Genomic DNA, 72,089 nt, shown 5'->3' on the forward strand with positions numbered 1-72,089 from the left:
TTACCCAGATGCACACAAGTAAATGCAGCCTCCACCACCATCCATATCCTGCACCCAGTGGGGCATTTGTTACAATCCATGAACTTATGTTGACATGTCATTATCACCCAGAGCCCATAGTTTACATTAGGGTTCAATCTTGGTGTTTGCACATTCTATGGGTTTGAAAAATGGATAATGGCATCTATTGACCATTATAGTGTCATTCCAATAACCTCGCCGCCCTAACATTTCTCTGTGCTCTGCGTATTTATACTTTCCTCACCACCAACCCTGGCAATCACTGATTATTTGACCGTCTCCATAGTTTTGCCCTTTCCAGAATCATACCTTTGGGACCATACAGTATATAACCTCTTCAGACCGGCTTCTTTCACATAGCAATATGCATGTAAGTTCCCTGCATGTCTTTTCATGGCTGGATAGCTCATGTCTTTGAGCACTGAGTAATATTCCATTATCTGGACATATCACAATTTATCCACTCACCAAAGAATGGACTTCTTTTTAAAATTTTGTTTTTATTGTTGACACTATTACAGAGGGTGTCTTGATTGCTTTCAACATTTGGCAATCAAGAATAAAGCTTTGATAAGCATCCCCATGCAGGTATTTGTGTGGACATACATTTTCAGTTCCTTGTCATGAATACTGAAGAGTGGAATTGCTAGAACAAATGGTAAGCACAGTGCATTTTCTTACATTTGCTTTTACCGAGGTAACATTGGTTTGCAACATTATCTAAGTTCCAGGTGTACATTATAATTCAACATCTGAATGTACTACCTCATGCTCATCACCACAAGTCTAGGTCCCAACCCTTTATCCGTTCCACATTCCCTGCACCCCTCCCTCTGTTAACAACCGATCTGTTGTCTGACTTTGTCAGTTATTTTATTTTGTTTTGTTTATTCATTTATTTTAATTTTATATTTCACATATGGGAAAATTATTTATTTGTCTTTTTCTGTATGACTTATTTAACTTAGTATAAAACACTCAAGGTCCATCCATATATTGCAAATGGCAGGATTTCAGCATTTTTTATAGCTGAGTAGTACTTGATTTATATACATACATATATATGTATATATATTTATACAGTATACATAAAATATATATAGTATGTATAAGAGTACTATTATACATAATATATAATAGAATGATATATACTAGTCCTATCTAATAATAGACAAACATGGTAATTGACCATACCTTTGCTACGCCTCTCATTGGCTAATCACCGAGATATGCAAATTAACTGGCAACAAAGATAGCAGCTAATTTGCATAGTGCAGGCAGGGTGGGCCAGCACGAGCCGCCATCCGGGCCCCTGTGTGCCACCTAAGCCCCGCCCCCAGCCGGGACCCCTGTGTGCAGCTCTGGGTGGGGGGGACCCCCGTGTGCAGCCCTGGGTGGTCGGGACCCCTGTGTGTGACCCTGGGCAGTCAGGACCCTCGTTTGTGACCCTGGGCGGGCGGGACCTCCGTGTGCGGCCCTGGGCGGCGGGGCTTGGTGGTGCGATCGGCCCGAGGAAGCCCTATTCTTGCAGGAATCCTCCTGCAACAGGCTTCTAGTATAATATATAATAGAGCACTATTATTATAACATATATATCACATCATTTTTATCCATTTATATCCTATATAATAAAGAGCTAATATGCTAATTAGACTAAACAGCAGAACGACTGTCTGGAGAACCTTCCGGATGACCTTACTGATGAAGCTGGGGTTGCAAGGGCTGGAAGAGGCTACGAGGGGCTGTGAGGGCCGAGCCCCTTGCACAAATTTCATGCATCGGGCTTCTAGTATTATATATATTAATGTAATATATATAATATCTATAATAATAAATATTTGTCCTTCCAGACAAAGCTTCAGTGGCAGGGGTCGAGGCAGAGGTGGTTAAGGGCCATCAGGCAGGCAGGCAGGCAGAGGAGTTAGGGGCAATCAGGCAGGCAGATGAATGGTTAGGGATGATCAGGCAGGCAGGCAGAGGGATTAGGAGTCAGCAGTCCTGGATTGCAAGAGAGATATTCAACTGCCAATCCCTGTGGGATGGGTCTAAACTGGCAGTCAGACATCCCCCGAGGGGTCTTGGATTGTGAGAGTGTGCATGCCGGGTTGAGAGAACCCCTTCTGCACGAATTTCATGCACACGGCCTCTAGTGTGTGTGTGTGTGTGTGTGTGTGTGTGTGTGTGTGTGTATCATTGTCTTTATTCACTTCTCTGTCAATGGACACTGTGGTTGCTTCTATTTCTTGGCTATCTACACTAATAAAAGAGAAACATGCAAATTGGTGTCACTCCACTACGCCCACCAGCCAATCAGAGCAACTATGCAAATTAACCCAACAAAGATGGTGGTTAATTTGCATACACAACCACAAAGTGAAGACTGAAGTCTCCAGCCAGAGTGAGGAGTGAAGACTGAAGACTGAAAACTAAAGAGGTTGCAGTGGAGAAGCCAAGCTTCGCTGCAGATGGACCAAAGGCCTGGTTCCCTGGTGCTGGAGGAAAACTGGTGCCAGCAGCCAGGGGAAGGAAGGCCTATTGCACGAATCTTCATGAAACAGGCTTCTAGTTATGATTAATGCCACAATGAAAACAGACAATAAGCTCCTTGACATCAGTCTTAGTGATGTTTTGTGGATTTGACTCCAACGCCAAGGGGAAAAAAATAAACAAATAAACAAATGGGACTACATCAAACCAACAAAATTGCTTCACAGCAAAGAAACTATTAACAAAATGAAAAGGCAACCTACCAAATGGGAACAAACATTTGCAAATCACACATTCAATAAGGAGTTAATATCTAAAATATAGAAAGAACTCCTATATCTCAACAACAACAATAGCAACAACCAAAAAAATCCTTGAGTAAAGAAAATGGGGAGTGGGGCCCTAGCCAGTGTGTCAGTGGTTAGAGAATTCATCCAAGCACCAAAGGATTGTGGGTTCAATTCCCAGTCAAAGGCAAGTACCTGGGTTGCAGGTTAGATCCCTGGCCCCGTTGGGGCATGTGTGGAAGGCAACCAATGTATGTGTCTCTCACATCAATTTTCTCTCTCTCTATCCCCCTCCCTCCTTCCCTTCCACTTTCTCTAAAAAAAATTAATATCAATGGAAACAGTATCTTCAGCTGAGGATTAAACATCAACAATAAAGTCAGTTGATCTGCATAGCCATTTTTCCAAAGAAGACAAACGTAGTCATAATACACATAAAAGAAGTGCAACTTCACAAATTATTAGGGAAATGCAAATCAAAACCACAAGATTTCAAGATACATCTGTTAAATGACTCTCATCAAAAAGACAAGAAGTGGCAAGTCTTACTTACAATATAGCAGCTATGTCTCAGGCTCTGATACCTGCTGGCACCCAGTAGTCAACAAGGTGAGCCCACACATGGCCGCTAGAGCTTTCTCCTCAGATAGAGTGGTAAGCTCTGACTGACTTTGCCTCATTGTTCTTCAGTGTCTCCATATATCTAATGGAGACAACAGCTTTTTCTCTACCCATTACACAGAAATGATATTGGAGCAATAGAGGTAACAAATATAAAAATACTTGAAACATTATAAAAAATAAAATAAACCACTACCATATAGAAAAAGAGATATTTTAATCAGCAATTTTGCCATGGGACAAAGTACTGATATGGACATTTGGAATTTAGAATTCTTCCTTTGCCAGGGAACATAGTCCAGAGGGACAATGAATATAAGTTTTGATATTCTCTCTGTTCACTTTTTGTTTTGCATTTTATTTTGAAAAGGTCATAATCATCTTCTTCTTTTTCCAAAAATAAAACTCAAAGCAGTAAAGGAATCAAAATAAATCATGAGACAAACCAGAACACCAAAATAAACAACAAAAAATCAATTAAGCAACTGGGTTTAAAGAAGGAACCAATTAATATCTAGTTAAATTATGTGCCTACATTTTTCACCTTTGAATTATAGTTTCAAAAATTCATAACATTATTGAGAGGAAATTTGAAAGTAGAATCTTCAGAAAGGCTTTTATTTGTTAATAAGAGAACTACAATGAATTATTAAGGAAATATTTGGAATACATCAACCAATGAGTTTATTAACAACAATAATCATACAGTTTCTTAACTTCAAGCTCAGAGTCTCCTCAAGAAAAGTCAATATTTGCCCTAACCGGTTTGGCTCAGTGGATAGAGCGTCGGCCTGTGGACTGAAGGGTCCCAGGTTCAATTCTGGTCAAGTGCATGTACCTTGGTTGCAGGCACATACCCATTGGAGAGTGTGCAGGAGGCCGCTGATTGATGTTTCTCTCTCGTTGTTTCTAACTCTCTATCCCTCTCCCTTCCTCTCTGTAAAACAATCCATAAAATATATTTTAAAAAAAGAAGTCAATATTCTTAAGGATACCATTTATAACAGTCTGATAGCATTGTGTTGGGGAACTATTATCCGACTAGAGGCCCAGTGTACAAAAATTTGTGCACTCGGGGGGGGGGGAGGGGAGGTCCCTCAGCCCGGCCTGTGCCCTCTCGCAGTCTGGGACCCCTCGGGAGATAATGACCTGCTGGCTTAGGCCTGCTCCTGGGTGGCAGAGGGCAGGCCCAATCCCTAGGTGCAGCCCCTGGTCGGGCTCAGAGCAGGGCTGATTGGGGAGTTGGGGCGCCGCCCCCTGTCATGCACAGAGCAGGGCGGATTGGGAGGTTGTGATGCCACCCTCAGTCACGCTCAGGGTAGGGCTGATTGGGGGGTTGGAGCACCGCCCCCTGTCACACTCAAGGCAGGGTCGATGGGGAGGTTGCGGCGCCACCCCCTGTCATGCACAGAGCAGGGCCAATCAGGGGGTTTGGGCGCTGCCCCCTGTCACGCTGATCCGGTGCCAGGAGGCCATGCGGCTCCGCTGATCCCGGTGCTGGGAGGCATATTACCCTTTTACTATATTGGATAGAGGCCTGGGGGCCGGCTGGTTTGCCCTGAAGGGTGTCCTGGATCAGGGTGGGGGTCCCCACTGGGGTGCCTGGCCAGCCTGGATGAGGGGATGATGGCTGTTTGCAGCTGGTCACACACCCTTCAGGGTGGGGGTCCCCACTGGGGTGCCTGGCCAGTCTGGGTGAGGGGCTGAGGGCTGCTTTCAGGCTGGCGGTTGTTGACTGAAGCTCCCAACCGCTCCTTTTTTTCTTCTTTTTTCTTTTTTATTCTGGGCCAGCTTTAGCTCTGGCTCTAGCTCTGAGGCTTCCGCTGCTGATTGCGTTCTATAATCGAAACAATGTATAACTCCAGCTCTGAGATCCCGGCTGGCTGAAAGCTGGTTTCTGGGGTTTTGTTTAGCTTCTATATTTGTTACAAAGTTTCTTAGAGTTGCAGCTCAGAGGCCAGCAAGTCAGGCGGGGAACGTTGGAGTCTGCAGTCACTGGAGCAAGCAAGCCTCCCTTTTCGCTTCAGTGCATGGCTGCCGGCCGCCATCTTGGCTGACAGTTAATTTGCATAAGGATATGCTGATTAGCCAATGGGAAGGGTAGCGGTCGTACGCTAATTACCATGTTTCTCTTTTATTAGTGTAGATTTGCACTCCATAAGCATTTTTTAACTCTCTAACATCAAATATGGCATTACATATGACCCATCCTTCTTATGTCACAGGCAAAATTTGAGGCCCTGAAGCAAGCTGAGTATTTGACCTATTTCTCATTCTACCCTTTAGACTACCTCTCTGCCGATACTAAGTCCTGCTGGAAAGGCTTAAATTCTAAACAGCTACATGTTCATGCAATGCATGCATGTAAATAGCTATCATAGCAACAGTGATAAACCCATATTAGCCTCCAATTAGATTTACATTTCATTTTCAGGACAGAATGGCAGGCAATTGGGAATGTTAATTCCCAAATATAGAAATGTGAAGGATGCCACATTAAACCATAATTATATGACCTACAAAACCTCTTTCCCTGCAATTAGGAAATTATGAGAAGCTTCCAGTGACTGGAGTTTATGATCTAAATGTACAGCCGGTCCTGGTGTCTCTCATTCTCCATGTTCTATGGAATACAGTACAGGGAAAAACTAAGGTGCAAAACAGCAAAGTATATATGTCAGCGGTTCTCAACCTGTGGGTCGCGACCCCTTTGGGGATCGAATGACCCTTTCACAGGGGTCACCTAAGACCATCAGAAAACACATATATAATTACATATTGTTTTTTTTAAATATATATTTTATTGATTTTTTACAGAGAGGAAGGGAGAGGGATAGAGAGTTAGAAACATCAATGAGAGAGAAACATCCATCAGCTGCCTCCTGCACCACCCCCACTCGGGATGTGCCCATAAGCAAGGTACATGACCTTGACCGGAATCGAACCTGGGACTCTTCAGTCCACAGGCCGATGCTCTAGCCACTGAGCCAAACTGGTCAGGGCTACATATTGTTTATGTGATTAATCACTATGCTTTAATTATGTTCAATTTGTAACAATGAAAATACATCCTGCATATCAGATATTTACATTACGATTCGTAACAGTAGCAAAATTACAGTTATGAAGTAGCAACGAAAATAATTTTATGGTTGGGGGTCACAACATGAGGAACTGTATTTAAAGGGTCGTGGCATTAAGAAGGTTGAGAACCACTGATATATGTGAAGACTAAAACATTTTTAAAAGTATTAAACATTCATTTGATTGTTGCCTCTAACTTTTCCTTTTGCATAATGAATGCAATACAATGTAATTAAAGGTATTTGAAATATATAAGCAATGTGCATTGTATTAGATTATTTTTTCCTTTTTTATTGTTTAAAGCATTACATATGTCTTCTTTTTCCCCATGACCCCTCCCCAGCCACTTCCACCCCCCAGGACAAGCCCCCATCACCCCAGAGATCCTGTCCATTGGTTATGCTTATGTGCATGCATACAAGACCTTTGGTTGATCTCTTACCCACCACACACACACTCCCCTACCTTCCCTCAGAAGTTGGACAGTCTGTTAAGTGTCTCTTTGTGTCTATGGATCTATTGTGTTCATCAGTTTATGTTGTTCATTATACTCTACAAATGAGTGAGATCATGTGATATTTATCTTTCTCTGACTGGCTTATTTTGCTTAGCATAATGCTCTCCAGGCCCAACCATGCTGTTGCAAATGGTAAAAGTTCCTTTTTTATAGCAGTGTAGTATTCCATTGTGTAGATGTACCATTGTTTTTTAATCCACTCATCTGCTGATGGGCACTTAAGCTGTTTCCAAATCTTAGCTATTGTAAATGATGCTGCTATGAACATAGGGGAGCATACATCCTTTCTGATTAGTGTTTTGGTTTTCTTGGGATATATTTCTAGAAGTGGGATCACTGGGTCAAATGGGAGTTCCATTTTTAGTTTTTTGAGGAAACTCCATACTGTTCTCCACAGTGGCTGCACCAGTCTGCATTCCCACCAGCAGTGCAGGAGGGTTCCTTTTTCTCCACATCCTCTCCAGCACTTGTCATTTGTTGATTTGCTGATGATAGCCATTCTGACAGGTGTGAGATGGTACCTCATTGTCGTTTTGATTTGCATCTCAGGAATGATTAGTGACTTTGAGCATGTTTTCATATGTCTCTTGGCTTTCTGTATATCCTCTTTCAAAAAGTGTCTCTTTAGGTCCGTTGTACATTTTTTGATTGGGTTGTTTATCTTCCTTTTGTTAAGTTGTATGAGTTCCCTGTAAATGTTAGAGATTAAACCCTTATTGGTGATAACATTGGCAAATATGTTCTCCATGCAGTGGATTTTCTTGTTGTTTTGTTGATGGTTTCTTTTGCTGTGCAGAAACTTTTTATTTTGATGTAGTCTCATTTGTTTATTTTCTCCTTAGTTTCCATTGCCCTAGAAGCTGTATCAGTAAAGATATTGCTATAACATCTATCTGATATTCTGCTGTCTATGGAGTCTTCTAAGATTTTTAACATTTCCCATCTTACATTTAAGTCCTTTATCCATTTTGATTTTATTTTTGTGTATGGCGTAAGTTGGTGATCTAGTTTCATTTTTTTTTGCATATATCTGACCAATTTTCCCAACACCATTTATTGAAGATACTGTCTTGACACCATTATATGGTCTTGCCTCCTTTGTCAAATATTAACTGAGCATAAAGGCTTGGGTCAATTTCTGGGTTCTCTGATCTGTTCCATTGGTCTACATGCCTGTTCTTGTGCCAGTACCAGGCAGTTTTGAGAATCGTGGCTTTGTAATATAGCTTGATATCTGGTATTGTGATCCCTCCAACTTTGTTCTTCTTTCTCAGGATTGCTGTGGCTATTCGGGGTCTTTTTTATTCCAGATGAATTTTTGGAGAGTTTGTTCTAGGTCTGTGAAATATGCCCTTGGTATTTTAATGGGGATCACATTGAATCTATAAATTGCTTTGGGTAGTATGGACATTTTAAAGATGTTTATTCTACCAATCCATGAACAAGGTATATTCTGCCATTTATTTATGGCTTCCTCTATCTCTTTTTTCAAAGTCCTGTAGTGTTCTGAATACAGGTCTTTAAACTCCTTAGTTAAGTTTATTCCTAGGTATGTTAATTTTGTTGTTTCAATGTAAATAGGATTGTTTTTCTAGTTTATTTTTCTGTGAGTTCATTATTGGTGAATAAAAAAAGCCATAGATTTCTGGGTGTTAATTTTGTATCCTGCTATATTTGATGGAGTTTTTAGGGTTTTCTATGTATAATATCATGTAATCTGAAAATAATGACAGTTATACTTCTTCTTTTCCAATTTGGATGCCTTTTATTTCTTCCTCTTGTCTGATCTCTATGGCTGGCACTTCCATTACTATGTCGAACAGGAGTGGTGAAAGTGGGCATCCCTGTCTTGTTCCTGTTCTTAGGGAAAATGGTTTTAGTTTTTGCCCATTGAGTATGATGTTGACTGTAGGTTTGTCATATATGGCTTTTATTATATTGAGGTATGATCCTTCTATTCTAACTTTGCTGCGAGTTTTTATCAAGAAAGGATGTTGGATTTTGTCAAATGCTTTTTCTGCATTGATTGATATGATTATGTGATGTTTATCTCTCAATTTGTTTATGTGATGTATTGCATTTATTAATTTGTGGATATTCTACCATTCTTGTATACCTGGAATAAATTCCACTTGGTCATGGAGTATGATTTTTCTAATGTAATGCTGGACCCAATTTGCTAGAATTTTGTTGAATATTTTATCATATATGTTCATCAGGGATATTGGCCTATAGTTCTCTTTTTTTGTGGTGTCCTTATCTAGTTTTGGAATTAGAGTCATGCTGGCTTAATAGAAAGAGATTGGAAGTATTCTTTCCTCTTGAGTTTTTTGGGATAGTCTGAGGAGGATAGGTTTTAATTCTTCTTTGAATGCTTGGTAGAACTCCCCTGTAAAGCCATCCAGACCAGGTTATATTCCTGGTAAAGAAATATGCTGTGCTGAATAGTTTCAAAGCCTTTAGTTATATAGTGAATAGCCCAGCATTGCCTGGAATGATGGCATTATTATTGAAACAGAAATTTTGGGGGGTGAAAAGACAGGTTTTAGGAAATTTTAGAAATTAAGAGGACCATGGAGGAAGCACAGGGCTGCAGAAGAGCAGAAGGCATATTTCCATAGAATGGGGGAGCTGAAAAGCTGCAAAAGTACATTTCAATAGAATGAGGGAGCTGGGAACAGCAGAAGGTCTATATTTACAAAATAAAGGGAAGGAAGCTCTTCATCCAGGAGGAGAAGAAAGCCCAAAGGGAATAAGAAAACAATAAGGAAGGAGCTTAAGGCCTTTAAGCTCAGGAGTTACTATAGTAACCAGTCAAGGGAATAGTGACCAGTCAGAGGGTATATCAAGGCACCAGGATCTGCAGCCTTTCTAAGCCATAGGGAAAAGGGACTCAGTGGGACCCTTTCCCCCTCCCCATGTGGGAGTCAGTTCTGTGGGACTCTTTCCCTCTCCCCATGTGGGAGTCTGTATTTATTTGCTGGAAGATTTTTGATTACTGCTTCAATTTCTTTGGTAGTTATTGGCCTGTTCATGTGTTTGTTTGTTTGTTTTTTATTATTCCTGATTGAGTTTTGGGATCTTGCATTTTTCTAAGAATATGTCCATTTTGTCAAGGTTGTCTGCTTTGTTGAAGTAGATTTGTTCATAGTATATATATTTTTTTACAATCCTTTGTATTTCTGTGTGGTTTGTTGTTACTTTACCTCTTTCATTTCTGATTTTGTTTATTTCAGTCCTCTTTCTTTGTTTCTTGGTGAGCCTGGCTAGAGGTTTATCAATCATGTATATCTTTTCAAAGAACCAGCTCTTGGTTTTATGGATCTTTTGTATTGTTTTCTTGGTCTCTATGTCATTTATTTCCACTCTGTTCTTTATTATTTCCTTCCTTCTGTTTACTCTGTGCTTTTCTTTTCCTTCTTTTTCTAATTCTTTAAGTTGTAGATTTAGATAATTTATTACCATTTTTTTCTTGTTTTTTTTTTTTTTTTAGATAGGCCTGTAGAGCATTGAAATTCCCTCTCAGGACTGCTTTTACTGTGTCACATAGATTGTGGATTGTTATGTTTTCATTGTCATTTGTTAGCAGCATGCTTTTTATTTCTTCGTTGATCTCTTCGGTGATTCAATCATTGTTTAATAGCATGCTATTTGGCCTTCAAGTGTTTGACTTTTTGTGATTGTTTTTATTGTAGTTGATTTCTAATTTTATGCCATTGTGATCTGAGAATATGCTTGATCTGATTTCGATCTTCTTGAATTTGAAGAGACTTTGCCTGTGTCCCAATATGTGGTCTATCTTTGAAAATGTCCCATGTGCACTTGCAAAGAATGTATATTCTGTAGCTTTGGGGTGAAATGTTCTGAAGATGTCAACCAAGAACATCTGATCTAGTGAGTCATTTAGGATTGATTTTTTTGCAGACTTTTTGTGTAGAGGATTTATCCAGTGGTGTTAGTGGGGTATTAAAGTTCCATACTATGATTGTATTGCTGTCGGTCTCTCCTTTGATATCTTCCAAAAGTATTTTTATGTATTTGGGTGCTCCGGTATTGGGTGTATATATGTTTACCATAGTTATATTCTCTTGTTGAATTGCTCCCTTTAGTATTATGAAGTGGCACTCCTTACCTCTTGTTATGGCCTATACTTTGATGTCTATTTTGTCAGATATAAGTATAGCTACCCCAGCTTTATTTCATTTCCATTTGCCTGAAAAAATGTTTTTCCATCCCTTCATTATTAGTCAGTGTGAGTCCTTTGTTCTGACATGGGTCTCATAGATAGTAGAAATCCATTCAGCTACCCTATGTCTTTTGATTGGAGCATTTAATCCATTTACATTTAAGGTTATTATTGATAGGTACTTGTTGTCGCCATTTTAATTAGTTATGCCTGTGTTCCTTCTTCCCTTCCTATTTCTTATTTTTGCAGCAGTCCCTTTAGCATTTCTTGTATTGCTGACTTGGTGGTAATAAACTCCCTTAGCCCTTTTTTATCTGTAAAGACCCTTTGCCTTGTTTAGTATATAATCTTGTATTCAGTCCCTTGTTTTGCATCACTTTTTATATTTCATTCCATTCCCTTTTGGCCTGATGTGTTTCTGTTGAGAAATCAGTTGATAGTCTAAACAGTGGTTCTCAACCTGTGGGTCGTGACCCCTTTGGTGGTTGAACGACCCTTTCACAGGGGTCGCCTAAGACCATCCTGCATATCAGATATTTACATTACGATTCATAACAGTAGCAACATTACAGTTATGAAGTAGCAATGAAAATAATTTTATGGTTGGGTCACAACATGAGGAACTGTATTTAAAGGGCCGGAAGGTTGAGAACCACTGGAATAGGAGATCCCTTATAGGTAACTTTCTGTCTCTCTTTGGCAGCCTTTACGGTTCTTACTTTTTTGTTGGTGTTTCCCAATTTAATTATGTGTCTTGGTGTCAGTCTTTTGGGGCTCATCTTGTTTGGAATTCCATGTGCTTCTTGGACTTGTGTGAGTTTTTTTCTTTCCAACATCAGGTAAGTTTTCTGTCTTATTTAATCAAACAGGTTTTCTAATCCTTGCTCAGTCTCCTCTCCTTCTGGCACCCCTATTACATTGATGTTGTTTCATTTCATGTTGTCCTAAAGTGCATTTAGGCTCTCCTCTGGCTTTTTAAGGTTTTTGTTTGTTTTTTGGTATTGTTTTGTTTTTTCAGTTGCTGCTTTGCTTGGGCATTTTTTTTCTACCTTGTCTTCTAGCTTGCTGAGGCAGTCCTCAACTTCTTCTAGTCTATGGTTAATATTTTCCATTGTGTTCTTTATTGCAGTTATGTCATTCTTTATTTACTCCTGGTTCTTCTTCATTTCCTCTTGATTCTTATACATTGTTGAATTTGTCGTCCATCCTTTCCAGCATCCTTTGACCATTGCTCTGATTTTGTTCTGTGAATAATTGCTTGCCTCCCCTTCATTTACTTCCTTTTCTGGTGATTCCTCCTTTTCTTTTATACTAGAGTTCTGGTGCATGAAATTTGTGCACTGGGGGGGGGGGGGGGGTTGTCCCTCAGCCCAGCCTGCACCCTCTACAATCTGGGATGTCTTGGGGGATGTCCTACTGCCAGTTTAGGCCCGATCCCTGGGCCTAAACTGGCAGTTGGTCATCCCTCTCACAATCTGGGACTCCTGGCTCCCAACCACTCACCTGCCTGCCAGACTGATCACCCCCTAACCACTCCCCTGCCAGCCTGTTTGATGCCTAACTTCCCCTGCCTGCCCAATTGCCCCCAACTTCCCTCCCCTGCCAGCCTGATTGCCCTTAACTGCCCTCCCCTGCCAGCCTGGTTGCCCCTAACTGCCCTCCCCTGCTTGGCATCTTGTGGTGGCCATCTTTGACCACATGGGGGAGGCCATCTTGTGCAATGGTGTGAGGGTCAATTTGCATATCACTTCTTAATTATATAGGATGGGGCTGTTTCTTTGTCCTCCCAGTTTTGCTGTTCCTTTGTGGTTGTTTCTATGTATTACATCAAACTTCTTTGTTACCTGAAAGTTTTTGAGTTTGTCTTATGTAGTAGACTAGAGGCCCAGTGCATGAAATGCATGCATTCATGGGTCAGGGGGTCCCTCAGCCAGGCCTGCATCCTTTCACAGTCTTGGAGTGCTTGGGGATGTCTGACTGATGGCTTAGGCCTACTCCTTGTGGGCCTAAGCTGGCAGTAGGACATCCTTAGTGCTTCTGTGGAGGCGGGAGAGGCTCTGACCACTGCTGCTGCACTAGCCAGCCATGAGCCCAGCTCAGGGCTCCTGGCTGAGTGGGACTCCCCCTGTGGGAGTTCACTGACCACCAGGGACAGCTCCTGCATTGAGTTTGTGCCCCCCTGGTGGTCAGTGCATGTCATTACAACCAGTCATTCCACCGTTTAGTCTATTTGTATATTAGCCTTTTATTATATAGAATTTTTTAGGTCTTCAGTGGTGCAATCTCTCAGGTCTTCTGGGCTGGGCATTCTAGGGATACCCCCTACTTGGTATATTTTGGTTCTTTAGGTGTAGTTCGGTCTTGAGTATTATTGTCCCATTCGTGGATAGAGTCACCTCTCAGGGTGTGTGGTTATGTGGCTCACTCTCTACCACATTGACCAAACAGCACAAAATACAACTCAACAAGACACAACACAGAGGAAACCAAACACGAATGTATTCACAATATGGATAACCCCAATAAAAGTGACCACCAGAGAAAGGAGAATTAGGACAGGTAAATGAGAACAAAAATGATATTGAAAAAAATGAAAAGGGTACTCGAGAAAAGAAAAAGGAGAAAAATGAAGGGAAAAATACACATATATGGAGAGAATACTCCACAAAACAAACAAATAAACTAAAAAATGCAAACAACAAACAGCCCAAAAAAGGGGGGGTAGAGAATTTGTAGAGACAGAGCTTATTTCCAGAAAGTAGGGTAAAAAAAATTTAATGAATAGGGTCATGGCCATGGTTCATTATAGAGGAGGTAGAAAGAGACTGAGTGGATAAGATGAAAAGTAAAAAATAAATAATCAATAAATTACAAAATAAAAAGATATTTTTTTCTTTAATCTATCTATCTACTAGTATATACTAGTGGCCCAGTGCACAAATTCGTGCACATTGAAAGGAATTAATCAGAACAAACATTTTAATATTGCTATTTGCCATTGCTCTATAATAGAAGTGTCAGAGATGAAAAAATTAGTAAAATGTATATGAAAATAATATATAAATTTATTAATAAATAAACAATAACAACATGATATAACAACAACAATGATGTGATATAAAAACAACAAAAACATGATGTAAAAACAACATTGAGCCCTAGCCAGTTTGGCTCAGTGGATAGAGTCTCGGCCTGCGGACTCAAGGGTCCTGGGTTTGATTCCGGCCAAGGGCATGTACCTTGGTTGCGGGCACACACCCAGTAGGGAGTGTGCAGGAGGCAGCTGATCGATGTTCTCTCTCATCGATGTTTCTAACTCTCTATCCCTCTCTCTTCCTCTCTGTGAAAAATCAATAAAATATATATTTAAAAAAACAACAACATTGATACAAACAATGACTTAAAAAATTGATTAAACTTATTCTAATATCTCCCTACATACCCCATTAAGAGTAAAAACAGTTTCAGAGTGCTTGACTAATTTTCCTTGTGATGAAATGTTTACAACTTTAACTTTAATGTCACATGCTCTTCGAAATCGAGAGAAAGCAACATAGAACTGACCATGTCTGAAAACGGGTTCAAGTAGGAAAATTCCTCCTTTGTCTAGAGTTTGTCCTTGTGATTTATTAATAGTCATTGCAAATGCTGAATTATGGGAAACTGTCTTTGAATTAATTTAAATGAGAGGCCAGTGTCAGAAGGGGACAAATCAATTCTTGGGATCAGAACAACCTCTCCTTCCACAGATCCTGTTAATACTTCAGTTTTGATTGTGTTAGGTCACAATCTTTTGATAATAAATTTAGTACCATTACAAAGACCCCATTTACTATTAAGATTTCTCAGTAACATGATGATTGCACCCACTTTCAATTTTAATTTATGACATGGCATTCCTGAAGGAGTATACTATTAAAAAATTCAATAAGAAAATTTTTCTTTTCGGCATCATCTTTTGAATCAATGGAATCATCACTCAAATAGGTGTGAAAATCTCCATCAAGTATATCCAAAATTTCTTCATTTAACTTATCAATGTGCTCATATTTTGGACAAAGAATCACAAGTTTGGACATATTTTTAATATTATGTATAGATATACTATTTCCAAGGTAGCTTCAATAATAGATTCATTACAAATTATTTCATAGGAGATTTCAATAATATCCATTCCTAAATGAAAACTGCCATCAAGTTTGCCATCTCCAAGTTTTACTAACCATCCTATCTAATAATAGACAAAGATGGTAATTGACCATACCTCCCATTGGCTAATCAGCACAATATGCAAATTAACCGCCAACAAAATGGCGGCTAATTTGCATACTGCAGGCAGGGCGGGACAGTGCAAGCAGACATCCGGGCCCCGTGTGTGGACCTGGGCATCGGGGCTTAGGTGGAACAATTGCACCACCTAAGCCAGGACCCCCGTGTGGATGCCTGTGTGCTGCCTAAGCCCTGCCCCTGGCTGGGACCCCCCGTGTGCCCCCTAAGCCCTGCACTGCCTAAGCCCCGCCCCCAGCCGAGAACCCATTGAGATCTGCGAGCAGGAAAGTGCTCCTGGGTCGCCATGGCGATCTGCAAGCAGGAAAGTGCGGCCTACAGGCAGCCCCCAGGTGGGCATGCTCCTGGGTCGCCATGGTGGTCTTTGAGCAGGAAAGTGCAGCCTGCAGGCAGCACACCACTCTGGCCACAGCTCAAGGGAGAGAACAACACGCAGTGGAGGCCAGGAGCCTGAGAGATCAACACAGAGGGGCGCCTGCTCCAAGCCTCCACAGTGTCATCTTCCGTTCATAATTTGGATTCACTATCTAATATCAATAATAAGTGAGCATGAGGCAATTCGCCTTTCTGAAATTTGGTTATATGAATTTTAGCTGTAACTTTGCCAAATAAATCAAATTTACATATATCATTTAAAAGAGCATTCAGCTTAATATTAAATACCCTGGCTACCAAGTCAGGTCTGTTTTCAAATTTTGGCCAGCGTTGTAAATTATTTGTAATATCTGCCCATTTTTGGTTGTACATCATGGTTATGAATAAATCGGGCTTGCCATACTTCGTTACAATTGCCATAGCAACCTGATATTGCTGCTGCATATTTCTGGGACTACCCTCAAAAGACGACGGAAGTATTATTATTTTACCAATCGGCACATTTTCATTTTCAGATCTAGATGTGAGATAATTCATCAAACCACTATATTTTTCAACTCTCAACTTAGATTGATTTGCTTTAATGTAATTTATCCAATTGGCTTCCATTTTTGAATATGAATAGGCAACATAATGTTGAGTTAATTTTCCTGCATTTAAAATAGGATTGAACGTGTCCCACACAGAGAGATGAAATCCATAATACTGCATTTGTGTGACTCGTGTCCTTATATTTCATCTAGTATTATTGCCGATTACACTGTTGTCTCTGAGTCTTAATGCAATATCCGTTCCCCCGCCTTTTTCAGCATGTGGAAAAAGACTAGGATACGTCATTGCATTTAATGTAGGAAACAGGATACTGATTTGTTTCATTTTAGTGGCAGTTGGATTATTAGGATCTGGTTTACAATGAACGAGCAAATCCTTTCAAAAGGAGGTTCTCCATCTTTGTTTCTGAATAGGACGGCAACTTCAGTTACACGGGGAGAATTATACCTACCCAGATCACTATTACTATCATATGTAATCAACATTGTTACTTCTGTGGGAGCAATACCTTTCCCTGCTGCTTCAGATTGGGCTTCCTTTTCTACCTCATGAAGCATCTTGTATGATTTTGTTAATTTGTTTATTTCATGCATGAGGTTGTTGATGTTGATCATGAGTCTTTCTGAGCAGCCCTGGTTTTCTGGCATTGCTAATCTTTTACTTGTCACTTCAGCCATATCTAAAATATAGAGTTGAACAAACTTCTGAGAATCACCATCCAAAGGTTGTAAAATTCCATTATGTTGATAAACTTGTCCATGTATTCTAAAACAGTATGGCTCATATCCTGCTGGTGATATTTGCATCTATTGAAGCAAAAGCAAAAGAACTATTTATTGAACAAATATTTTCCATGAAATTTTTACTGTCAGAATCTTCGTTTATCATTATTTTATTAAATATGTCGGTATTCTGGAAAATGTTTATCATTTGGACAAACCTTACCTTTGCTACAACATCGAGTAAATTTTCCATCAGATGGTTTTTCATCTGAGAAATTTAGTGATAGGCAAAACTGACATGTAACAGTCATTGCACCACAACTATAATTGCACCCTCATTTACTCCATTTTCGCTGTGAAGGCAGTTCCTACCAGGATTGGTACTACTTGTCGAAGACTGTTCTTCAGACATATCCTATCAATGACGCTGCTTCTTTTGGGTGCAGAGGTATATTGTGCCAATAGTTGGTCTTCAGACATATTCTGTTGATGACACCTCTTTCTTTCAGCTGCAGAGGTATATTGTGCCAATTGTTGGTTTTCAGACATATTCAGCAGACGATGCCAGCTTCTTTCAGTTTCAGAGGTACTTTGTGCCAACAGTTGGTCTTTAGACATATTCCCTCCTCCCTCCTGTCAGGGTCTGGGGTGCTGGGGAATGGGATTCTGGGCTGTCAGGACGCAGGCAGCAAGGTGTGGGTCAGTGCACTTCATAGCTACCTGCTGGTTGACTGGTCATTCTGGTTGTTCAGCTGTTTGGTCACTGGGCTTTTATTATATAGGGTCCATCCATTTTTTTAAAAAAAGAAGAATAGATAAGAAAGCAGATAGGCTTGAGTTTAGTGAGTGAAACTAATTAAGCAATTAGGAGAAGAGAGCAAGAGAGGAGAGGAAAAACAAAAGCATAAAAATTGGCTAGCAAAGAAAGAGAAAAGAGAAGGGTGCATGGACTTGCAGCAGAGAAGGGGAAATTAGATATATGAGTAAGCCAACAGAGACTATGATAATAATAATGCATCAATAAAGCAGATAAAGAAGATCAATTTTTAACAAGGGGTAAAAAGAAAGGAGAGAGAAAAACTAAAGGAGGAATAGGAGAAGAGAAACAGGATGAAAAAAGGGAGAGGAGAGGAAGAAAAGGGTGGCAAAAAAGAAAAAATAAGATAAAGTAAACTAATGATTAAAAAATAAAAAGAGAATGAAGAAAAATAATCCAAAAAAATAAAAGGTTAAAAAATAAAGAGGGAAAAATAAAATAAAGAAAAAAATGTTTTCTTTCTTAAGTAAAAGATAAAAAATAAAAAAGTGAAGGGTCATTGCTTCAGCTGAGTTTTAATGTCCCATGGGGGCTGGTTTAGGACCCCTCTGTACTGTTCTGTCTGCCAAGTCTCTGTTTCCTGTAAGATAGTCAGCATCGTGTTGAGGTTTCCAGGGATCCACCGCTCCTCTGTGTCTGTCTCCACAGCCTTGGTGTCAGGCAGGTGGGACCACTCTGCCTGCTTTGTTTGTCTGCCTGCTTTCAATCGTATTTGCACAAGAGTCTATTTCTGACACGGGCTATTTGGGGGTTGGGGGTGTAGCTATATTATTTTCTGGGACCAAATGGCCCCTAAACCCAGTCCCTGGGACTATTCAGATTCTTCCTTTCCTCTGCAGAGCTGGAGGCTGGGTGTGGCTGCACTAGTTGCCTGCGGGTGCTGGGAGGGGCTGGCTCTTCTGGAGAAAAATGGCTGTTTAGGGTTGAAGGGACCCGATGTCCCAGTGCCGGACTCCGGGTCACCTCTCCCTGTCCTGCTCCTCTCCACAGCCTCTCCGCAGCCTCCACAAAACTGCATCACAGCCTCAGTGAGTGTTTTTAATGGAAAGGTCCTATGAACTGGGTTTAGCGAGTAAAAGCAGAGAAAATATAAAGGCAAAACAGCCACGCCACCGCGAGTTTCTCTCCCCCAGAACCGCACAGTTTAGGTGGACTCTTTAGGTTTTCTATGTTCTCCAGGCTGCCTTTCTGGCACAGCGTCTCGTGGCTGTCGACTTAGATCTATATTCCGTGGCTGCCAGCAGCCCTGTGCACCCCTCCCGCAATCCAGTGTTATGCATGGCCCCAAGGGATGCAGACCTGGTGCAATGCAGGTTCCTTCTGACCCTCTCATCCCAGTTATTTGGGTGTCTCTCTCTCCAGCCCAGATCCCCGATCCTCTTGTTCTCCAGGCGCCCTCTGTCCTTTCCGGCCATGGGTTATCTCACCAGCTGTGTTTAATTCACCAATTCCAGGTGGATGTTATTTGATTTAGTTGTTTCTTCTATCTGCTCCTTGAGTAGGCACAGGACACATCCACCTATTGGGCTGCCATTTTGTCTCCCTCGCCTTAGATTTTTTAAAAAACAAATCAGTAGGCACACAAATACAGAGAGAGATTATCCATTAAAATCCATAGTAAAGCATGTGTGTCACATTATATGCACACCTTGGTATTATAAACAGACCAAGGTTATAAGGAAATGCACAAATGTTTATTATGTAAATTTAAATTCAAATTTTTCATTTCTGTATGTTGAGAGAAAAAGTTAAAAAACAAAAAACAAAAACAACCAACCATAAGAATTTGTACTAACGAAGATTACTCTGTTGTATGCTCTTGTCTCCTTGTCAAGATACTGACCTTAGAGACATGGGTTTATTTCTGGCTCTCTATTCACTTCCATTGATCTATGCTTATTCATAAGCCAGCACCAGGCTCTTTTAATTACAATAGAGTTGTATAGTTTGATATAAAATGTTGTGATGCCTCTAACTTTGTTCTTTTTCAAGATTGTTGAGGCTATTTGGGATCTTTTAGCTTCTATATCAGCCGTGGGCAAACTACGGCCCGTGGGCCAGATCCGGCCCATTTGAAATGAATAAAACTAAAAAAAAAAAAAAGACCGTACCCTTTTATGTAATGATGTTTACTTTGAATTTATATTAGTTCACACAAACACTCCATCCATGCTTTTGTTCCGGCCCTCCGGTCCAGTTTAAGAACCCATTGTGGCCCTCGAGTCAAAAAGTTTGCCCACCCCTGTTCTATATAAATGTTTGGAATATTTGTACTAGATCTGTGAAATATGCCATTGATATTCTAATAATAATTGTGTTGAATCTATAGATTTCTTTAGGTCGTATGGACATTTTAATAATGTTAATTCTTCAATTCCATGAACATGGTATATGCTTCCACTTATTTGTATTTTCCACAATTATTTTGTTTAATATCTTATAGTTTTCTGAGTACAGGTGTTTTACCTCCTTGGTTAAATTTATTCCTAGGTACATTATTTTTTTATTGCAATAGTAAATGGGACTGTTTCTTAGTTTCTCTTTCTGATAGTTTATTATTGGCATATAAAAATGCCAATGATTTTGAACATTAATTTTGTATCCTGCAACTTTGCCAAATTCATTTATTACTAGTAGTTTTTGGTGGACTCTTTAGGTTTTCTATGTACAATATCATGTCATCTGTGAATAATGACAGTTTTACTTCCCCCTTTCCAATTTGGATGCCTTTTCTTTATTGTTCTTCCAGTTGAATAAGAGAGGTTAGGGCTGACATCCTTGTTCTGTTCCTGTTCTTAAGGGAAACACTTTTAGTTTTTGCCCATTGAGTATGATGTGAGCTGCAGCCTTTTCATATTTGGCATTTATTATGTTGAGGTATGATCCCTCTATTCCCACTTTGCTGATAGTTTTTATCATAAATGGGTGCTAGATTTTATTGAATGCTTTTTCTGCATCTATTAATATGATATGTGGTTTTTATTTTCATTTTGTGTATGTGATATATCACATTTCTTGATTTGCAAATATTGTACAATCTTGCATCCCTGGAATAAATCCCACTTGATCATGGTGTATGATCTTTTAACTTTAAAAAAAAACTATAAGAAAACATTTATTTAAAAAATCACAGAGGAAGAAAAAGTAATTCTTAGAATAAGTGGGCTTAGCATTTAATGTATTGCTGCAACCATTTTGCAAGTATCTCATTGAGGAATTTGGGATCTATGTTCATCAGGTATATTGGCCTATGACATTCTTTTTTAATAGTGTCTTTATCTGGGTTTGGATAAAGGATAATGCTGGCATCATAAAAAAGACCTTGGAAGCCTTCCGCTCTCTTTAATTTTTTTGTAATAGTTTGGGAAGAGTGGGTGTTAGTTCTTTGAATGATTGCTAAAATTCTCATGTAAAGCCATCTGGTCCAGGACTTTTGTTTGATGGAGGTTTTTAAAATACTGATCCAATTTTATTAGTTTTAATCAGTCTATTCCAGTTTTTTGATTCTTCCTAATTCAGTTTTGGAAGATTGTATGTTTCTAGGAATTTTCCCATTTTGTTAAGGTTGTCTATTTTGTTGGCACATAGTTATTATAGTATTTTTTTTTACAATCCTTTGTATTTATGTGATGCTCACAGTGTATTAATTTATTTTAAAATCTACAAATATTTGCCCTGGCTGGTTTGGCTCATTGGCTAGCAGCGGTTCTCAACCTGTGGGTCGCGACCCCTTTGGGGATCGAACGACCCTTTCACAGGGGTCGCCTAAGACCATTGGAAAACACATATATAATTACATATTTTTTTGTGATTAATCACTATGCTTTAATTATGTTCAATTTGTAACAATGAAATTGGGGATCACCACAACATGAGGAACTGTATTAAAGGGTTGCGGCATTAGGAAGGTTGAGAACCACTGGGTTAGAGGATAGGCCCATTGACCAAAAGGTTGCGAGTTTGATTCTCAGTCAAGGGCATGTACCCTCGGTCTGTCTGCCTGGAAAGTCTTTAGTCGGCTTGTTCCCCAAGCAGATGAATTCATCTAGAGTTAATATAAATGCAGTCTCTTCTCCCAGACGTATACATTTCCCTCTACTCAGGGCTCACCCAATACATTGTACGTATTTCAGTTATAGAATTTTTCACTTGAGTTAAGAAATGTATTATTTTTATTGTATTGTTTGCTTTACCACAGAGCTCAGCATGATGTGAGCAAAAAATATTTCTTAAATATTATTGTATTAATGTTAGTGATAAAATTAGTCTTAACTAATCTTACAATACTTTAATATCATAAATCAATTGGTATACTTATTCTAGAATTAAATATATTACTAGATAATTTAAAGAGAATTTTATTTTTTAAGTAAAATAATTTATATTAATTATAATTTATATTAATTATAATGTATGTAATATAAATGTGAAATAATTTATATTAAATGTGATCATATTTAAATAACTATAATTTATATATCATTAAGCATAAAAATATTTTTGTATACAAAAAAGTACAAGAAAAACTATATCAAGTAACAAAACATTAAATGACAATAATAGAACTCCAAGCCTTTTTACATTATAAATGCTCAAGTACTTCCTTTTTATTGATTTATTATGTTCACATAAAATCTGTGAAATCAGTACCACATACTTATAATAATAGAAGAATAAGCAGGAGAGTTTAATGGCTTTTTTTGATATTACATTATTTTTTCTCTGTAAATAGACCTGAGTTTTTAAATCAGTTTTAGGTTCATTGCAAATAAGTTACAATATATAAACTCTCCTCACACACACAGACTCCCAAAATGCACTAGAGAGGTCTATTTGTTACAATAAATGATCCTACATTGACACATAATTATCATCTAAAGTCCATAGTTGACATTAGGGTTCAGTCTTGGTGCTGTACATTAAATGGGTTTAATGCACCCATAATGACATATATCCACTATTATAGTGTTATACAGAATACTTTAGTGCCTAGAAATCCGCTGTGCTCTGTAATGTCTTATTTTTTTTGTAACACACACAAAAAAAGGAAGAGCTGATTTTTGTCATAAATATAGACATACCAGACATAGCACAAGCTCTGTGCTCAGAACTTCATCAGGACATTTATACACATTTATTTTAGTCTCAAAACCACTTTGCACCGTGTGTATAAAGTTATAGTACTTTGTGTCAAAGGAGAGGTTCTGCCTTGATTCAGCGAGAGCCGACTTACTGGAAGGGAGTTCATGGGCTCCTAGGAAGACTTGAGCAGTCACGCCTTGGGGATGGAGGAAGCAGGGCCTGTCCTGGAATCTCAGCCACAGGAGCTCATTCGCTGTGCTGTCGCCACAGCATGTCTATTCCACTGATCAACAACGACTTGACGTTTGCAGCCTCCATAAAACATTCCAAGTGTCCTGGGTGTGAACAAAGAAGCAAACATGTGGTTATCTACTCGAGTCCTGAGCTCAGCAGCTCTGCAGACACAGTAGGAACTGTCAACCATGGCGCTGTTCAGGTACTTTCCACTGGGAAAGGAGAATAAATCAGTCAACCTCTTCAGCCAGCCGGGCACGTTTCATCTTGGCTGCCCAGGCACATATTCCTCCACACCCTTCACCGACCACACGCACACCCTTCTTTCCATCCATATACCTAGTGATCTCAGCACCAACAAGCTTCTTCTAATGGGAGAGAATGCAAAGTCACATCTTACTTAAGGGCTGTGGATGATATATCTTACTAGAGGACAATTTTAATATTCTTTAATTCGTATTATTTTTAAAAACCTGAAACATAATGTATATTGAAAAGTGCACATCTTGTAAGTACTGTTACACAGCTTGATAGATTACCACCAATTAGACATACTTATTTATCTAGCAAAAAGAGCTCAAGCATAGAACATGATTACCATGCCGGAAGACTTCTCATGTTCCCTTCCTGTTATTTTCTCCAAGAGGAATCACTATTCTCATAGCAAAATGATGTAATTTAATCAACTTTTGCAGTTTACAAAAATGTGGACATGTAGTATATACCTATATTAGTTTGTTAGGGCTGTTGTAATGAACTACCACCCACTGGGTGGGTTCACAAAAAGTAATTTAATTTCTCACTATTCTGGAGGCTAGAAGTTCAAGGTTAAGGGCAGTAAGATATCCTCCAAGGGGTCCCAGATTGGAGAGAGTGCAGGCCAGGCTGAGGGACCTAATTTCATGCACCAGGCCTCTAATTATAGATATTACTAGATATCTATATTTCATCTACAGTATTAGTAATTTCCACTTTCTCTAAATCTTGCTAGAGATTCATCAATTTTCAAACAGCTCTTTGTTTCAGTTTTTCTCTAATATATTTTCAATTTCAGTGATTTCTATTCTTTGTATTATTTTCTTCCTTCTGCGTGCTTTTAGTTTATTTTGCTCTGCTCTTTTCCACATTCTTGGACTGCAGTTCAGATGGACAGAATACTTTTTCTCTTCCATGAAGTGCACATTTAGTGCAATAAGCTTCTCTCATTACACTACTTTGTCTGTGTCCTGCAATTTTTAATGTCTCATTTTCATGTTCGTTCATTTATAAATAATTTTTTCTTTGAAACTTTCTGTTAGATGCATGGAGTATTTAAAAGTGGTTTTCTATTTTCCACATGATTTCAGCTTTTTCTTTTATCTTTATGCTATTGATTTAAAATTTAATTTGATTGTGATAAAATGAAGTTTATATAATTTCATTTTTTAAATTGTTGCAGCTTGTTTTATAACTTAGGATATAATTTATTTTGTTATATGTTTCATGAGTACTTAAAAAATGTGTATTCCACTGTTGTTGGGTAAAGTCTCTATAATTGTCAATTAGATTCTGTTGTTTGCTGGTGTTGCTGAGTTATTTTATATCCTTGCTGATTTTCCATCTAGCTGTATTATCAATTACGGAGAGGGAGATGTCATGCTTTCTTCAAGTACAACTGTGTATTTACCTTTTCCTCCTTTCAGTCCTATCAGTTTGCTTCACATATTTTGCAACTTCATTGTTTGGTTCATACACATTTAGAATCGCTATGCCTTGGTGTATTAACAATTATACTATACCCAGTGCCCAAAAGTTGTGCACATTAAAAGGGAATTAATTAGAGGAAATATTTTAATATTGCTATTTGCCCTTTCTCTATAATAGAAGTGTCAGAGATGAAAGAAAATTAGTAAAATGTATATGAAAATCTCCCTCTTGTCAGAGTCTGGGGTGTGTGGCAGGACCCAGAGTCAAGTCCCCACCCACCCACATGTGCCTCAAAATCGCACGAGACCCAGACCCGGCCAGCCCCACCCCCATGAAGCCCCGCCAGGTGGGGGGCACGGCCTCAGGTCACTTGGCCTGGTGCTGGGGCAGGGGGGATGGCCTGAGGTCCCCATCAAGCCCTGCTGGGTCGGGGGTGCAGCCTCAGGTTCCCCAGCCTGGGCCAGGAAGGGGGCACACCTTGAAGTTCTCCATCAAGCCCTGTGGGTGAGGTGTGCATCCTGAGGTCCCCTGTCAAGCCCTGCCAGGCGGGGGGTGCAGCCTCAGGTCCCACAGCCTGGTGCCAGGGCAGGGGGTGTGGCCTGAGGTGCCCTGTCAAGCACTGTTGGGTGGGGGGCATGGCCTGAGGTCCCCTCTCAAGCCTCACCAGGCTAAGGGTGCAGCCGCAGGTCCCCTGCCCTGGCCCAGCGCCACGCAGCCTCAGGTCCCTGCTGATTGCTCATTATGGGAACTTGGCCTCCGCTGTGGGCACAGCCATCTTGTGTTATGGAATCCCTGCCTCTGCTGTGGGCGCAGCCATCTTGACCGTTACAGTGTGATGGTCAATTTGCATATTCCCTCTTTATTAGATAAGATAATAAAAGAGTAATATGCAAAACAACTGAACGGCAGAACAACCAGTAACTATGAAAAACACTGACCACCAGGGGGCAGACACTCAACTCAGGAGCTGCCCCCAGCCTGCAGGCCCCTATCGCTAGTGTATATTTGAGGTGATATATTATAGACAAAATGTATTTGGGTCATGTTTTTTAAACTGCAAATCTGTTTTTTAATGGTGAATTTTGTCATTTTCATTTAATATAATTATTGATATACAATAATCTTAAACATGCAATTTATTTTATATTTCTGTTCCATTTGTTATGTAGATCTCTATTTACTTTTCTTGCCTTACTGTGGGTTACTTGAAGACTTTTTAGAAATTGACTTTTATTTGTCAGTAGTGTTTTTGAGTATGTCTCTTTGTATATCTTATTTAGTTCTTGTTCCAACTATTACAGAACATATACGTAACCTATCATAGTATCTTTTTTTTTTTACACTGGTATCTTTTTACAGTTTAACTGCAGTATAAAAACTTGTTCTCATTTTACATCTTTTATTCTACCTCCATCATTTACAATTATTTTACCCACATACTTTAGAACCCCCTCAGACAGTACTGTGATATTTGCTCTGACAGGCAGACATAATTTAGAAAACTAGTAGGGGAAGAAATGTCTACTGCATTTTCTCACATATTTGCTTACTGCATTCTTACTTCTTTTTTTTTCAATATATTTTATTGATTTTTTACAGAGAGGAAGGGAGAGGGATAGAGAGCCAGAAACATCGATGAGAGATGAACATTGATCAGCTGCCTCTTGCACACCTCCTAGTGGGGATGTGCCCACAACCAAGGTACATGCCCTTGACCAGAACCAAACCTGGGACCTTTCAGTCTGCAGGCCGACGCTCTATCCACTGAGCCAAACCAGCCAGGGCCTTACTTCTTTCTTAATGTTCAATATGTCCCTTTTTAAAAATCCTTTGCTTTCTCTCTGGAGAACTTTTTTTAGTCATTTTTAGAGAAGTTCAGCTGGCAAAAATTTCCTAGTTTTTCTTTACCTTTTTTTTTGTTTGTTTGTTTGTTTTTTTTTTTTCCTTTACTAGTATTCATAAAGGATATTTTCCATGGACATAAGATTCTGAATTGACACATATTTTTTCAGAACTTTAAAAGTGTTCTGCTACTCCCTTCTAGTCTGTATGGTTGTTGAGAAATCTACTGACATGGGAACTGATTTTTTGTTTGTAGGCAAGGTTTCTCTCACTGAATTTAAGATTTTTCTCAGTCTTTATTTTCGTAGATTTAATATGATATGTCTTGATGTGGAATTACTTTGAATTTTATCTTTTTTGTGTTTTGCTCTGCTTTTTGATTATGTAGGTTTATGGCTTTTTCCAACACTGTTCAAGAAAGATACTTTACTCTATAGGCCTGTGGGTAAATGTAAGCTCCCAAAGCAAGATGAGGAAGCAAGCATCCCAGGCCATACGCTTCTCTCTTCAACCAAGGAGAATCTGGGAGCCATATGCAGCATGAATTACTGCAATGCCGTTAAAAATACCTTTGCAAAGGAATAAGACACCAGTGTGACCAGGTCATTCAGCAGACCATGGCGTCAGACCATTTTCTATTTTGAGAAGTAGAAACAGAGCATGATTCTGGAACTGGGAGAGAATGGCACTCCCTGCTGAGTAGACTTTAAACGCATTTTTATAGGCAAAACTGTTCCATGAAGCATTGGAAGCTGTTGGGGTCCAGCCCCAGCAGGTCCAGGGGTCCCCAAAGGTGTGGACGGAGTCGGAGATGAAGGAAGGACTTGGAGGCTGAGTTCAGATGATCATCATGACAAGGTTCTCCCTCCAGAATCTCCTGCCAAGTTCTGGTTAGGATCTCCAGCCAGGTTCTGTTGCCATGTTCTCTTGCTAGGTTCTCCTGCCATGTTCTGTCTAGGTTCTCCAGCCAAGTTCTGTAGCCAGGTTCTGTCCAGGATCTTTTGCCATGTTCTGTCTAGGTTCTCTCTCTAGGTTCTGTCTCTAGGTTCTGTCTCTAGGTTCTGTCTCTAGGTTCTGTCTAGGATCTCCAGCCAAGTCCTGTCTCTAGGTTCTGTCTCTAAGTTCTTCAGTAAGGTTCTCTCGCTAGGTTCTGTGTCTAGGTTCTGTCTCTAGGTTCTCCAGCCAGGTTCTAGCCCGGATCTCCAGTCAGGTTCTGTCGCCAGGTTCTCCAGCCAAAGTTCTGGTCGGAGTTCTGGTTAGGAACTGATGAGGATCTGATGTTTATTGTCTTGTTACATCCGTATTTATACCAGCCAATTTTAATCCTGTCAATTTCTATTACAAAGGTTAGGGCGTTTCTTATCTCCATTCCAGGGAGTAAAGATTATGTAGCTTAACTACCTGCCTGGCACTTAATTAAGGGGTTGTATCCCCTCCCTAACCTCAGGGAAAAATCCCCACCTGGGGAAACAACCTTTCTCGGAGAGGTGACCTTGGTTAAAACACATGGCGCTAAAGAGAGCAAACATATTAAGAACAATATGCTATATATGCCAGGTCCCTTGAAATATATGCTGTGCAGATGTTTCTTTCCTGCAGCGACTGTGTCAAGCAGCAAGGATGGACCGGCTCCCAGCAGGAAGCATACTCTCATCCCTGGCAAACTTAAAGAGAGGTAGGAAAATCTCAGATCTGGCTACATCAAAAGCGTGCAGCATATTCAGAAGGATGTCAGTGGAGTCTGTTAGACTCCAGTGGTCGGCAAACTCATTAGTCAACAGAGCCAAATATCAACAGTACAATGACTGAAATTTCTTTTGAGAGCCAAATTTTTTAAACTTAAACTATATAGGTAGGTGCCTTGTTATTAACTTAATTAGGTTACTCCAAAGGCTTAGGAAGAGCCACACTCAAGGGGCCAAAGAGCCGCATGTGGCTCGTGAGCCGCAGTTTGCCGACCACAGGACTAGGCAGCTAGGTAGACATGAGCTGGGGAGGCAGCAGGGGCTCGGAGGGAACATAGGTGAGACATGACAAAATGAAGATGGACAATGGAGGTGGCAGGCCCCTATGTGAGCAGGAAAGATTCAGAGCCTCCAGGATGTGGTCTAACCTGTGACATAGCACCTAGATCAGCGGTTCTCAACCTGTGGGTCGCCACCCCTTTGGCGATCGAACGACCCTTTCACAGGGGTCGCCTAAGACCATCCTGCCTATCAGATATTTACATTATGATTCATAACAGTAGCAACATTGCAGTTATGAAGTAGCCACGAAAATAATTTTATGGTTGGGTCACAACATGAGGAACTGTATTTAAAGGGCCAGAAGGTTGAGAACCACTGACCTAGATGAAGGAGCCTTATAATTTAAAGATATATATTTTTTTGAGAGTACCTAGGGGTGCTCCAGCCTAGGGGTATAAAACCTTCTAAACTCAAAAAATATCGGTCTCGGCCCGCTGAGTTGCCCACTCAGGTTCTATCTGACCGCATTTCTTTCCCACAAATAAATCCTCGCCAACATCTGCTGGTATTTGTTGTCTCTTGTCTGAATTCATTCCTACAAGCAAGACAAGAACTGGGAGTGCAGAGACCCCTTCACCACCGCTGACAGTTTGAGCTCCCGAAAGTGTCCAACAGAAGGACTGAAGGTGTGCAGGTATGCGTGCTGCGTGGTGTGTCGGGCGCTGTGTGTGATTGACGGGAACACATCCGAGAAACCACATGTGTTATCCAAACAGCATTTGAAAACCTGCAGCAGGTCGTGGTGCACCTGGGCGCCATCGACCGTGACGCTGGCTGCAGCTCGCAGGCTCAGTGTGGCCGACTTCGGTGGCCCTCAAGATGGACCCCCTGGCCATCCGCAGTTCATGGACACAGAGCTCTGTTCCTGGAAGTGGGCGAAGTGGTTTCTTTGATTAGAAGAATGTAATTAGAAAGAAAAGAAGAAGAATATTCAGGAACCTGATCAGGAGGCAGGGAGCTACTCGGGAATATTCCACACTTTCTCACAGTTCGGGAAGCTACATCGAAGTTTACTGTGACCTATAATGGAAGTGCCACAGAATCTGGGAGCTACATTAATACAAGCAGAAGGATTAAATTGTTGAAATTTATTGCAACCAAACAGACTGAGAAACCAGAAAAGTAAATATTTAAAGAAGTGTACTTGAGCACGTAAGAGACCAGCTATGTTCCCTCTGACTGTAATTTATATCAACGACAAAACGGAAGGCAGCATTGGTGCAGCATTGGAGGCTCTCAGACCTCCTGTGGACCTGTTTGTGTCCCAAGCAAGACCCAATCTTTGGCCTGAAATTGGAGGTCAGTGTGGCCCAGGCTTTCCCCAGGGTACATCAGAAGGGAGGGGGACACCCAGCCCCAGTGTAGGTGTGGAGGGAGAACTTCTTCAGCCAATTACTGCTGCCAACACAGTTTCCTTAAACTTGGTTTAAATATTGAAGGTCTCTTTGAGGAACAAAGATTCCATTTAACAATTTTGAAAAATAAATATGTGGTTCCTTATCCTCAATAAATATCACTCTCTGGGAAGGTGGGCCTGTTGCCATCTCATTGGTAATTCCCCTGGTCAGACCACGGAATAATCCCCCAGAGTAGCTCAACCTACTCTGAGACTCATAAGTGTAGGTATTTTAGTTGCTACATTCTGGTTTGAGTCCATGCATCACATAGAGAAAATGTATCAATTGATGAGCTTGTCAGCCAGGGGAACAATAATGCAACCCATTCATTTTTTTTCTGTTTGATAAAAATTGTTAGTTGTCACTGGGTTCAGGAAACTTAAAGAAATCACCACTATAGGCCTGGGGGTTCCATGTTTTATGCAGTGGTTTAGCATTTAATTACAGTTCCTGTGTAAAGTCATACAGTGCTGAATTACTTTTCTTTTCATTAGCCATTCATTATAAGAAATGAGATAAAGGTGTGAGTAAAGTAATAAAAAGAGATACGTATGAAGTGTTTAACTGTGCTGATTGTTGATGTTTCTATCCCCCCTTTTGATTCTTTCAACTTTGCTATACTACTGATATAGAACAAATATATATGTGCATATGTTATGAGTATATGTAATAAATACAGCTATATTTACATATATTACAGTTCATGACAAATACTTAAGCCCTTTGTAACTTGTTATGATGCTTGCAATGCTGCTATCTATGTATCTTTCCTTTATTTATTTATTTTTTTCATAACTGGATTTTTTTTTATTTTAAAATCTTTATTGTTGAAAGATATGTCCCCCTTTTCTCCCCATTGACCCCTTCTAGCCTTCCTGCCCCCACCCCAGGCCTTCACTAGCCTATTGTCTAGGGGTCCTCAAACTACGGGCCGTGGGCCACATGCAAATACAAATATTGTATTTGTTCCCGTTTTGTTTTTTTACTTCAAAATAAGATATGTGCAGTGTGCATAGGAATTTGTTCATAGTTTTTTTTTTTAACTATAGTCCGGCCCTCCAACGGTCTGAGGGACAGTGAACTGGCCCCCTCTTTAAAAAGTTTGAGGACCCCTGGTCTGTGTCCATGGGTTATGCATGTATGCATACAAGTTCTTTGGTTGATCTCTTCCCACCCACCCACCCTCCCCCGCCTTCCCTCTGAGATTCTGCAGTCTGTTCCATTCTTCTGTGTGTCTGGATCTATTTGGTTCATAGTTTATTTTGTTCATTAGGTTCCACATATGAGTGAGATGGTGTGATGCTTGTCCTCGCCTTTATACAGTGCCTCAGCTGGTGCATATTTGTGGTTCAGGTGGAACAAAGCTTTTTAAGAGGTAAGTGTTCTGCCTATAAACAATGAGTAGTGCTTATTGCTGTTTTTAACAATAAAAGATGTCTAAGGCAGTACACTTGCCCGTGTGCATTTAAACTGGGTTCCCCATAGGCTCCCTTTGTACTTGCTTCTCTGAATGTTGTAAGAAGCCTGAAATAGCCCTGTGACGGGTTCAGCTTCTGAGCTGAGTGGTATAATTTATTGAGGCGAGTGGAGGAAGCATTCTTCCGTTGGGTTAATAAAACATCTACCTAAAAAGTACAGATGCACAAAGACTTGGGAAAATAAATTTGAGAATAGGTTAATAGAAGTAGTAGAGAGATATCTTTCCCTGGACCCTTAATTCCATTGCTTACTTCATGGGCCTATCTAAATATTTGTGCTATATATAGGCTGCTTACCCAGTGCTATTGTGCAGAATAGAAGCTAGCATCTTCCAAAACAATGGTAGCTGTTAGTTAGATTTTCAGTTCACAATATAGCTAGATCTTCAATGAACAATTTCAATTTTCCAGAAGACTAAAATATTGTAATAATGATAAAAATAATTAAATGTTAACTATACTGTATACAAAGCACAGTTCTAAAAATCTTTACATATGTTATAAATTTTAATCCCCACGATAACCCTCTATGTAGTATCATAGTCATATGCTTTTGCAGATGGGGAAATTAAGGCACAGAGAGTTGAAACAGGTTTTCCAGGGTCCACATATTATAAGAGGTAGTTCAGCTTATAAGTCTGAGTTAAGAGTTTGTAAGACTAAAAACCGATTATAGGTTATTGTTTATTGGGGTGACATTATACAGATTTCAGGTGCAAAACTCTACAACATATCATCTGTACACTGTATTGTGTGTTTATCACCCCAAGTCAAGTCTCCATCCACCACCATTTACCCATCTTATACCCTCCTTCATCTCCCCTTCTCACCTCCCCACCCCCAGCACTCACCACATTGTTGTCCATGTCCATGAGCTCTTTTCCTTTTTTTTCATTTTTGCTCAATTGCTCCACCTTCCCCAGAGACCCCACCACCCCCCAACCCCCCGACAGCTGTCAGCCTGCTCTCTATCTATGGGTCTGTCTTTATTTTCTCAGTTCGTTTTGTTCATAAGGTTCCACATATGAGTGGAATCATATAATGATCTTCAGGTCCATCCATGCCCTACCAAAGGGTAATATTTCTCTCTTCTTCTTCTTCTGCTTCTTCTTCTTCTTCTTCTCCCTTCTTCTTCTTCTTCTTCTTCTTCTTCTTCTTCTTCTTCTTCTTCTTCTTCTTCTTCAGCACAGAGTAGCATTCCCTAGTGTAAATGTACCACAGATTTTTATTTATTTTAGAGAGAGGAGAGAGGACGGAGAGAAAGAAAGAAAGAAAGAAAGAAAGAAAGAGAGAAACATTGATTGCTTGAATCCTGTAAGTGCCCTGAACAGAGTTTGATCCCCAAATCTGGGTATGTGTCCTCACCAGGAATCAAACTTGTCACCTTTTGGTGTATGGTATCATGCTCCACACAACTGAGACACACCAGCCAGCCATCTGTGGACTTACCTTTTCTATTTACTCATCTACTGATGGATGCTTGAGTTGCTTCCAAATCTTGGCTATTGTAAATAGTGATGCAATAAACACAAGAGTGCATATGTATTCTTTTGAATTTTTGTTTCCGTTTTCTTCATATAAATTCCCAGTAGAATCACTGGGTCATAAGAAAGTTCCATTTTTTTTTTTTGAAGTAACTGTATACTGCTTTCCACAGTGGCTGCACCAATCTTCATTCCCAATAACAGTGCACTAGAGTTCCCTTTTCTTCACATCCTTGCCAAGACTTGTTTGTTGATTTATTGATGATGATTATTCTGCCAGGTGTGAGGTGATAGCTCACTGTGGTTTAAATTTGCATTTCTCTGATGATTAGTGACATTGAGCATCTTTTCCTATGGCTATTGACTATCTGTATGTTCTCTTTGGAGGTATCTACTCAGAACCTTTGCCCATTTTTTAATTGAGTTTTTTGTTATTTAGGTGTTGATTTTTATAAGTTCTGTATAAATTTTGGATATTAACCCCTTATCAGATGTATCATTGATAGGTATGTTCTCCCATACAGTAGGTTGTCTTTTCATTTTGTTGGTGGTTTCCTTTTCTGTGCATAATATTTTAGTTTGATGCACTCCCATTTGTTTATTTTTATTTGTTTGTTTGTTTGTTTTGTTTCCCTTGCCCAAGGAAATTTATCAGAAAAAAAAATTGCTACAAGAAAAGTCTAAAATTTTACTGCTTATGTTTTCTTTTCAGATTTTTATGGTTTAGAGCAGCCGTGGGCAAACTACGGCCCGCGGGCCGGATCCAGCCCGTTTGAAATGAATAAAACTAAAAAAAAAAAAACCGTACCCTTTTATGTAATGATGTTTATTTTGAATTTATATTAGTTCACACAAACACTCCATCCATGCTTTTGTTCCGGCCCTCCGGTCCAGTTTAAGAACCCATTGTGGCCCTCGAGTCAAAAAGTTTGCCCACCCCTGGTTTAGAGTCTAACATTTAAGTATTTGATCTATTTTAGTTTATTCTTGTGCATGGTGTAAGAAACTGATATAGTTTCATTTGTGCACATATCTTTCCAATTTTCCCAAACTATTTATTGAATAGACTATATTTTTTCTTATTTATTTATTTATTTATTTATTTATAATCCTTAATTGAGAACATGCGTATTAATTTTAGAAAGAGAAAAAAGGAGGGAAAGATGGAGAGAGAGAGATCATTGTGAGAAAGAAACATCAATTGGTTGCCATTCCATAGGCTTCCCCTGAGATTGAACCCGAAAACTAGGCATGTGCCCTGACTGTGAATCAAACCTTCAACCATTCGGTATATGGCATGATGGTCCAACAAACTGAAGCACACTGGCCAGAGCCTGAATAGGCTATCTTTAGCCCATTGCATGTTTTTGCTTTCTTTGTAAAAATTATTATTAATTGACTATGAAGATGTGGCTTTATTTTTGGGCTCTCTATTCTGTTCCATTGATCTCCATGTCAATTTCTATGCCAGCACAATGTTGTTTTGATTATCATGGCCTTGTAATATAACTTGATATCAGGTAGCATGATTTCTCCAAATTTGTTCTTCTTTCTTAAGATCCCTGTTGCTCTTCTTTGATTTTTTTGTTTGTTAGTTAGTTGTTGTTGTTGTTTTTGGAATATTTGCTCTAGTTCTGTGAATTATGTCATGATATCTTGATAGAAATTGTATTTAATCTGTAGATTTATTTGGGTAGTATGTGCCGGGGTTCTTGTCCCAGCACCAAGAAGGGTTCAGGAATCTGGAAAAGGCTGTGCGCAGATGACATAGGAATCCAGAGACTAATAAAGAGTCCGGAGATGAGATATAATTTTGAAAGGCATTGGGGGTCAGAGGGGAACTGAAGAGTCCCTCCTTGTCTAGGACCCTTGCTTTTATTAACACAATTTGTCCTAAGGCAAGGTGGAGATAATACACTTCAAAGGGTAAGGCTTCAAAGGGCACAGAAGCATTGTCAGAATGGGGGAATTAGCCTACGGCTGTTCAGGTGTTTGGCCAGTAGGAGGCAATAATATGTAGATTAAGATGTCTTTTAGCTGTCTGGAAGCCACAATCAGTTTCCTATTCAGGTTTGGGGAAATGCCTTTAGCCATTCCCAACAGGTGACTACATGTGTGACTCAACCTTGTTGAGTCCCCAAGTTTCATCAACCTTTTGATGAAACTTGAAATTATGACATGCTGGAATTGGTCCACGGCATCTCGCCCTTTTTTATTATTTAAAATTTAACAAGAATGTATGTTTTAAGATTTTTAAATTCAATGGAAAGGACAGAGTTCTATCATGTCCCTTTAAATTGCTGCCAGGCATTAAAGGAATTAGTTTGCAGTAAGTTTCTTTTTGGGCCAACAGTTTTTAGAGTCCCAATTTCAATGTCCAACAGTTCTTAGGTGTACATGTCAGCAATGATATTTCAGTTCTGGATGGTGGACAAACGGTGGCAATGCAGGTCCGACCTTCTCTGGTTTGGTCCTGGGCAACCTGCAGCAACGCACAGTTGCTGACTGGTAGCATGGCAAGGCGTCTTCACCATCTTCATTTCTGGACTGCTTCTCTTCTTGTTATCTCATGGGGCCACTGCTATTCTGTGGCTGGAGCAGTCCTGTCAGTTCCTCTCTGGAATCCGTTGTTGCAGGAATCCACATGGGCTTGGAGGAGTTTTCTGGAAATATACAAACATATTCTTGACCAAAGGTTAATAAAGGAATCAATTCTATATATTAGACTTGGGATCCTTTTCATTTTTTGCCCAAACAATTTTCCTTTGGCTTATTTTGACACCATATGTGTTTTCATGGGCCTCTTGTGATTAGCATTACAAATAAAAATTATTTTCAAGTAAAAATTTAAAGCAATTAAGGCTTTTATTTACAGGGCATTATTCCACTATCCCCCCTTTTTTAATTTAAATATTAGGAGGCTTTTGGAAATTTTGCAATGCAGTCTTGATAACTTTTTTAATTTTTAATTTTTGGCATAGAAATGTGACTATTTTGGATTCATTGTATATGAAGCAATTTTTATAAGATGAATTATCAATTAAAATATTTTAGTTAATATTTGAACAGTTTCTTGTCTGGTATAATTAAGTTTTTGAATATTTACTTATTTTAATTAGCCAATTTAAATTAGTCTGAAATAAGATTTATTATTATTATTAACTTTATTTGTCTTAAGTTATAGACAATAAGTGATACTAATTAAAATTTTGTAATTAGTCTTTGAGTAATTTTACATTAGCTATATTCAGGGAGGCAAAAACATAATTTATTTACCTTTCATATGAGACCTAATATAATTAATTTTTAATTACAGTCCTTTAGATGTTTGAAGGAAAAACCTTTTTTTATTATTTTCTTGCAGAGTAATTTCCAGACTATACTTGGAGAATTTTAATTAAAAAAAAAAATCTTTGTCTTCCTTTTACACCAAGCAACTATGCAACAGGCATAGTTACTTTTTGGATGTTGTTTGATAGTGCCGCAAGGCCATGTATTTTAAGTCATTATACATTTATGGTGACTGTACTTATTTTCAGATTTGGTATTTTAATAATTTTTAGTTTATTTTGTAAATATTAGTGAAAGAGATTTTAAAATTTCTTCTTTTTATTAAATTTAGAATAATATTTTTAAGAGTATTCCCTTTGGCTTATTTGTATATACAGAGGGATCATGGGAAGCCTTCAGTAACTTTTTTAGAAGAATTTACTTTACTAGGATTAAATTGCTTACAAAGATATTGGCTTCTTATATAACTTAATTTATGTGAGATCTTGATTATATTTTTTAAAAGTTTATTTGTTAAGTAATTTAAGTAGGTATTTTTATTGATAAAGCAAGGCAAGTAAATTTAGTAAACTTTTATGTCTGATTCACAAGGCACAAATGCTGTTCCACCTCCAGCCTAATTTAAAATGCAGGTGGAGAGGGCTTTTGTTTTTTAAATTACATCTTAAAATTCTATTGCTGTATTTTAAGAGATATTAAACAAAATAACTTGTTTTGCCATTTTTTAGAGGCAAAAACTTAAAATATATTTATTAATTTTTATTTGATAAAGCTTTCCATGTGATTTCAAGTATATTAAATTGGCTTAATTAAAAAATCCTTTAAGAAGAGAGAATAAACTTTTTTAATTATTCTGGGCCCTTGGAGCTTTTCAAAAATCATTCCTCGGTTATAATCCTTGAAATTCAGTGTGGAAAAACCATCAAATATATATATGTATATATAATTTAAAGATTATATATTTTTTATAATTATTAAGAGATATTAATTAAATTTAAACTGGTTTTTGCATTAAAAATTTCGGTTGGGATCACAGAATTAATCCTCTTTTTTAATTAGACTAATGAGTAACATATTTTGAATTTCTAATTTTTCAGAGAAAACACAAGATTTATTAAAAATAAATTCTATACTTTAGTTACTACAGCTATAATTTCTTTAGATTAATAATACTTTAAAAATTTTAAGAATAAACTTCAAAAATACAAGACACAATCATTGGATTCAATTCTGTCCTCTAGATTTTTCATGAGGCAAATTCAGATTATTGAACAAGTTTTTTATTTAATTAAGCAAACTTTAAAGTTTCAAGTTGCTAGGGGCTTCGAAAACCAAGTTTGAGCCTTGCAAAGCAGGTTCTGGCCTACCTGGTCTTTTCAGATGTAAATTGACCACATTCTTTTTTTAAGATTTTGCTATAGGCGGAAGGGACTAGCCCCAAGGATGGGAACCCAGAAAACAAGCTTGTCTTTAGAAGTTGCCACTGGCGGGAAATTTTTTGCCTACCTGCATGTTCTGTTGGGAGAAGGGGGGCTAGCATTGGATCCCCATGTGCTCCCTTCTTCCCTTCCCCACATCTTGCTTTGGGGGAAGTTTCAGCGAGTGACCTGGCAGTGTATTTTTTTTTCCCAAAGTCCTTCTTAATAGAAAAAGACATATTTTAAATTTTTTCCTATTTCGCTTTCCAAAGTAGTAGTTAGCACCCAAGGTTATCTTAGCCAAAATTTGGTTATCATAAGATGTTCTCCGGTAATTTTTAAGCAAAACATTAGGTAATCTTATTGTGGGAGAGCTTATAGCTCTGCCTTCTCCTGCCACCTTTGAATCTCTCCGCACCAGAGGTGGATTCGGCAGTGGGGTTTCATTTCTTATTACAGATTTTAGATTCCAAATACGAATTAAGATTTTAATTTGAACAAGAAACCACATTAAAGATGACCACGGCACTCTTTTTTCAGCCTGATTTTAAAAAGTACCTTTTGATATTCCAATCCTATCTAATAATAGAGAAACATGGTAATTAACCATAACTTCGCTACCCTTCCCATTGGCTAATCAGCGAGATATGCAAATTAACTGCCAACCAAGATGGTGGCCGGCAGCCAGGCCCCTGAAGCGAACAGGAGGCTTGCTTGCTCCAGTGATGGAGGAAGCTAATGTTCCCCGCCTGCCGCTGCTGGGCTCTAAGCTGCTCTCTAAGAAACAGTGTTGCAAATATAGAAGGTAAACAATCCCCAGAAACCTGCTTTCAGTCAGCCGGAATCTCAGAGCTGGAGTCCCAACAAAGTTTTAAATACAGAAGGTAAACAAAGCCCAGAAACCTGCTTTCAGCAGCTGAGGTCTCAGAGCTGGAGCTGAGCTTCAGAGTTAAAGCCGGCTCTCAGCTCCAGTGACAGGCATAGAAGGCAAATAAATCCCAGAATAAAAAAAAAGTAAAAAAGGAGAGGTTGGGAGCTTCAGTCACTCGCCAACCTGAAAATGGCCCTCAGCCCCTCACCCAGACTGGCCAGGCACCCCCCAGTGGGGACCTCCATCCTGAAGGGAGTGTGACCAGCTGCAAACAGCCATCATCCCCTAATCTAGGCTGGCCAGGCACCCAAGCGGGACCCCCACCCTGATCCGGGACACCCTTCAGGGCAAACCAGCTGGCCCCCACCCGTGCACCAGGCCTCTATCCTATATAGTAAAAGGGTAATATGCCTCCCAGCACTGGGATCAGTGGAGCCGTGAGGCCTCCCAGCACTGGGGTCAGTGGAGCAGCGAGGCCTCCTGGCCCCTGGAGCAGCGTGACAGGCAGCAGCACCCAAATTCCCTGATCGCCCTGCGGCTCTGTGTGTGACAGGGGGTGGGGTCACAACCTCCCTATCCACCCTGCTCTGTTCGTGACAGGGGGGAGCTCCCCAACCCCCTGATCGGCCCTGCTCTGTCTGTTACAGGGTACGGAGCCCCAACCCCCCTGATGGGCCCTGCTCTGTGCGTGACAGGGGGTGGCGCCGCAACCTCCCCATCGACCCTGCCTTGAGTGTGACAGGGGGCGGCGCCCCAACCCCCCAATTGGCTCTACCCTGAGCGTGACTAGGGGTGGCATCACAATCTCCTGATCCGCCCTGCTCGGTGCATGATAGGGGGCAGCGCCCCAACTCCCCAATCGGCCCTGCTCTGAGCCCAACCAGGGGCTGCAGGGCAGGCAACTAGGGATTGGGCCTGCCCTCTGCCACCCGGGAGCGGGCCTAAGCCAGCAGGTCGTTATCTCCCGAGGGGTCCCAGACTGTGAGAGGGCACAAGTGGGGCTGAGGGATACCCCCCTCCTACCCCGCCAGTGCACAAATTTTTGTGCACCGGGCCTCTAGTTTCTTTATAATTTTGCCTTCTTATCAAATTTTTCCCCATAATAATCTGACTTAAACACAAAGTATCACCCATGCACTTGCGTATCCGCGGGCTTCTGAAGCTAACATGGGCTCTACGCATAGTTACTCTTACCACCATTATTGGTGCTGTTTCCACTCAGGCAAATCCTTCTTTTCCAGATGTCCAACGCCATTAATGGTGGTTTTGCCAGTTATTGTCGGTGCTCGGGCGCCATTTATGCTGGTGCTTCCAGGGTTCGGAAGGTCCCACTTCGGGCATCTATTTATGCCGGGGTTCTTGTTCCAGCATCAAGAAGTGTTCAGAAATCTGGAAAAGGCTGTGAGAAGATGACATAGAAATCCAGAGACTAATAAAGAGTCTGGAGATGAGTTATAATTTTGAAAGGCATTGGGGGTCAGAGGACCTTGTCTTGGACCCTTGCTTTTATTAACACAATTGCCCTAAGGCAAGGTGGAGATAATACACTTCAAAGGGTAAGGTTTCAAAGGGCACAGACGCATTATCAGAATGGGGGAATTAGCCTATGGCTGTTCAGGTGTTTGGCCAGTAGGAGGCATTAACATGTAGATTAAGATGCCTTTAGCTGTTTGGCAGCCACAGTTAGTTTCCTGTTCAGGTTTGGGGAAATGCCTTCAGCCATTCCCAACAGGTGACTACATGTGTGACTCAGCCCTGTTGGGTCCCCAAGTTTCATCAACCTTTTGATGAAACTCTTGAGATTATGACATGCTGGAGTTGGTCTACGGCAAGTATGGACATTTTAATTCTTCCTATCCATGAACACAGTATATGCTTCCACTTATTTGTATCTTTTTCAATTTCTTTCTTCAGTGTCTTATGATTTTCTGAGTACAGGTCCTTTACATTCTTGGTTAAATTTATTCCTAGGTATTTTCTTCTTTTTGATGCAATTATGAATAAGATTGTTTTCTTAGTTTCCCTTTCTGATAGTTCATTATTGTTGTATAAAAATGCAATTGATTTTTGGATATTTATTTTGTATCCTGCTACTTTACTGAATTCATTTATCACTTCCAATAGGTTTTTTTTTTAATTTTTATTTTTTGGTGGAATCTTATAGAGAACCTTAAGAATCATGTCATCAGCAAATATAGTTTTACTTTATGCTTTCCCAATTGGATGCCTTTTATTTCTTCTTATTCTTGTCTGATTATAGAGGCTAAGACTTCCAGTACTATGTTGAACAAGAGTGGTGAAAGCAGATATCCCTGTCTTGTTCCTGATCTTAAGAAAATGCTTATAGCCTCTGCCCATTGAGTATGATATTGGCTGTGTGTTTGTCATATATGGCCTCTAGTATGTTGAGTTATGTTCCCTCTATTTTTACTTTGCTGAGATTTTTTTTAATTTAAATGGGTGCTGGGTTTTATCAAATGCCATTCCTGCATTTATTGATATCATCATGTAGCTTTTATCCTTCATTTTATGTGGTGTATCATTATACCTTAAAACAAATGCTAATGAGAACACAACAACTCAAGATCTATGGGATACAGCAAAATCAATCATATGAGTCAAATTCATAGCATTACATGCCTATCTCAAGAAGCAATAAAAATCTCAAATAATCCAATTTTATATTTAAGAAATTGAAAACGGACAACAGAAGTCAAAAGTGAGTAAAATGAAAGAAATTGTAAAAATACAGCAGAAATAAACAAAATAGATTTCAGAAAAGCAATACATCAATGAAACCAAGAGCTGGTTATTTGCAAAGATAAACAAGGTTGGCAAACCTTTAATCAGACTCATCAAGAAAAACAGAGAAGACCCAAGTCAATAAAATCAGGAAAAAGAAAGAAAGGTATACCTGGCATCACAGAAACACCAAGAATTATAGAAAATATTACAAACAGCTGCAATTATAAACAAATATTACAATTCCAACAAATTGGACAATATGGGAGAAATGGATAAGTTCCTAGAAACATACCATCTTTTAAACTTAATAAGGGAGAACCAGAGAATCAGAATAGACTGATTACCACTAGCAAAATGGAATCAGTAATCAAAAAAGCTCCCAACAAACAAAAGTCCTGGACCATATGGTTTCATAGGTGGATTTTACCAAATTCAGAGATAACTAACAACTTATTCTTCCAAAACTATTCCAAAAATAATTCAAGAAGAGAGATGACTCCCAAGCTCATTTTTTTGAGGCCAGCATTTTCCTAATTCCATAATCAGATAAATACACTACAAAGAAATAAAATTATAGGCCCATTTCCCTGATGAACATAGATGCTAAAATCCTCAACAAAATATTAGCAAACCAGATCCAGGCATACTTTAAAAAGAGCATATGCCATGATCAGTTGGGATTTGTTTCAGGAATGCAAGGTTGATTCAATATCTGAAAGATTGAGAATTTGAACCCAAGTAATATGTCCATAGAAAACAAGCTGTTTCCCACTACTTTTCTCTCTCTCTGTATTCTCTAATAATTTCCAGGACTTCCATTGTCTCCTTAAATATGATGTGGAAATCTTTGTTCAAAACAATGCTGCATAGTTACCATAAAAAGAATAAATGCTAACAGATGGTAATGTGCAGGAAATGTTCAAAATACTGTTTGGACCTATGGGATGTAACAAGGCCAAATTCTTTACATCTTTCTTCAACTTGATGGTGGCATTATATGAGTCAAACTTTATGGTTTGATGTATAACCATATAGTCAAAACACTTTTGATAGTATAGGGGGTTATTCATAACTATGCAGAGCCATTGAATTTAAATCATTTCTGTACTGGCCAAAATTAGATATGTGGTTAGCCTAATTAGATAGCACCTGATTTATGGTAAGTGCTTTATATGATAATCATCTGGGTCCAAAATGACAACTCTTCCAGCTCCCACATAAGTCAAGCTGCCAATATCAATCTCTATGTTTCTTACAGAATCTTTTATGTTAGGATGAATTTTCCTTGCTTCAAAACCATAGGGTGAACTCTGAATCTCCTATCAGCCTTTTCCTGTGTCATCATAAACTGACTAGGAGAGTGCAGTCACTTAACTTAATGAACTGAATTCTAACAGAACATTATAGTCCATAATTTTCATTGTGGCTATGGAAGATTAGCAGAAAGAAAAATACTTTTTCCTATATTATGTCAAGCACTATGCTAAAAACATAAATGATTATAATGATGGTGACAAATTATATATAATTCTAGACCTAATAATCAGTTAAATATTCACATATCTTATTGTGGGACCAGTGAATCTAGGATAGTATTTTTACAGGATATTATTTCCAATGCCAATTCAAGCTTGAATCATTTTGAAGATTTGATATATATATTGGAAGATTTGAAAGTCCATCACAGCTGCCTCTATTTTAAATAATTATTGAAACAAAGCCAATGAATTACATTTCTTCCTTTACCTGGGTTATAAAAGAACAGAACTGTCTTTATTACAGTAGTGCACTGAGAAGTAAAAAAAAAGTTTTCGTGTCCTGTTTGTGTGTTTTAATCATAAGAAAAAAATGTAAAGTGAGAGATTAAATCAAGGTTGCAATTAGAAGTAATTAAGTTATCCAAGTCTTCACTTTCTCTTGAGGATCTGCCTTGCTTTTATTCTTACATTTATTCATAGTCTTAATCCCTTCATACACCCTTTCTTTTTCTCCTAAGTAAAACTACTTTTCAGAAAATAAAACCTGAAAAACATATTTACATTTAAAAACATTACATTACCATTGCTTTTGATGAGAGATTGCATGGTGTCCCTGAAATTTGAATAACCCAATTAAAAGCAGAGATGCCCTGGGAACCTAAAGTCTCCTGGAAAATATAAAGACCTTCCTCCAGGTACTAATTTAGAAATGTTTTTTAATTTATGAGAAATAATTTGCATGCAATAAATTTTATACAGTTTAAATGTATAGCTCAAGGGTTTGGGGGCAAATTATACCCAGTAGTATAACTACTACCACGCTCAAAACAGAACTTAAAAAAAAACAAACACAAAAAACTTTGATAAGAGTAGTATTCCTGCCACTTTGAGAGTGGTAAAATACAACCCTTCAGTCCAGATCAAAACAGTAAACACAGAATTTTTTCTCCAATTGTGATATTTAAATCACTTCAATTTATTCAATGCCCCATGACATATAATAGGTTTCTTGTCAAGAGATACATGCAGGCCAGTGTGACCTTTGCTCCCTATTTGTCCTTAAAGATGTAGTTCTGTCCTCTAGTGAATTCTTCTGACACATAGGAAACACCCTCAAACATGAAAATGTTTCCAGTAAGATCTGAAGTATACTTGAAATTATGAACCAAGAATTGTATGTGGTTCTCTCCACACCCTATAGCCTCTACACCTCTACTGTCAGAATATGAGACAACACTGAAATTGCCTAATTATGTATATCAACTAAGAGAAATCAGAAAATAGATGCCTTTTTATAAAAAAGCATGCAATTTCAAACCGACTGCATTTTGCATTTGTTAATAATAAATGAGTTAGGATATGAGAAACATATTAAGCAAAAGTAAATTTGTTCAGTTCACAAATGGAGATAGAGTAGAAGCTTAAGTGCCAGCGTAAGCCCAACACTAGACCCATTGCGCTGAGCCACTTCTGCCTATGTATGAAAATCAAGTTTCTGGACTTTTTCTTGAAAATGAGCATACATATAATTGACTTATTTGGTTGACATGATGTACTTCTCCATAACATGTACTATTATTTAATTCTGTCAAGAATTGTCACGGGTATAACTTTACCAGCAAACTAACAAGTTACCCTGCCATGGTTTTATGGATGCTGGCAGAAAACCATGGATTCTGAAAACAGTCAAAGGACACTTTATTATTCAAAGAAATAACAGTGGCCAGAATATCATCATTTTTGCTGACTTTTCCAAAGCCTTATTTCTCATAGAGTGACAGAAAGAGGGCCAAGAGATACCTGCATATGCAAAGTATTGCTACAGGAGCGGAACCCCAGGTTTTAGGAAACCACATACCTTATAATGGACTGTACGCACACCTGCACATTTCCCTCGGAGGGAAACATTACATTTATTAGACTGAATAGTAATGACAGCTACTCTCTGCTCTAGAGGAAGATGCAATCTCTATCTTCCAATTCTTTTTTTTGATTATAAATATCCTTGAAAAGATAGTACTTTAAATATTCTTTTCAAAAGACTTCAGTACCTCTGTTCACCAAATGTGCAGAAACATGATAGACTAATGGAGAATTACCTTCCAATATGACCTACCAAAAGGAAAACTAAAATATAGACAAAGTAAACACTTTTATTCAGCTACATAGCATTTGAAAATTAAAAGCAGGCTTATTTATAATTTTTTATAATTAAAAATATAAAACATGTGTTTGATATATTTATTAGATGTATATGATCATGAATGTAAGATATATATTCTTTATACAGGAAATGACATTTAAGCCATATATACTTATCTATATATATTTACATTATATATATGGCTATTTTTATGTATAACTATATCTCCATACATCTATATCTATAATCTATCTATAAATAAAGGAAACGATCATTTTTGAAGATAAGATATACTGGTGATTTTTAAGCTCCCTTCTGAGTCCTCTTTATGCATCTGTTCTTAGAGTTTTCAAATAAAATAGTCTCCCAATGCAATTTTTTTAAAATCCTCACCCGAGGATATTTTTCCATTGATTTTTAGAGAGAGTGGAAGAGAGAGGGAAAAACAGAGAGAAATACCAATATGAGAGAAACACATTGATTGGTTGCCATGGTTTTATGGATGCAGCACCCTGACCAGGGCCCAGGGCCAGGGAGGAGCCTGCAACCAAACTGAGGCCCGTGCCTGTCAGAGACACAGCAGGAGCACTGCTCAGCTCTGAGCTCTGAGTCCATGTATTCTTTCTAAATTCTCCCTGACTACGCCAGGGCAGGTTCCTTCTCGAACCCTGCCCACTGTACTAGCTGTTGGGAACTTAGTCCAAGTTCCTCATGTACCCTCTGCTCACTAGTTACAGGTGTCAGGTCTGAGGCCCCTGCCTGGGGCTATTCCTCCTAGGACACCTGGCCTTAGATGGAGAAGCCATGAGAGGTTGTGGGTGTATAAGAATGAGTTTTTATTGCAGAAGCCAGTGGCCATATAGTCATCAGACAAGACAGTTCTTTACAGAAAGTCCACACAGGCAGCAGCCACACACCGGCTCGTTAACATGCACATCTTTCCCACAGAGGCAGCCGTCTCTGTACCCACAGCTGTTATCTGAGAGTGGCACGCTGCCCCCTAGACTCACCATCTCACATCGTAGCGGCACCTAGCCTCTCTGGCTCAGCAGCTGCTCCAGCCTCCCCTGCCCAGCACACTGGCTGGTCTCTGTAGCCTCACACAGTAGCTACCTCTGAGCTCTCTATGAGCTCTCAGTCTCTTACATCTCAGCAGCAGCTCTCAGCTCCGTCTGAGCTGTCCTCTCTCCTGCGCACATAAAGGCTACAGTCTCTGTGCCTACCACCTCTGCTTCTCACACTAACTGGTCAGTAACATATATTATTCCAGAGACAAAGAAGGCTTCCTACCAATAGTTACATCAATCATATTGGGTTACAGAAGGGCACAGTGTACTGTGAGATCGCTGTGGCCGTGCAGCTGTGTATGGTATCGTAGCCTAGGCGCAGAGTGGCCTTGGACGGTCTGGTGTATTGATAACAAGGCCTCTGTGCTTTAATTGGCCTTGACTACCAGGCGCCTCTGGGGTGGTTCCCAGAGTGCCCTTGACCAGAATCAAACCCGGGACCCTTTGGTTCACAGGCTGACACTCTATCCACTGAGCCAAACCAGCTAGGATGCTGGGATGATGAATGCAATTTTTTTAATAGAGCAACAGAAGTGCAACTTTTATGCTCATAATTATCTCATTGGTTGTTTCTCCCGAGGAAATTAAATACTGAGAATATCTAATACCTAAACATGACTCAGGGAAAAAATTTACTTGCTGCTGCCTTCCAAAGGTTCCTGGGACAGCTCCTTTTATTCCCATTTTACAGATGAGGAACCCAGGGATGAGTGTCATGGTGAGTAATGGGATTAGAATCCATGATATGTAACATCAGTGCATTGCCTTCCTCCCCCAGTCAAATTGGCCTTATTCTTTTATGTCCAATATCTGTCTAGATAATATATAAAACATGAAAAAGTTTAAGAACAAATATTGATGTAGCTGCAACAGTACAGACATATACTAACTCTGCTTCATATACAAAAACTAATATGCATGAGACAAAGAACAGGTAAGAAAGGTAAAGAGGGTATTTTAGCACAAGAGGAACTGAAGCCAAGGCCAGACTCATGGATAAGTGCTACATATATTAGATAAATTTAGGCTGAATTTGGTCCTGAAATGTGAGTCTATTAGTTTTCTATTGCCACTATAGTAAATTACAACCAGATTAGAGTATTACACAACATAAATTTATCATCTTGCAGTTCTACTGGTTAGAATTCTGAAACAGTCTCACTGTGCTGACATCAAGGTGTCTAGACTGTGTTCCTTTCTGTAGGCTCTTGGTAGGCTCCAGGTCCTTGTCTTTCCAAATTTCTCAAGAGAACTCACATTCCTTAGCTCATGGACCCCTTCTTTCACCGTTAAGGCCACAGCACTCTGACCTATTTGTCTGTATTCCTTTTTCATGGTGAATTAGATTGGGTCCACCAGAAAAACCAGAATAATCTTCCCATCTCAAGTTTAATAACATCTACAAGGTCCTTTTTGTCATGAAATGCTACATATTCACAGGTTCCAAAAATTAGGGCATGGGTATTTTGGTGGGACATTATTTTGCCTACTACAATGAGAAAGTCCTAAAAATACAGAATAAATACACTGATTAAAGACAAAAAAAATGTGAGACTAAATGCAAAATAAAACAGAAAAAAAAAGACCTGGCTACATATTGTCTACAAGAAACTTACATTTTTAACAGAAGATTCAGGTTAAAAGTAAAGGGAAAGAAAAGGATAGACTGTGTTAACACTAATCCAAAGAAAACTGGAATAGTGATACCAATTTCACAGAAAATAGACACCACAACAAGGAAAATTATCAGGAATGAAGAGTTGTCACTTTTCCAAGAAGACATAACAAACTTAAACATGTATGTCCCTAATAGAGCATCTCATGTATTCATGAGACAAAACCTGACAGACCTTCAAGGAGAGTTAGAACCAATATTATAGTTAGTGACTATCAGTTGGACACTATCAGTACCTTGTAGTTCAAGAGGCAGAAAATCATTAAAGATATTGTTGACCTGAATATCACTCTTAATCCACTTAATCTAATAGATATATATCATTAGAATATTTTCTTTCTCAACAGCAGAATACACATTATTCTCAACCTCAAATAAAACATTAGCATGATAGATGTCATTCTAGGTTATAAAACAATATCTAAAAACTTTTGAAAATATAAATAATTTAAAGTAATTTATAAAAACACAATGGAATTTAACAAAAAATAGCAGAAATATAGTTGCAAAATCCTCAATATTTATTGATTAAATATCCACTTTTAAGTAACATATAAGTTAAAGAAGTCTCAAGAAAAATTATGAGAAAAACATTTTGCAGCAAATAAAAATTTAAATGCAACTTATCAAAACACATGGGATGCAGCAAAATTAATATTCAGATGAAATATATAGCATTAGAGAAGAAAATGATCATATATTACAATAATATAAACCTTTACCCAAGAAAATAGAGAAAGAAAAGCAATTTAAGCTTAAAAAAAAGAATATTAAAAATGAAAGCAAAATGAATAATTTGAAAACAGAAAAACAATAGAGAATCAATGAACAAAAAGGTTATTCTTTGAAATAATCAGTGAAACTGATAAAAACCTAGTCAGGCCCTGACCGGTTTGGCTCAGTGGATAGAGCATCAGCCTGCGGACTGAAGGGTCCCAGGTTTGATTCCAGTCAAGGGCATGTACCTGGGTTGCGGGCACATCCCCAGTAGGGAGTGTGCAAGAGGCAGCTGATCCGTGTTTCTGTCTCATCGATGTTTCTGACTCTCTGTCCCTCTCCCTTCCTCTCTGTAAAAAAATCAATAAAATATATTTAAACAAACAAACAAACAAAAACAACAACAACAACAACAACAAAAATACACCTAGTCAGGCGGAGTAATGACCAGGTGCTGACAATAGACTACACTCGACATTGGCTGGGCAATCCTTAGCCAGGCTTCTCTTTCCCCAAAGCTCCTGAGCATTGGCTTGTCCCAGGTCTGAGCAAACAGCAACGCACTGAAAATCCTCCTTAACACCTCAGCCTGAGAATCAACTGATCACAATCAGAAAGAAACACTGCCTGTCAGCCACCATAATGATTCTTTCTGTTCATTCTCACTCAATTTCCCCTCAAAAGTGACCGCTATTCCTACTTACTGTTCCCTAAAAAATGGAAAGCTTTTTTTCCTGTTTGATTTTCAGAGGCTTGTAAATCCTGCATTTGCTGTGTCCTCCTATTGCAATCTTTTCAATGCAATCTCTCCTTAATTAAGTCTATATTTATTATTTGGCACCATGAAAACAGAGAAAAGGTACTGATTACCAGTATCAGAAATGAGAAGGGTCATCAAAACTGAGCCCATGTGCATTAAAATAATAATAAAAAATAATAAAAGAATACTAAGAACTATGGACAACAAATGCCCACAAATTTGATAACAAATGAAATGGACTAATTCCTTGGAAGATGCAAATTATCAAAAGCCACACAAGGAATAATGAGTAATCTAAATAGGGTTGAATATATTAAATAAATTAAATCAAGACTTTCTAACCTTCCAAATAAGTAAAAAGGAAGAAGGAACTTTCCAGGTAGCAGACATACATAAACCAGGATCCTGATGTCAATGTAAGAAACAGTCAGACCTGTAGAGGATTTTTATGAGTTTACTAGAGGCCTGGTGCATGAAAGTTGTGCACTGAGGGGATGTCCCTCAGCCCAGCCTGCACCATCTCCAGTCTGGGACCCCTCAGGGGATGTCCCATTAATAGTTTAGGCCTGATCCTGATATCCCTCTCACAATCCAGGACTCCTGGCTCTTAACCACTCACCTGCCTGCCTGCCTGCCTAATTGTCCCTAACCATTTCAGCCTGCTAGTCTCATCGCCCCCTAACTGCACCCCTGCCAGCCTGATCACCCCCAACTGCCCTCCTCTGCCTGCACAATTGCCCCCAACTGCCCTCCCCTGCCAGCCCGATTGCCCCCAACTGCCTTCCCCTAATGTCCTGATGACCCACAACTGTCCTCTTCTGCTGTCCTAATCTCCCCCAACTGCCCTCCCCTGCAGGCCTGGTCACTCCCAACTTCCCTCCCCTGCAGGCCTGGTCGCCCCCAACTGCCCTCCCTTGCTGGCCTGATCACCCCCAACTACCCTCCCCTGATGGCCTGTTCGCCCCTAACTGCCAGCCATCTGGTGGTGGCCATCTTGTGACGGCCATCTTGTGATGATGTGGGGTCAGCCATCTTGTGGTGGCCATCTTGTGATGAAGTGAGGGTGTGAGGGCCACCTAGGCTTTTATTAGTATAGATTAGAGTCCCGGTGCACAAAAATTCATGCACTCGGGGGGTGGGTCCCTCAGCCTGGCCTGTGCCCTCGCAGCTCAGGACTCCTCGGGGGATGTCCACCTGCCAGCTTAGGCCTGCTCCCCGGGGGGATCGAGCCTAAGCTGGCAGTCAGACATCCCTCTGGCAGCCAGGGAGTCCTTGGGAGATGTCTGCAGGGAGCGGGCCTAAGCCACAATCAGACATCCTTAGTGCTGCCAAGGAGGCGGAAGAGGCTCCCACTACCATCACTATGCTCGCAGTAATCAGCTGGCTTGTGGCCGAGTGTAGCTCCCCCTGTGGGAGTGCACTGACCACCAGGGGGCAGCTTCTGCATTGAGTGTCTGCCCCCTGGTGGTCAGGGTGTGTCATAGTGACCGGTCGTTCCCAGTCATTCCGCCATTAGGGTCAATTTGCATATTACCCCTTTTATGATATAGGATTTGAACCAAACTGAAGACAATTGCTGAGTAGCAAAACCTCAACTGATTGAGAAAACGCTCTGGAAAAATGGCAGTTCTGCACCCTGCTTTATTCATTACAATCAAAAGAGAAGGCATAAGTGGGTTACTTCAAATCCATTGGTGATAGATTAGTGAGGTGGGAGAAAGCAAAGTGGGGAAACCCCTGGGATTGGATGAAAAGTGAAATGATCAACACATACTTCTTTTACAAAAGTGGATACAGGATAGCTAACAGCAATTAACACGATAACAATGACAATGAGGGGATTTGTGCTTTTCACTCTGGTGCAATGTCCCTTGTCCATGCTTTGAGGGGTCTAGAAAAAGGGAAATTACTTTGTTTGTGCAAAGGCATATTTATCAGCTATGTTGTCCTAGCTGCACAAAGACAATAGACAGGCTCAGTTAAGGAGAATATTGACCTTTGTCAGGGAAGATTCTAACCTAGGACATGCTACCTGCCATGAACTGCTTTTATTTATTTATTTATTTATTTATTTATTTATTTATTTATTTATTATTTTTAAAAATATATTTTATTGATTTTTTACAGACAGGAGGGGAGAGAGATAGAGAGTTAGAAATATCGATGAGAGAGAAACACTGATCAGCTGCCTCCTGCACACTCCCTACTGGGGATGTGCTGGCAACCAAGGTACATGCTCTTGACTGGAACCGAACCTGGGACCCTTCAGTCCACAGGCCGACGCTCTATCCACTGAGCCAAACCAGTTAGGGCTGCCATGAACTGCTTTTAGTTAAAAAGCTTCCGTTTCAGACCATCCTTTGTGGTTACCATAGGTGTCTGTGTGTGTAAGGCTGCCACATCGGCCTCCCTGAGCGTGTCAGGTTTAGTATGTGGCCCCTTTTTGTCCACTTGAGATGGAGATTAACAGTGTGAACAGAAAAAGGAGCAAAGTGCTTTCTGGTTAGCACAGAGCAGAGAAGCACTTAGGAAGGTCTTTGTTTGCTAGCAGATGCCAGTAAGCTATTCCTCCCCACCGAGACCTGAAATTATAAGCCAGGCGTCTCCAGGGGGCACTTCACACTCATCAGCATGAGAAGTTACTCCGGAGAACCAGCTGCCCTTGATTTGACTGCCTGCTTCTTGGCAGACTGGGGAGACAGAGACAGAAGCCATTTGTTCACAAACTCTGACATCTGAGCGTCAGCGGACTCTGTTATTGGCGGGGTGTCCTCTGCGTCCCCACCTGTGGAAGTGGAGTTCTTGCAATGTCACAAGGAAAGGACCTTCCTGAGATGTGCACGGGAGGATGGAGATATTTATTTATGTGGAATTAAACCCCTGGCTCCCCAGTGTCCCATTCCCCTGTCTTGCAATGGAAGAAGCCCAGCCTTGTCTTTAGCAGGGCGAGAGCCAAGGCCGCTGCCCAGAGTGTCCGCTCCATATTAAAGCACAGTCTGGTCCAGCATCTGGCCTGCTTAGCTTGTGTTCCCAGCTGCAGTCCATGTAGTGTGTGGGGTCTGCAAGGCCTGGCCATGCAGCTGCTAAGGTCACATGGCAGGGGAGTGAGGATCCTGGAGCAAGAGAGATTAAGGACACAAGCAGGCAAGAGGGAAGCAAGGGCAGAACAAAAGTGGGATCTCTTTGCCTAGGGGTTACATATTTCCAGTTTCTGCAGGCTTGCACTGGAGTCCAACCCCCTAGCCAATGATCTTCTTCCCAGGCTAGACTGACAGACAAGCACTTTCCCTGCATCACCCCAACTTCACTGTGCATATGCCCATCCCCCCTTTGTTCAATCCCTTCTGCAGTGATCTGGAGGGAATGGGCCTTGGTTCCTGGGGAGTGTGAAATTGCAGCTTCCTGGTGAAGCTGCCCAGATGGCCATGCCTATAATGTCTGCCCCCCTTAGCTTTCTTCCTATTACTATTGATAAACTAGTTAATTACAGTGATAACAACTGAATGAATTGGTAAGAACACAAAGCAGTCAGCACTTACGAAGAACAGTGTGTTGAATGGCTCTGGCCCTCTGACACAGGCTTGATGACAAAGGAGCACCACAAAACTAACACGACTCAGAGCTGATTCTGAGTGTTCAAACTGGGCTGGCGGTAATGGTTCTAGAGCACGTTGCAAGCATTAATGCCTGCTTCTCCTTAAACATTAGTTATAATCACAAATTCAAGGTCGGACAGTCCTCTACTATTTTATTTTGTTGTTGATTTTTTGGGTTAATGAGTTTTGTGGCAAATTTTTCCTCACTAGAGAAGTAAAAGTCAATATTCTGTGTTACTTTAGAACTAAAGAGGTACGTGTGTGTATTGTTGGAGTAGGAGTTGGGATGTTATTAAAAAAAAAAGCTCCCTTTTCCAAGTGGCTTCTCAGATTCATGAATCAGAGTGCAATCAACAGAGAGATAGACAAATTATGAGAGTAGGGATATAGATAGGTTAGTACCATTTCGACATGCTCAATTGGAAAATATTCTAGGACTTTGAAAATGCAACTATGGGGACTAAAAAAACAATACCACATATGCTTTAGTGGCTTCTAAGTTCTTCTGGCTGGGCTAATCTATATATAAACACCTAAGTGACCCTTACAACCAGATGACCCGCTGATAGCTATGACGTGCACTAACCACCAGGGGGCAGATGCTCAATGCAGTATCTGCTTCCTGGTGGTCAGTGCGCTCCCACAGCCACCCTCCCATGGGTGGCCAACCTCCCGAGGTCCATCCACCGGCTGACCAGCCTTAATTGGGACTGGGCAAGATGGTCCCCATTGGCCCTGATTGTAGGCCAGGCCGAGGGACCCCACTCGTGCACGAATTCATGCACTGGGCCTCTAGTTATTAAATTAAAAGAGGCAGATGAACAGGAGAAAGCCAAAGTTTAATACATGTGCATAGGGCACTCACATAGGCATGAACATTCCAAAGGCGGTGAGGCAACATGGGACAATGAGACATTTTTTGACAAATGAGAAGGCAGTGGTGCTTCAGGGGTGAGGGTGGGCTGTTTACAGGTGGCTGAGGAAGAGCAGGACACGTATGGCAGGGAAATCCTCGCCGGGTAACTCAGAAACAGTGGGACACAGGTGCTATCTGGGTGGCAGGCACCTGCCTGAAGCCCTCTATTTACCACACTTCATTCTATTAGGCTAAGGAACCACCTTAGATCTCCTTCCTGAAACAGTTTTCTCTGTCAGAATCTCCTAGGCAGGAAGGGGGAGGGTCAAGTTTCTTTCTGACTTCTGCTTCTTAATACACAGCTTAAAATCAATACACCAAAAGGGCAGCTTCAGAGTGGCAGAATTTTAGTCCCTTCACAACTATGAGGTAGGCAGAATTTTAAGAATTACCATTCCCTGCCCCTGTCCTGTTATTCAACAAAAAAAAATCTAGGCATTGCTGTGAGGGAACTTCGAAGCTGTAATTAAGATTCAAATCAGTTAATCTTAAAAATTTGTAGATTAGGCAGGTAAACCTGAGCTAGTCACTGTTAGAGTCGCGAAGGAGGAACATGCGAGGCCCAAAGGGGTGACGAATTATGGATTTATTAGGTCACCTGGAAAACCAGGAGGGCTGAGCCCCAAATGGCGCCAGCCCCTAGGATGGGGAGTCAGAGGTTTTAGAGAACTCTAGGTGGGCTTTTTCTGAGCAGAGAATTCTCTGGGCAGGTCTGATTCTGGGAAGGTCCAGAGGGAAAAGATGATGGTCTTAGCAAGTGGACTGTGGTCTAAGCGAAAGGGAGAGTTCCTTGTGAAGTGGCCTAAAGGTCAGTTCCAGGTGAGGGGGTGTGGACTCAATCATTTGATCAGACCTAACAGTTACATAAGCCGTTTAAAAGGCCGCCGGCAGCAGCAGCAGAAGTGAAGTCAGAGAAAATAGGATCACAAGAACTCAGTGTCATTGCTGCTTTAAACATGAAGGGGACGATGCAGGTGTCCTCCAGGAGCAGAGAGTGACCCTTCCAGCAAGAAAGTGAGGATCTCGGTCCTACAAACACAAAGTAATGCAGCTGTCAGCAGCCGGCTGCCGCTGGGAAATGGACCCCCCAGCTCTCCAAAGAGTGCTCAGCCTGCTCACCCCTGGTTCCTGATGTGTTTAAGCCGAACAGAGGCCAGAGGAGCCCACCTGGACTGACCTACAGAAACAGATCACAGAGGTCTTATTTAAGCTGCTAAAGTTTTGGTAATTTGTTATATAGTAATAATTTAAAAAAAACAAATACAATTTTTTCTCATGTTCATGCATAATTCCAGATAATTTTTATGTATTCAAGTAATTATTTTATGGTTCAGTAATAGAACCTAAAATCATTGTTATATTTGAAAGATATACAGAAAGTCTACTTTCATTTCTCTTAATTAATTGAACTCTAATAAATTTCTGTGTTGTGTAAAAGGTGTAGTAACTTCATTATAATGTAGCAGAACCTTTCTGAGTCACTCAGCTATTCTGAAAGACCACCTCCCCCACATTCTTACCAGACCCCCTGGTCTGATCATGTTTTTATTGTTAAGCATTCTTTTTCAAGAGTGCTAGGAATTTACATCTCTTAGACACTGTCACACTTTACACAGTTCTGCCAGACCCACACTGAAGGGAATTGGGTGCTTTATTCAGGGTGTTGCAATAGAAATAATTTTCCAGACAGTGTCCTCCAGATATGGTGAGTGAACAGTTTAGAGGGCTTTGGTGTGGCGGGCATTGTAATCATGTGGAAACGTACATTCTGATGAATAGAATAGTTAACTCAAAGAATGGATTTAAAGGAAGAGGACTCGTTTCTTGTTATTAGCAAACCAAAAGGACAGTGTACATTAAAAAAATAAAGTTTGCCACAGAATAAAGTTACATCATTTCATTTAGGGGCTTTGAAAATTGCCATAAAAGGCGAAAGATTTATGAGATCTGCTGGCTTTGATGAGCCAGCTGGCCGGCCGGGCTCCCCTCACAGCCCAGAAGGGCAGGAGGGCTGCCATGAGGAGGCAGGAAGGGGAGCGCTGGGCAGGCTCGTGGGCAGGTGGGCGACAATGCTGAACTTCTGCGAGGCCCCCCAACTGCACGTGGTAGAGCACACAGTCGGATTTGGCCTTATTCAGGTTCCTGAGGGATCCGGCCAGATGCCAGAAGTGGGTGGAAAATTGTAGGAGAGCAGACTTAGAAGATAAAACACCTGATCAATTAAATAAACGTTATTGATTATGTGCCAAACACTTTGAGACCTCTATGATCTGTAGAACTATATATTTTGCAGAGGCACCAGAAAACTAAAGAATGATTGGGTTATTTATTTCTCAAAATTATTTAAAGCAGATACTCGTAAAGTCATTGGGAGCGTCCTTATAGGACAGCTCTTCCAGATAATGCACTACTAACAATATTTGGTCTTACCAGTCATGTGAACAATCCACATAGTAGACACAGAAAACAAATAAAAAAATTTAGTGAAGATGAAATCAAGACACTGAACCAGAAAAAAATTGACGAAACTTCTGAACAGGAACAAAAACATAAAGAAATCAACAACAGCAATGTTCAGAACTCCAGTGCAGAAGAGGGTGAAGAAGAGGATGAAGACATTTCACCTTGAACCCTTGAAGAGAAGGAAAACAAAGAATACTTAAAATCTTTATTTGAAATTTTGATTCTTATGGGAAAACAAAACATACCCCTGGATGGACATGAAGCTGATGAAATCCCAGAAGGTCTCTTTGCTCCTGATAACTTTCAGGCAGGCACTGTTGGAGTGCCGGATAAATTCTGAGGAAGAGGTCCTGAGAAAGTGCTTTGAGACAACAGCCAACACACTGTTCTGTTCAAAAGCACAAGCAGAAGCAGACGCAGGAGATCTGTGAGAGCCGCATTTGGGAAGGAACGCTCAGGGAAGTTGATTACCACTGACGACATAGCAGGGCAAGAGCACCTGCCCATGTTGGTGAGGTCCCCCTTCAAATCCTGCCAGGTGGGGGGCACGGCCCGAGGTCCCCCATCAAGCTCCGCCAGGCAGGGGACGCAGCCTGAGGTCCCCCATCAGGGTCTGCTGGGTGGGGGGCGTAGCCTGAGGCCCCCTGTCAAGCTCCACTAGGGGGGGCACAGCCTCAGGTCTCCTGCTCCCGCACAGCGCCACGCAGCCTCAGGTCCCTGCTGATCGCTCGTTAAGGCTCGTTATGGGAACTTGGCCTCCAGTGTGGGTGCAGCCACCTTGTGTTAAGGAATCCCTGCCTCCACTGTGGGCACAGCCATCTTGACCATTACAGCATGATGGTCAATTTGCATGTTCACACTTTATTAGATAAGATATTGAAAAAAATCTAAGAAATTTGAAAACATAGAAAAGCTATTAGGTATATGTGGGCCACTTAGTCACTGGTTATCTTGAGTACATTAGCCATTGGTAATACATGTTTAAATGGCCCCTTTGTGAACTCTCCTGCTTGGCGGACTAACCGTTCTCCCAGAGGGTGGTGATGGAAGTGCCATGTTGCACTTCTGCGTGGTCTCTGCTAAAGTCATTGTAGATATAGCATTTATTATCACTGTGGATCCAGTTGTTGGGTATTGAGTTATCAGTTTTTCAAAGAAATAAATTTTGGGAAGGTGGGGAAGGAATATGTTTAATAAAACTTTACAACGAAGCTCATGACTAACCTTTGAATAGCAGGAGTTTTAAGTATACTATTAAAAATCTGTAATGGACAGTTAAAATACCCCGATTAGTGAAAGAAAAACATGAGCTTGTCAAACAAGGATTTCAGTGTAGATTTTGTCTTTATTCTATGATTTTAAACAAGTTACTGTTTAAACATTGAAGGAAGAACCTACCATTGTTCCACCCACATCTGGGTGTTGCTGTTGACATTCCTTTGTTGAGCCTATATCTTTATAAGCTTTTTAGCAAGTATATGTCGAACACTTCTGTTTCATGGTCAAGACAGGATCAGAGGCCATGGATACTGACAACAGATTGGTCTGTTTTATTCTGTCTTTTTCCATGATTATATCTACTGCCTCATCTTGATTTATAAGCAAAACCTAAGCAACCTACAAAAATGTGTTTTGTGGTTTATCTAGGAATAATACAGAAAATATTGCTATCATCAGTAAGCTTTACAAGAAAGTCAATTTTGTACAGTTTATTTTGACGTAAATAAAATGTGAATTTGTTAAAAAAAAAAAAAAGGAAGAAAGAAAGAAAATTGCCAGAAAAAATCACCTTGGCTTTATATAAAACACATATCATATCATAACTATAGGCCCTTTCCCAGAAAATACTGATGTGGGCTCTTGGTTGGCAACCTCAGTTCTTGAGTTGGGCTAAGGAAGAATTCAGAGCCAAGAACTCTAGTGCAAGATAAAGTTCATTAGGGAGCGAGATGCAAGTACACTGAAGAAAGAAGAGACTGCGCTGCTCAAATGGCTGCCTTGGCCTTGTGAGGGGAAAGTCACAGAGGCAGCGAAGGGGGCCCAGGTGGCTGTGTGCACGCAGAGAACAAGTATGCATGCACACGAAGGGTCCTTAGAGCTTAGTAGAAAGGAAGCAAAGCATAGGCACCTAAGGAAAGAAGAAGGGGAAAGGCCTGGGCATGAGAGAGCGAGCATGCAATGTGTCCTTTGCCTTAAGGGTTTTATCTGTTTTCTAAAGGCAGGAGTTTAAGGGAGGTCTCAGGGGAGGATCTCAATAGAATATTCTTCAGCTTTCCAGGTGTGTCCTTGCTGTGCCCTGGTCTCCACTGGTTGGTAAGTGCTAGTTCCCATGCCATAGGGAAGCTTCATCTGGTTTTGCGGCTTTTCTGTTCCTGGAGCTGAAACACAACGGAGGCCTAGATGTTATCTCTAGTTTGACCAAAACTCTTCTCTGTGGTCAATGGACCCTAGGTTTGGTTCCTAAGATTCGTTGATATGATCAGAACCTCATTGTCCTGAGGGCTTAATGATTAAGGGGGTGACTGTGTAAGGGAGAAGTAGGCAGGTGAGCCAGGGTGCAGTTTCAATCAGCTATCTGTCTCAGTTCCCCTGTGCTACTTGCCCACAATTTTCCTGTCTAACTATTCTGCCTCACTGCTACTCCAAATACCCCCTGTTTGGGGCCATAATTCAGTTTCCTTTCCTGGACCAGAACCCATTTAGGTTGGGTTTCTAAAAGATGCAAAGCTGAAGATACTTAATCAAATGAAAGCCTGAAATCCTAAATTCCTATGCATTGTCTTTATCTGGTAGGCATGACTGGGCCATAAACCAAACTCGGTCTTTTTAACTTCTCTCTGTGAAAGCCTAGAGCTGAGACCATTGTAATAATCTGGTTATTAATTAACAGGAAAGAAATAAAGGAAGACCAGGTAATAGGCATGCCATTTTTACAGCTGTGCCAGGAAGCTGCAGTTTAACACCCTCCAGGTCTATTCCCCAAAGATCAATGGGGGAAGGGACTAGATCAGTGGTCGGCAAACTGAGGCTTGCAAGCCACATGCGGCTCTTTGGCCCCTGGAGTGTGGCTCTTCCACAAAATACCACGTGTGGGCGCGCAGTACAGTGCGATTGAAACTTCGTGGCCCATGCGCAGAAGTCAGTATTTTGTGGAAGAGCCACACTCAAGGGGCCAAAGAGCCGCATGTGGCTCACGAGCCACAGTTTGCTGACCACTGGACTAGAAAATAGACACATGCCTGGCAAGGTCTGGGTGACACGGGAAGGTGCTTGTCAGTCATACCCGGGAATAGGGCATAGGCCAGAGTAGGCATGTAGGCGTGACCACTGCAAGGGTAGAAAAATTTGATATTTAGACTCTTGAACAAAGGGAATTCCCTTTCTGAGGCCTCTTGCACTTCTGGCTCTCCTATTGCAGAGGACATGCCCCCCTGCACTCGCCCAAGTGGCCCACAGCCATGCGGACCCCACTCAGTGGACTGATGGACACACTAGCCTGCTGCTACAGGGGACCCAGCTGCCCAACGAACGGAAACTCCAGACGCTGGCTTCTAGCTCTGCCACACCCCGAGCGGCACCTTTTCCAGGAAAATGAGACTTTGGAAACCAAGGGATGTAACTTCATGTGAATAAAAGCACTCACTCTTCTGTGCAAGTCAGAATATTCTTTTTCTCCAGATATTGCAAAAGTCAGCCCCCCCAGCTCCCAATGGGGAAAAGGATACCCCACTCCTAAGAGCAAAGGAGGAATCGCACCTGTGCAATTTGCCGATAGGAGCGCAGTAAATACGCCCTTTACCCTTGTTTTCCTGGCACACTGAGGGTCCTCTCATTTCCCCTAACCCAGTGGTCAGCAAACTGTGGCTCGTGAGCCACATGTGGCTCTCCACTGCCCTAACCCAGAGCTCTCCAGAAACACATGACAGGCGCGCATGTTCAGTGCGATGCTCAGCCCAACTCCATCCAGAGAGAAGAAAAAAGGTGAGGCCATGTCTTCCTTGTCACTATCAAAATTGCCCCCGAGTACTGCCAACTTCACATCTGCTAAACTTATTAATTATTCTTGCCTTCAGGGAAAGATTTTATAAGATACTTGGCACAGAATAGGAATGTAGTACAATTTTGTTGGATTAATGTATTTCTCTACCTCTTATTAACCTTTTCATGTCGAAGAACAAAAATTCTGCCACCCTGAAGCTGCTTTTGGGATACTGATTTCAGCTGTTTATTAAGAAACAAGACTCAGAAAGAACCTTTGACCCTCCCCTCCTTTCCTGCTCGAGATTCAGACAGAGTCACCTGCGTCAGGGAGGAAATCTTAGGATGAGGCTATTCCCTAATTTGCATTAAGTGTGGTAAACAGGAGGGCTTCCGGCAGATGCCTCAGCTCCACACCCACTGTGTCCCATTGCTCCTGAGCTGCCTAGCAAGGGTTTTCCTGACCTTTGTCTTCCTGTCTACTCTTCCACAACTACCTGTAAATCACTCATTCTCACTCCTGAAAACTTGACCCCACTCTCCTCTCTTTCTCCTTTGTTCCTATTGTCTTACTAGTATATGTTTCCTCATTCTCTTTGGAATTGTTATGGATTTGTTATGGCCATGTGAATTCCCCAATGCACATGAATTAAAACATTTGATTTTCTCCTGTTAATCTGTCTCTGAAAATGTGGTTATTGACACGGCCAGAAGAACTTAGAAGATGGGAGGAAAAGTATTAATTTTTGTTTTAGCCCACACACCTCCTCACTGACGCCAGGATGATAACGCAGCACATTCTGCCGGCATCGGTAAGCTTTACAAAGGGAAAGGGAGCTCCGGGGAAGATGCTACACTGTTGCCCTATTAAGTGCTCATGTTCAGAAGTGATATTCATCAATTTTGATCACAAATAATTGGCCAGAACTGATCTTAGAGACACACTCAAATACAAGAAGTTTAGTTAGTATCATGTGCTGGATATATTTGATTAACATCTTGAGTTTTATATCCTTTAATAAGAACAAGATTATCGGGCATAACTAGTTTGATGTAAGTACAGTTTAGATAAGTATGATCACAGCATATTTTCAGAATCTCAGATTGGTGTTTCTGCTCTATCCCCGTCCAGTCCACATCTAGACCTAGGCCTATGATGATAACAACAGGGGCTGGAAAGAAAAGTTATGAAACCTTTACAAAAATGTTTAATTTGTAAATAACTTCTATTTCATCCTTCTTTTAAAAAAATGTCTCCAGAGTTGGGAGAGGCAATTGTCTCCCTTCCCAACAGAATCCATCAGAGGATTGTCACCTCTAGGGCTCCATGGAACTAATTTTATTTTTGTCACTCTGTATTTTCTTAAAGAAGGTGCACAAAGTTTCATAAATTTCAAGACTCCCTAAACATATCTTTCCTTGCCAGTGGGTATTTGTCTGCCTGGAAATTTCATTCCAGAAGTGCAATCACCGTGAGAGCAGGGGAGCTGCCTCTGAAAGGCACAGACCACAGTGAGTCTTTGTGCACTGGAAAAGGGGGAAATATCAATTGTCACTTTACATTCAGTAAGTATCTATGCATCTCTATGAGATAAACATAATTGAATTTATAGCAATTTAATTAAATTCAATACTGTGATTATAAGGGATATATATATATATATACATATATATATATATAATTCAAAAATATATTTAAATCAAAAAGGTCAGATGTCTTATAAAGTTATTAACTTATTGTTTTATTTCTCAAAAAAGGGAAAATAATATCTCTAGGGATATCTGGAAAGATTTCCAGGGACCTCTGGAGGGTGAGAAGAAAGTTCAGACACTCTGCAGGAATCATGGAAAGAAGATGCCATCCTGTTCAGGCTGTGGTGGGGTGGGGCTGGAAGCATTTCCGACCTCCTAAATTGGGGAAATGGGTCATCCACACACAGGCCATGGCAACTCGATCAACCTGAATATTACATACGTCAGAAGCCATACCTGTCCCCCAACTACTTTCTCCTCTTGTCAATTTCTAATAGAACCTGTCTACTTCAAACACACAGGCCAACTTCATGCACACGTGTTTATTTGACGTGTCCTTTGTAGGCTGGATTCTGTGGGTGCAATAGACATGCGTTAGCTGTGGTTCTCATGCTAAGCAATTTAGATTCTTAAAATCTTCACGTATATTCATTTACCTAATTTCCACGTCTTACTGTGAGTTTCACATTAGGAAAATATCTAATATTTTAAAGAGGATGTGGCACTTCCCTGTATATGGGCTATAGGTAGACCAGAAATTGGATATTCAGTTTGCTTCTTAACTGGCAGTGTAGTCTTAGGCAATTTATTTAACTTGTCTCTGCCCAGTTTGTTTAATCTCTAAAAAGGACACTAACTCTATATATCATAAGTTTGCTGGAAATATTAACTGAAATTATGTATGCAAAGCACTTAGCTCTATTACTGACACCTATGATAAGTTTTATAAATGGAAGATCAACATCATTACTGTGAAGAATCCCGGATTTTTGAGGAACAGATTTGACTTTGCACACCATTCCATTCGTGAGTCCTTCCCTTCATCTGATTTTACACTCAAACTGCTATAAAGTAGGCACTGCAAAGGTTTGTGAACTATCTTAGATATAAGCTCTTCACAAACTGTTCATTTTCCCTCCAAACCAGTGTGAGGATGTGTCTTCCAAAACCCCAGGGATGCAGGCTTAGTGGTCAGTGCAGCTTTTGGATTCTTCTGCAGTGGGTTAAAAGTAAGTGAGAATCTTGTTATGTGTTTCCTGGCCCAGGCCTTGTAATAGGAGTGCTGACTAAGAGATGAATAGTGTCAACTCCGGAGTAATTACGGCCAGTATTAGGGTTAATGGAGAATCAACCATACTCTTAGACTGGGTTTCCCTTTGTCAGTTTATTGAATTAGAGCATAAAACAGTCTATAATAACTTCAAATATAATGAAGGTCCAAACACAAAATTATTTGACACTGTCATCAAAATAAAATTCTGAAGCTCATTTAGATTGCTTTCCTTTATCTCATTCCAATCTACAAAAACATGTGCTGACCAATCAATCCTTTCTGAAGTCACCATCATTATCAAACACTAGAGTCCCAATGCATGAAATTCGTGCAAGGGACTCAGCCCTCCCAGCCCCTCACAGCTTCTTCTGGAAGGTCGTCCAGACGGTCATTCTTCTGTTCGGTCTAATTAGCACGTTAGCTCTTTATTATATAGGATTCCTCCACTGCTTACTATTATATAGCAAATGCAATAGAAAGCTAACAAATGCCGACTACATGCAGTGAGCCTATATCACAGAGCCAGGTATTTTCATACGCTTTGTATCTACTGTTCATCAAAGCAACCATTCAAGGTGACTTTTATAAGAGCCATTTTAGAGACGAGAAAATTAAGCCTTTGAAAAGAAAGGGACTTACCCAAGATCATAAGCAAGAGTACAAAGACATAATCCTGGCCCTGGAAGAAATTATTGCCTAGAGACATTAAGAAATATTACAGGAGTCGCTCAAAAAGATTAGCTAGTAGAAAAACAGACTCAATCTCAAGAAGGCCAAACATCAAGGTCCACTGTCCAGGAACACATAAAAATCGGGTGCTACCAATCCTCTACCTCAACATGCAGCCCAGGATACACTGTACTCTTGGAGCAGGGGGTCTGGAGCAGGAGGAAGGTCCTATCATCCCTGGCAATGTGATGCTCTGCTCTTTGATTCTTCTTCTCTGAAGGCCTCCACATATTGTCACTTCTCTCCATTTCTTTCCATTTGCCTCTCCCCTTGGTGTTCCTTCAGAAAGTGGTATTTACTTGCTGGACTGCAAATCTAACTCTCTTACAAACTTCCCACATCACAGGGAGAATCCATCCCTCTCACCCTTTACTGACAAAATGAAGTGCAAGCTGCCTGCCTAGCATCTAACCTCGACTCCTTCCCATCATTCCTTGGTTTCACTGTTAACTTCCATGACATAAATGCTAACTTCCACTCATCCATGCTTTTTCCTGGAATCTGGACTATTCACGTTGTCCCTCTGCCTGGAAGACTCTTCCTTTGTCATCTGGCCATTGCCTCTGCGTCCACCTTCCTGAGCATGTGGCTCTGACATCACCAGCCCCAGCACGTTCTGCTCTGACACAGGCTTGAGTGGTGAGTGCTTTTCTTTTGTGTCTATGAAATACTCTGGGCTTATCTACATCACAGAAATGCTGACAGCAGTTACAATGATGTATCTATGTCTCTCTCCCTTACTACATTCTGAATTCCCTGACAATAGGAATTGTGCCTATTTATTATTGTTCCCCTAATCATTAGCACACTGTATGGGATTAAATACTAGTAGTGTGTTTTAGCTCAGTGTTTATAAGTGATTTAGCAGTTCACATAGATGGATATAATTTATTTTAATTGTTATGTTTTCCATATATTTATTTGGGAAAATGTTTTTCATCCTTGTCTTATTATACTCTTTATTTTTATTTACTAGTAATGATAAATTTATTTTCAAATAAATAAATGTATTTGAATAAATAAATAAAAATACAAGGGAAACATATTAAGTAAAAATTAGTGTGAGTGCCAAAAATTGCGAGAATGATACAGTAATGACCAAAATGTGGGAGGCCCTTGGTTAATTTGTCTTTCTAATGCAGAAGTTTTGATAGGTCGATTAGAAATGCATTTTAGATCAGAATCCTTTGGAAGCCTGTAAAATCCTATTTCAAGGAATCAACTTTGCTTATAAAAACAGCCTGCTTCCAGAAAAGAGGTGGATATATCTACAAGGCTACAACAAAAAAACCTTTACATTAAATTTGACTGGGATCCCTTCCGCCGGAAGTGGAAACAGTGAGGGAGCAATTCCACAGATGACTTCCCCTGTGGAATCCTGGAAGAGCACACACAACAGGCCACTTAAGAGGAATATGTGGGGCAGGTAGTTATGGAGACTCTAGGGCCATGAGTGGGCAGGACTGGAAAGTTTGCTCCTGCAAAAGGGCCAGATGTGGTTCATAAACCCCAGAACTTTCCTCTCAGGGATTTGACGCCTTCAAGTGCAATTGACTTTTACTCACAAATGTGAAAAGCCTTCCAAGAATGTAAGCCCATGCTCCTAGAGAACTCTTTTTAACTCCTTTAAGCCAACATCCCAGAAGCTTCCTCCCAGCCCACAAAAGCCAGACTACACCTGTATATGAAACATGTGCCAACAGGCTTACCTGCCCCAGGTCTGTAAGGCCTCTGATTTAAGAGCTAAGTCTACTCTGCAGAATTACTAAAATCACAAAAATTGGTATGAGTCAATCACTTATGTTATAATTATTCTATTTTTTTGACCAATTCTAGATAACTTCCTAACTTTTCAACATATCCAACTCTTAAAACCTTGTACAAATATGGCAATTAAGGTAAAAACTCTTTTTCATAGTCAGTCATGGGTTTGTTGCTTTGAATTGTCCCCATACAGAGGTTGATTATGGGTAGTCCTTCCCTGGTATCAGATGTCACCTTTCGGTACCCCTCCTAGCAGCACGCATCCTGCAGAATGTTCTCCACTGATCAGCACCTATCTCTGGGCTAGAGTCTCTGTAATCCAACTACACCTGGAAAACAGGGAGCGCCCTGGTTCACTGGAATCCATTCTTGCCTCAAGATTAGCTTCCTTAGTGAACCTTAGTGAAACCATCCCATCAGCTTCCCACACTATGACCCATTAATTACCCCACCATAGGGAACCTCTAATTTCATCTTTCTACCAATGGACTGAGACCTATCCTGTGCAGTTAGAAGGGCACAATTGGTACCTCATTTACATAAAATAGACCTACCTGGGAACCAGGTGGGAACTTGAGCTATAACAGGTGGCCTTGCCCTGGCCAGGTGGCTCAGGTTGTTGGAATGTCATCCTGTACACCAAAAAGTTGTGGGTTCGATTCTCAGTCAGGGCACATACCTACGTTTCTGGTTTGATCCTGGTATACCACACATGGCAGATACCATCCTCAGGAATAGAATTATAGTTCTTCTCCCTCAAAAATCTATAAAAACGTATTCTTGGGTGAGGATTATAAATAAAGACGGCCTCTCCTTTGTAGAAAACAATTTAGGATGTTGCCTTAATCTGTGTCTCCTGGCTGCAGTGGCTGCAGCTCCTTTTTGCTCACATAAGTGGTTTTCATTCTCTTTTCATCCAAAGTTAATTTTGGTTTTCAGTAAGATATACTTGTTCTTGGAGTTTTTATTCTAAGCTTAATCTTTGAGGTCCTCTGATAACTCTCAACTGTCACCTAGTCTGAGATAAAATTTACCATAAAATTTACAATTTACCAGAGTAATTGTAATTATTTGTAGATTTTTCTTTCTCTTCCATTAATGAGTGATTAGTTTGAAAGAAGCAGTGATATAATTTCAACAAGTAGTGATTTGCAATGTTTATCAAATGGTAGCTACTCAGTGAATTTCTGATAAATGAAAAAACAGGTCTAACATTCATAGCTAGTGATGGTGACTCAGAGACTTTTCCAAGATGTGGTTCGAGTGTGCTCAGGCTGTGGGCCTAGATGTATGAGAATAGTATCTGCAAGCCAAACCAGATGTAGTGAGACAGTTATAGCAGAATAAGAATATCTGGCTCATCACCTCATTCTTATTTAATCCTAGCTAGAATACATGGTCTGATTTTGTGATTCTAAGATAAATATGGTAACATTTCCCTAGGCACATCTATAATTAATAAAAGGGTAATATGCTAATTAGACTGGACATCTTCGGGACATCATTCCGGACATCCTTCCTGACGAAGCCAGGGCTGGAGGGAAGCCAGCCCAGTCCCGGGTGCCTGTCGGCAGCCAGAAGAGGGAAGCCCAGGTCCCAGGTGCCAAAGGGAAGCTGGTGCTGGCAGCTAGGGGAAGGAAGGCCTACTCTTGCATGAATGTTCATGCATTGGGCCTCTAGTCTATATATATAAAAGCCTAAGTGACCATCTGACCATTCAACCGTTTGTCCAGTAGCTATGACACACACTGACCATCAGAGGGCAGATGCTCAATGCAGGAGCTGCAGAGCTGGGGTGACTTAGCAGCTGCAGTTTTCAGGTGATGCACCTGGAACCAAAAAGGAGGAAGCCCAGTTCCGGGGTGCATCACCTGAGAACTGCCCTCTCGCAATCTGGGACCTCTTGGGGGATGTTGGAGAACCGGTTTCGTCTGATCCCCGCAGGCCAGGCCGAGAGACCCCACCGGTGCACCAGACCTCTGGTTGCAAATAAACATTAATGAGAGGCAAACACCCTGAAATGTCACTTGATTGATGTCTAGCTAGCAAACAGGCCAAGAGGAACCACTTGACATTGCATAGAAACAACGCGGCATCACATTGTTCCCCTTGTGTAAAAATTACAAAAGTAGAATTTCAATTTGCCTTTTCCTCCTCAAAAAGTGTTTCTTTGTCTGCCTTTTTAATTGGAGGTAGGTTAAACATGAGCCCTTCTTATTCTTTCTAGACAGGCTGCACTCGTCTTTCTTACCTTTGTAAGTTATTCTGTTCTGGCCAGTATTTGAGCATGGTCCACTGGTAGCTAAGCTTTTATGACTTCTCAGTCTGGCCAAATATAGGTTTCTAATTACCCCTGTGTGGCCCCTATGCTGGCTGTGTGTCTGGCTGTGCCAACTTTCCAGAGGCCCTTGCTTTGGTGCTCAGCTGTTGCTGGTCATTGGTAAGCTCTTTCCCACACCATAGAACACAGCTTTCCAAAGAGACCTGACAACCCAACAGCCCCTTTTTAGAAATGCCCTTATTTTATGTCAGTTCCTAACAGCTTAAAATATCAAATTTTCCAGGCATGCAATGCAGTTAGAATGAATCACTGGTCAGAACAAGGCATTTTAATGGGTTTTCACTAAAATGCCCAAAGTGATCTTTGAAGTAACAACCTAGACCAGCCAAGTTGTTTAAGTCTGTCTTGGCAAAACAACAGCTTTTTATGAAGTTTCTGAAAGTCATCAGGATACAACATGTATATTTACCTTAACTTGTTCCCTCTGTCATTGACCGGCATGCTTGTCAATGGCTGAACACTTATCATAACCAGGGGGGTCTTGAATCCTGACAATAGTGCAAAATGGCAGGTCACCTCATCTTCACTTTTTATTCTCCGCTGTGACTCTAGCCCTGAGGATGGTATCTGGCATGTGTGGTACACCCTGAGCAAATATTAATTGAGTTAATTATTTAACAGATGAGAAAACTGAAATTTTCTATCTCACTATTAATTCCTCGTGCCCAACAGGATTGCTGCTATTTATCCACTAGATCACAACTGCTGCCTACACACAGTCACACACATGTGCATGCACATATAGGTGTTTACTTGTACCTATATCTCTAGCCTGGGGGGATATTTTGAATATATCATCCAACATCTAAGGCTTTGGTGAGCCTCTGCATTATGTATGAACTTGATAAGCACATTCAATATGCCTTCACTCAAGTGGTCATATCATCGCGGCACTCCTTCCTACTAAAAAGTGAAACACTCCTTGGGTGTGGCTGTTTTGATATCTATATCGCCATGTATTTGTATTAGCAGCCAGCCAGCGTTTCTCCATCCTGTCCTCAAGAATGTTTGGAGTCATCATTGGAAAACAAAGAAAACTGTTAAATTTTAAGCAAAATTGTGTTCAGTGTCTTTTTATGTATTCTTTATTGTCATGCCCTTGACCTGTAGGCCCGGCTTAGTGCAATGGATTTTGTGTGTAGAAGCACAAAGTCTTCAAAAATTTTCTTTTTTTTTCCGCTTCTAGACAAGCATCAATTTAATTATCCATCAAATGAGAGTAATGATAGTTGTGAAGGTAAATCATATGTTAACAAGAAAAGAACCATGTCATACTAGTGGTCAACATAATCAATCTCATTGTGCGTGTGTGTGTGCGCGCGCGTGTGTGCGCATGTGCATGTGTGTGTGTTTTATTTTGTTTTTTTGTTTTTTTACCCTTTCTTTGCTCTCAGCAATTTCAGGGACCATATAAACTTTTATTAACACTTTGTCCAAAGGACCATCAGTTAATCCAAATGTCATAATTATAGGCATTCATAGTTAAAACAAACTAAAATTGACGTCGGTTTTCCCCAAACCAACCCATTATTTGTTTTATTATTTAATTTATATAGAGCAAATATAGCTCTTTGTGGTAGGCAGCTCAACGTATTTTCACAGCATCATATATTCACCACCACAAGCAAGGTGAGTTCCTCACTTCAAATAATTCCTTCATGCTGTATCTGTGGTCAGATGCTCTCCAGCCCCAGATCTGGGCAACCACTGATTTGTTCTCCATTCCCATTAGATTGTCTTTGCCAGAATTTCATATAAATGACATACAAACATTTTTTGTTTATCTTCTATAAATACTTGGAGGAAGGTTGCTGGATCATGTGGTCAATGCATCTTTACTTTTATACAAAACTGCAAAACAAATTTTTTTTAACAAAGTGGTTGCTCAGTTTTTCAATCTTACCAGCAATGTATGAGACTACAGTTCTCTGCATGCTTATCAATACTGTGTGATGTTGCCGTAACCGGTTTGGCTCAGTGGATAGAGCATCGGCCTGCGGACTGAAGGGTCCCGGGTTCGATTCCGGTCAAGAGGCAGCTGATTGATGTTTCTCTCTCATTGATGTTTCTAACTCTCTATCCCTCTCCCTTCCTCTCTGTAAAAAAAATCAATAAGAAATATATATATATATATATATATATATATATATATATAAATTTTTAAAAAATGCTGTGTGTTGTCAGATCTATGTATGTGGTAAGGGTAATTTCAGCTACTCTCATGTGTGTCTAGTGTAATCTCATTGTGGTTTTAATTTGCATTTACTTAATAGTGTTGGGCATCATTTCGTGTATTTGTTTGCCTTGTATTTATCTTCTTTGGTAAAGTGTCTGTTGAAGTGTTTTGCCCATTTTTAAATTTTAATAGTATTGTTGGGTTTTTAAAAGTCCTCTATATATTTTGCATATGCATCCTTTGGTAATTGTGATTTGCAAATATTTTCTCCCAGTCTGTTGCTTGTCTATTTGTTTTCAGAAAACAGTTGTTAGCTTTGCAAATATAAAATTTGTAAAAGCACACTGGCCAATGTTTCCCAGTGGTTAGAGTGTGTGCCTGCATACAGTAAGGTCATGGGTTTGATTTCTGCTCAAGGGTGTCTGGCTGTGCCAACTTTCCAGAGGCCCTTGCTTTGGTGCTCAGCTGCTGCTGGTCATTGGTTGCAGGTTCAATCCGTAGCCCAGTCAGGGCACGTGCGGGAGACAACCAATCAATGTGTATCTCACATGAATGTTTTTCTCTCTTCCTTCCTCCCTTTCTCTCTCTAAAAATCAATGGGGAAAAAAATCTTCAGTTGAGAATTTAAAAAAGAACATTTGTAAAAAGCCAAACTTATTATCATTAAAAACTCATATGGATCATGCTTTGGCATTATATACAAGAAAGTTTGCTTAAATCTAGTTACAGATATTTCATTCTCTTCTTTTTCTAGAAGTTTTATAGATTTTATATCCTATATAATAAAAGTCTAATATGCAAATTGTCCCATCGGGAGCTTGACTGACTGGGAGTTTGACTGCTCGTTATGACGTGTGTTGATCACCAGGGAGCAGCACAGAATGAAGGAAGGCCCCAGCTGGCAGCCGGAAGGCCCCGATTGGCCCTGATTGCTGGCCAGGCCTAGGGACCCTACCCATGCATGGTTTCGTGCACCGGGCCTCTAGTGTGTTTATAATTTATTTTGAGTTAATTTTATATAAAACATAAGGAATAGGTTGAAGTATTTTTCTTCAATAATGTCTCATTTTTCCAGCATCATTTGTTAAATAGACTATTGTTTTTTATTGAATTGCTTTTGCATTTTTTTCAAAAATAAATAGACTCTATTAACGTGGACATATTTCTGGACTCTCTAATCTGTTTCATTGGTATTTGCATCTATTCTTTTTAAAAATATATTTGGCATACAATATTATATTAGTTTCAGGTATACAATATAGTAATTCAACATGTTTATATTGTTATGACATGATCATCACACTAGTCTAGTAACAGTTTGTCATTGTGTGACATCATCACAATATTATTGACTATAGTCCCCTTCACCTTTTTCACCCATGTCCCTACCTCCCTTCCCTCTGGCACCATCAGCTTAAGCTCTCTTTCAATAAGTCTGCTTTAGCTTAGTTTTGTTTGTTCATTTGCTTTGCTTTTTTACATTAAACATAAAACTGAAATCATACATTATGTATTTTACTCTGTCTGAGTTATTTCACTTAATAGCCTCTAGGTCAATTCAGGTTGTCACAAATTGTAAGATTTCATTTTTTATTGCTGTGAAATATTCCATTGTATATATGTACCACATCTTCCTTATCCATTCATATATCGATGAACACCTAAGTTGCTTACATATCTTGGCTATTTTAAATAATGACACAATGAACATAGGGATGCATGTGTTGTTTTGAATTAGTGGTTTTGTGTCTATTCTTTCACTTATTCCATTCCATCTTAATTACTCTAATTTTAATATTTTTTAACAACTTGGAGGTTAAGGATGCCAACTCCACACAGTCAAACATCAATTAACTACAGCGGTCCCTTTGTATCTACCAGAGATTGGTTTCAGAATCCTTGCAGATACCAAAGTCCATGGATGCTCAAGTCCCTTACATAAAACCAGAGGCCCCTCAGGATGCCTGCA

General features: G+C 40.2%; 1 pseudogene; it reads left to right on the forward strand.

Moving 5' to 3' along the window:
* Window positions 1-29,993: 29,993 nt before the first annotated feature.
* LOC102424564 lies at window positions 29,994-56,987 on the forward strand (annotated as a pseudogene).
* The last annotated feature ends 15,102 nt before the right edge of the window (window positions 56,988-72,089 follow it).

The sequence above is a fragment of the Myotis lucifugus genome, unplaced genomic scaffold (assembly GCF_000147115.1).
Source record: "Myotis lucifugus unplaced genomic scaffold, Myoluc2.0 scaffold_461, whole genome shotgun sequence".
NCBI classification, from domain to species: Eukaryota; Metazoa; Chordata; class Mammalia; order Chiroptera; family Vespertilionidae; genus Myotis; species Myotis lucifugus.